This window comes from Mastigoproctus giganteus, chromosome 8 (assembly GCF_048544385.1).
Source record: "Mastigoproctus giganteus isolate SK-2022 chromosome 8, ASM4854438v1, whole genome shotgun sequence".
Classification (NCBI taxonomy): Eukaryota; Metazoa; Arthropoda; class Arachnida; order Uropygi; family Thelyphonidae; genus Mastigoproctus; species Mastigoproctus giganteus.
The window spans coordinates 909,098-981,186 of record NC_143582.1 but is presented as its reverse complement, the minus strand read 5'-3'; the positions used below and the strand labels follow the sequence as shown (position 1 = coordinate 981,186).

Genomic DNA, 72,089 nt, shown 5'->3' with positions numbered 1-72,089 from the left:
CACTCATATATACTTCAGATATCATCCAACTTCTAAACTATAGAAAAGTCTTCAAACGGATATTTGACCTCCGCTTGCTTGTGTCAATTAAAATGATAGCGGGTGAAGTCAATACGCCAAATTTTTGGCAGATGTGCAATTGGAGGATCCCCCCAAAACCCTTAAGAGCCCTCCCCTCTCTGCAGTCTGTGGCGTGGAGGCTCAGAATAGGGGATAGATTCCTGCCCATGGAGATGCTCCACAACGTCCAGGAGATAGATGTGGACTACAAAAAGTTCATAAAGGACAAATCGTACAGAAGACGCATCATCAGGGACCAGCTTTCGTCTTCAACCGAGTGACTGCCATCGTCTTTTCATGTGTATTCATTTCCCATGTTAATATCAATTTTAAATGTAAAATATGTAATTATACGTTTTATGTCCTATATATGTTTTATGTAATTTTACCTGTATTAGTTATTTAATGTGAAACCCCTAGCATTGTCGCTGTTGTGGGTAATATTGCATCAGGCAATCATGTATCCAATCACTGCCTGCAATAAAAGATATTTATATTTATAAATATAGCCAGGTATCCGTTGGCAGCCAGACGGAACCTTTCATAAACTGCAGGTGATACGAAATGCACCCCTATATCATTTGGGGTGCTGGTAGGGAATTTCGCTGTACACACCATACATTCTGGATGGGATTCTTCACCACTTGTCGTTTGTCTCCCATCAGAGCCATGCAGGTTGAATTTCTTCTCATCCGAGAAAAAAAATGCACTGCTCGGGGGTGGGTCCATTTGACATGCTCCTTCCACCAAATTAATCGGGCCTTTTTCACTTTTTGCGTGAGGAGGGGCTTCTTCTTAGGACGACAAGTCCATTTTTGAAGAGGCATCTTCTGACTGTTACTGCACTTGCTACCACTCCTGTATGTTCTTCCCATTCTCTTTTCAGCTGAGACGAAAAAGCTTTACGGTTTTTAAGGCATAAGCGCTTCAAAACGCGGTCGGTCCTATTTTGGCGTAGAGACTTCAATCGCGTCCGGTTCCTTTTTTCCTATCAGCAGAACCAGTAACCTTGAGTTTGGAAAGAAATCTACTCACTGTCGACCAGGAGCGGATTAAGGTCGGTTGAGGCCCCGGGCACAGAAGAAAATATTAGGCTCCTTAAAACACAAGAGAGAGACAGGGAAAATAAAAATACATGTTAACCATTTTTTTAAATAAATAAAAAAATATTATGTACTATTAATGTTTTATTTCCAATAAAATTTAAATATAATATATGTATAATATAATTAATAATAGCATAATAATAATCACAAAGTTTTGAACTAATATGTTCAACTAATTTGTTGGGGTTTTACGTGGGCCCTTTAGAAGTCGGGGCCCAGGGCGCGCGCCCGGTGCGTCCGCCGTTAAATCCGCCTCTGCTGTCGACCCATTACAAGACTCTATAAGCAATATGACGGGAAGAACATCCTTCATTCCTCACATAAAGCAACTCTTTCTTCGTGGCTTCAACTGCACGTAACTCGCCATCCTGACACAAGCGAGGAATGACTGCAGCTCTTGCAGAGTGTGCTTATATAGCTGAAAGTAACAGCTGATGCAATATTACGTCATCATCTACGCGTGTCAATGTTATCTGATGCAATCTGTAAGAAATATTGCCATGCATCACATAACAAAGAAATATTGCCATATACTTACGTTATTCGGACGACAATTACAATTTTATGGGGTGATGCACTTTCTTTGAACACCAGTGTATCCTGTATGTAATATCCCTTCTGTTTACATAATGGCTTTCCTGACAGCCATTATGTAAACAGAAATGGTACTTGGAAGCTCAATGAGAGGTTCGTGTATTATCTAAGACAGGCGTTGCGCATTCTGCTCGGTTGTGAATGATGTTAAAAGAACTGAAAAGAAAGAAGAATTAATTGCGCCAGTTTAGTACGACGCGGTCCCATTTATTCCGAAAGCAGTTTATTGGTTCGAAAGTGTGATTGGAGAGTAATTTTATAGTGGAAACACTTACACAAAGAGTAGATGAAAACTTCAAGCTGATTTTCAAATCGCAGTCATTGGAGAGAGTTACTTCGCGTTTGTCACTGTGAACGGAAGCAAACGAGAAACTCCTCTTTCGAAAACTTACACGGCACAAGATGCGATGTGAAGGGGGTCCACTGATTTCCAAGGCAAGGATCGCCACAAAATAGGGGGTGGCTGCACGAAGAACAGTCCAGGGCGAAACTTGGACAGTTCTTCCAAAGACAAGTTCCGCCCTCGACACAACAAGGCCGAATGTGGACAGGGCGACCGCGAGATCAAAATTAATACAATACTGCCGTTTCAGTGGGGGACGAGACCACGGTCTTAACCCACTTGCGGCTCAGAAATCCGTTTATATACGGAAGGGCCATACTGGCGGAATTCACAAAGGGACCGCGAGATATCTTACTGAACGGCCGGCGGAGATTCAGCAAGACGTCCCCGTTCCCCACTCCGACCTCTGATTATTGTGCGGGCGTAACTCCGAGCGTATTATTTTTATTAAAGAACGCTGAGTTTGGCCGAGTTTTATCTTCATCGCCGATCGAGTGCTGTTTACTGCATCGCAGTACGCGCAATAAATAAATAAATAAAGACCCCCCCCCCCACAACCACTTCACCCACCCGCCAGGCCGCTTTCCTGACAGCCATAAAGCACCGGCGGTTTCCGCATATAAATGAGGTTGAAACAATGTTGTTCGGAGGTCACGTTACGGCAGACAGTTGACCACCCTCGCTGAAGGCGATCTCGAACTGGATCGGCGACGTCTGATCGAAAATGGTGCCGATCATTTTGTTAACTGCGGCGATCATTAGTGGAAATCGGTCCGCACACGACGCTTCCCGTTGTCACGGTTACGAGTAGGTCCGATTCGGGTCACCCGCGAAACCCACCGATCACTCCCTCCCTTCGTCTTCCCATGCGGGTTTCGACGCTAGCCAAACCCTCCTCTTTTTCCGACACCGCGATCGTGTTCCGCATCCCATAATGAGCCCGCAGGGAATGCGACACCTTCGTGCTGATGTCGCGACCTTGTCGTGCGTTTAAGTCGGTTACCGCTGCTCGGTTAAATTAGGGCAGCCTTGCCTCTCGCTCTGTTGTTTCTGTACAATTCGTCACGACTCGGGAAAAAACAAGGGGGGGTGGAGAAAAGCCAGATGGGGAAAGTGATAACGGAAGGCGATGGAGGGTAATGTGAAGGAGGCATACGAACAGGAGGGAGGAGGGGGTTTATGTGTAGGTGGCGGCGAGCTTTGGAACCAAAGCACGCCAAGGACTGCCATCAGCCTTCACTCCGCCTCTATAATGTCCCTCGATAAGGAGCGACCCCCGCTTCGGATATTTCACCGGTTTGGTTGGGGACTCCGTGTTCACTGGAGAAGAATCTGCGGAGAAACGGGCAAGATGGAGTTGGTTGCGTTGGCGAAAAGAAAAGTAAATAAATAAATAATGGAAAAATGGGCCTTCTCCAGGAACGTCGATCGCGCCTTTCTGCAGCACTAGGACGGACGAATGCTACCCAGGCACACTGGGATGTTGTTGTTTGTGGAGCAAGGGCCACATAGGCCATATTGCGCCTATCAAAGTAAGTGGGGACATAACTGCTCTGGGAGCAATAGAATCGACCACACGTTTCAATTGGTTCCAGGTAGGAGAAAAATTCGGAGAGTGTTTACCGATGATGCTGCCGAGTGAGAGATTCTTGTTGGTTTGAGAGGGAGCTGAAAGTGGACTGTCGAACGAGCTAACTCAATGAGGATGCGCTTTACTGATAGTGGCTGCAAGCAGCGCGTGCACTGCAGACGATCATTTCCTGTGAGCGAATGAAGTGGGTGTGGCCTATTCGGCTTCTGGCTCGGAGCACTTCTTTCTATTTTTACGGAGGCCAGAAGTCCATAATTGTGCTTCGGTTGAAATAACTTTTGCTGCGTGTTTGCTTTGTCCATTGTTCCAAACACGTTTTCTGCATTTTGCATTTCTAATCAGGATGTGGGACCGGATCGTTTTGCAGCATCATCGGCCCACTCATTTCCTGGAATCCCACCGTGGCCCGGGATCCAAGAGAGACAACAGTTTGCCGATGTCCGAGAAGACGTATATCAGCTCGTCTTATGAGCTCTAACCAAGGATTGCAAGACGAGCTGTTTTGGAGAGCACTTCGCAATCTGCGTATACTTTTCTCGATTGGGAGGGGTGCAATATTTTCCAGGGCGTGGAGCTCGGCAGAATAATTGCCGCATTCGGCCCGAAGTGAAACTGAAACGTTGTATCGGGGAAGACAACAGCTGCACCCACTTTGAACAATCGGTATAAATCTTAGCAAAATGCAAATAATTTTGTGTACGAACAAGATACGGTTGTCGGATGTTAATATCTATCGTAGCAGCATCGTTCAAAGTAATCACAAAGGAGTGAAGGTAGTCCACGGGGATTTCTCAAATCTACGATGATATTATGGAAGTGAACATTCCGATAGATTCTGTAATTTAATACCGGTAGGTATCAGATTAGATACCTGCCGGTATTAAGAAATGACCAAACTGCTTAATTACAGAAAAGTCTCGGAACGGATCTTCACCCTCCGCTTACTCGTCTCAATTAAAATGATAGCGGGTGAAATCAACACGCCAAATTTTTGGCAGATGCGTAAGTGGAGGATCCTCCAGAAATCCTTAAGGGCCCTTCCCTCTCTGCAGTCTGTGGCGTGGAGGCTCAGGATGGGCGGCAGAAGAAAACTTAAAGGAAGTTATTAACTCGCTAGCCAATAAAGCAACGATCGGGCCGGACCAGTTCCTGCTATTCATGATAAAAATATGTAGTGCTTACATAATCGACCCGCTCCACCACCTCTTCCAACGAGTACTAAGCGAGGGGGTTATCCCGAAAACATGGAAGAGATATTACGTAAAACCAGTTCCAAAAATAAACAATCCTAAAACCAGTAAAGATTTCAGGCCCATCGCAATCGGATGCTCTCTGCAAAAAATATTTGAAAAAGCAATCCTCAACACCGTCATCAGCACTGCTTTGGGGACAGGCCACAATACTTACATTCTGTGCTTCCTCGAAGGTCGACTATTACAAATTTAATGGAGACTCTACTCCGAATACAGCTAGCTTTAAACAATAAACAACAGTTGGACATCGTTTTCCTGGATGTAGCAGCAGCCTTCGACAACGTCTCAATCCCAGCTATAACAGTAATCCTCAAGGAGTATTTCCTCATTTCAGGAAGCACTTTAAACACCCTTCAAGAAAGACAAATTATCGCAATAAACGGGAAACAAACAGCAACTTACTGTATCTCCAGGGGAGTACCTCAAGGGGGCGTATTGTCTGCCACCTTCTTCGCAATAGCACTAGCCCCATTTTTAGCTCAAAACTGTGATCAATTTATTACATATGCTGACGATTTGAAATTTTTTGTAACCTCTAAAGAACAAGAAACTGCACCCAATCTATCAGAGGAAGCAAACGAGGCAATCAGGAAGCTAGAAGAATATCTGCACTACATTGGCCTGAAACTTAATGAAAAGAAAACTGCCCAAATGACCTTCACCAACAAAAAGAAGAAAAATGAAATTACGATTCTAGTGAATAATACCAGAGTCCAAAAACCCCGCACATGTTGACCTTGGCCTTAAGTGGGATGAAGGATTAAACTTCATACCGCACTTCGAACACATTAGGAAAAAGACATACGCAGCACTCTGGAGCACTAGACAAGAACTCACCGGTCTCCGAAGCCCTCATATCATGATTCAATACATCCTTAAATGCGTTACACCGATTACACGCATCGACTATCTGGTCATCGGCCCCTGAGAGCAACATCAAGGCCTTCTTAGGAGGAGAATACTGGCTCCTGAGATGGCTAAACAAGATCGCCGGGAAACCGTTTACCATCTCAAGAGCGGTCTTGTCTGCCAATCTGGACATCACACCCTGGAAGTATATCATCACAACCAGAAACATCTTAACTCTGGCAAAGCTACTAACGGAGAGAGAGAGAGAGAGAGAGAGAGAGAGAGAGAGAGAGAGAGAGAGAGAGAACAGATGCGCCGAAAGTGGGAAACGTGATCACTCGCCCTCGGATGATACGACCGAGAATAAACAGAGAAGAACCAAGTCTCAAGTGCCAACTGACTCAATTGGACTCTCTCTGGGGAGATTTTTCCCAGCAATTACTGTGAATTATTTTAATAATTTAAATATAGATGCAGAGAAACTATGTACAGACAAAATGTATAGGACAGAAATCTTTGGTAATGTGTACCGGCTGATGTGTACAGATATAATAAGAAGACTAATTTAATAATTTATATAATAATATTTAGCTTTTAACAACCATTCGCAATTAATCCATTAACACATACTCTACTCTGTGTTTTTTTCATTTCCAAATATTGCAAATAAGTTCATGTAAATACTGATATAATGTAACCATACCCTCCAGCCACGTGCTGTCTATGGGTGTCTCGAAAGAGAAATAAACAGATAATAATAATAATAATAATAAAAGATTCTTGCCCACGGAGATGCTCGACAACGTCCAGAAAATGGAAGTCGAGTACAAGAAGTGGATAGAGGACGAATTTTACAGAAGACGCCTCATGAGGAACAGCTTTTTCGTCTTCAGCTCAGTGACAGTCGTAGCTTTTTCATTTCAGGTGTTTATAATTTGTTTTATGGAATTTTTCTTTTTTTGGGTAATTTTTATGTTAAGCCCCTACCATTGTCGTTCTTATGGACATTGCATCAGGACCCAGGTAAAACTCTTCGCTGATTGTAATAAAGATATTAATAATAAACCCCACTTAGAACAGACGGAACTGGGATCTGCGGCCACCGGTACTGCCGAGAAAGTGATCCCCCCCCCTACATGGTGAATTGGGATCTAATCCGTATCACGAAAAAGAACGTGCTTCAGCGCGTCCAGCGGGGAGGTTATTGCATAGTGGTCAGGAGCGGGAGTGCAGTAGCGCACGCTGTTTGAGTAGACCGGGGTTCAAGCCCCTGACCACTAAATACGGTCGATCTGCACTGGACCACCGTGGCAGATTATGGTCCATTTTCCCTCAACACAAATCGTTGAGGTTTCCATCCTGCAGTGGACTGACGATGACTGCAGTTTTTATTCCGTGGATGACCCCTTCCGTCCGAGTCGTATTAAGCCGCTCTGTAATCTCCTCATCAAGTGTCAATAACAAAAGAGCGAGTCCACCCCCAGGCAAGCACACGGCCGTGCCAGGTGCTGTCTGGCCGTTTTATTATTACGACGACCTTCGATGCACGCGTCATTAGTTCGCTGCCGCTGTCCCAGAATTAATAAGGAAGTCATGAGGGGTGTTTAAAACCGCATTAACGGTATTTCTCAACCACAAAAACCTGCGAGACCTCTGACTTCTACATCTGGGGGGCGGGGACGAGGGGAAGAAAGGCAGGAACGAGTTGCCAATGGATGTGGACAAAAGTTGCACGCGCTATCTACACTTTCGAACGATGACATTTCGCAACGTTCGACTACCATCGGTGCTTTCGTGGACGAAAGCGAAAGTGCACGGAACAAGAGGTCGCCCGAAAATTACTCGCGAAGAGATCGCTTTTCCGCCTGTGCGATGGCACTTCGCAACGTGGGGAATGCTGCGTCGTTATGAGAAAGTTACGGTGGGTGAGGCAGAGTTCTGTATCGTAAAAGCACATCCCCTGAGAAGCGGCGTAGCAATCTTTCTCGGTGAGGTGGCCAACTCCAAGTTCGTTGCATTGGTCGCCTGGGCAGGTGCGAAGGCGCAGTTTCCAGGCTAGACATCGACTGGCACAGACTACAATTTTCGGACCAACTGCTTCGCCTTTCCCCATCCGTTGAGGACAGTCTGTGCGGAGATTCAACGAGGGGACCTTTCCGCATGTTTGGGGAATTCTCGAAATAGGTTCCGCCTCCGTATTGATACCTTCCAGTTGAACCGCTTCCGACAATTCGTGACTGATTGCGAGGGCACGAAGTTAATAACTTTTTTATTTGTCCCTCTTTTGGTTACTCAAGATGGGAGGTGGTTCAGCCACGTAATTGAAGTTCGTTGCGCAACATTTCGACACACTCGCGATGATTATTGGGTTGACCCGAAGGTGTCCTTCCGAGCCACATTAATTCGTTGTTAACCCACGCAATAAAAATGCGAGCGAAGGCGGAGAAATGTCCGAAACATTCGTTGGAAGTTTCCATTAAACGACGAAGTGGATTTACGAGCACGTTCCCCCCTTCCTATTTGGAAGGGCGTTCCCCCATTGCGATGTACGCGAAACCAAAAAATGTTTTAAATCTTTGCCTCGTCACAGGGGGACAGCGATCACCTTTAAATAAATAAACGTCGCAAAGCAGAAAGACCTGGGTGTGACCTTTGATCGAAAATTAAGGTTCCGTCATCATACAGAACAACTGTGTGCTAAATTCAAAAGGAAACGATGGGTTGCCAAGCAGCACTTGCCGCATACCCAGAACAAGAATCCGATAAAAACGTACATGAGGACAATGATCTTCGGAGGTGTACTGTATGAGCAAAGGGCGTATTCAGAGGGAGCATATGCCTCTATCCTTTTATCATGCGTATAAGTGCATGCATATAAGTGTGCCTAGGTCTATCTACATAAAAACATTCAAAAACCTGGTGGTCATGCACCCCCCCCCCCCTTATGATTATCCCCGTAGATAGCGCTCCACTCCGAAGCTTCTTGCTCTTTCTTCGAGGCTACATTTTAAAGATCGGTTCCTCCCCCTTCAGAAGCTCCATCTAGCTCAATCCTTGGACGCCGACCTGCGCAAAATTTTAGAGGAGAAAAAGTATAGACGGCTCATCCCAGATGTGCACTAGATCTCCGGCTCGGCATGGATTTCACAGAAAATCGAATTCAAGAAAAGTATTTTTAATTTATTTTATTTTGATTTATTATTGCGTTTAACTAAATTCAATCTTCTGTACGTTATTTATCCTTTATTAGATTTCCGGCGAGATGATATCTCTGCCGGAAACGTAATATAGGATAAATAAAATTTTTCTAGCTCGATGAAAGTCCATGCTAGAAAAACCTTTAAAGAAAAGCTAGAAAAACCTTTAAAAAAGCCAAAGAAACAACAATAGCTTACCATCAGAACTCTCAAGACTACACCAAGAATTTAAAAATTCTAAGAAACTATACGTCAAAACCATAAAAAAAAAAGTTGCAATCCTGGCGAAATTTGGTAAAATCTGCTGGTAACGAGGATCCATGGGGTTTGATTTACAAAATCTGCAGAAACAAAATAATTCGGGAGATATCCTTAATAGAGTTATCAAATAACGAAGACTCTTTAAAGTGGACTAATACTGTCAATAAAATACCAGACAGACTCTTCCCGCAGGACGATCCAACTCTTGACTTCCCTGTGCAGCCTGAAATCAGAAGTATAAATAAATCGCATTCCCTTCCCCCAACTTCAACGTTGCCTTTCTGATTGAATGAATTAAAATCTGCAGTCATATCTCGAAGTCAGCTTTATTGCAAATTTTACCAAAGCTAGGAAAACCTCAGCACGACCCAAAATCTTACAGGCCAATTGCCTTTGCTTTCCCACTTAGGAAAACTAGTTGAACGTTTAATCAGTCTCAGAATCAATTCACTGCTTGCGAAGGCCAACTCAATTCAACCCTTCAATATGGCTTTACACCAGGCTGGGGCAGCGGCTGTGAAGATGAACTGTTTCAAATGAAAAAGCTCAAAGATGGACCTGCATTGAATAATAATAATAAAATTCTTTATTAATAGTAATGTAGGGCACGATTCCCGCTGCAGGCAACCAGAGGAATCTTACAATTAACTGTACACATTACATTCGGTACATAAAAACTACGTGGGTACACAGCAAATACATAGAATACATACACAGTGCAATATACACAGCTTATATTGCAATCGATGGATTTTATAGTTATTATAATAGATTTTTTTTTTTTTTTTTTTTTTTTTATTGATTATACAGAGCTTATATTGCATTATAGTAAATAGATTTTATAGTTATTATATCCAAGCTGCAGCACTTTGAGGCAGTCTGGACACTTTCACTGGGAGTTATTCCGCTGACAATTGCAGGAATGCTGACTGCACTTCACTATGCATTTGCGCTTTTCATCTCTGTGGAGGCAGAATCTCTGGACCACACATCCAAATCAATGTTTGCGGAGTTCAGCGTGCCAATGATGCTGTTCGGGAAATGTCGCTTGAAGGTCGAGAGCTTCAGCAGGTTAGAACAGAGCACTGGACGGTTTCTGAGGGCTCTACCAGGGATTTTCCACCCTACGATTTCCAGATATTAACGAAGTCGAGAGCAGCGGAGCACAGATTAAGCGCCATTGTGAGATTCCTCGCATATGCCACGTGCTGGGCCGGGGTGTATCTCAGATTTATGCGGAGCTGTGATTTTGGTGTTGTATAGGGTAGGTGAGCCCAACTGTTGGCCCACTTTAGGACCCAGAATTCCAGACCCCAGAGCGTCTTCAGACTGGACATAGGAGCAGCCGACCAAACTTCTATACCGTAGAGTAGAAATTTTCTGACTGTTTCCTTTTTTTTTTTTTTTTTTTTTATGTGAACCCCAAGCACGAGAGGTATTAGAACCTATAGTACTTAGTACCGTGCTTGGGTTGGAGGTTGAGAAGACGAAAGAAGATATTTATTGACATTGGACTTGAACTTCTGTAGACTGTAATTTTCAGGAAATACGAATGAAGGAAGGTTGTTCCAGAAAACGGCAGTTGAATGAATAAATGAGGAAGATGAAAAGTTGGTTCTGTGGGTTTGAAGTTGGACAGTAAATAGATGTTGGCTGGTGGCGGCACGTGTTCGGACTGTTTTGAAAGAGAGAGCTGGAATTATAGAAGCCAGTTCAGAAGAACAGTGCCCATGGAAGTATCTGTAAAAGAGGCATGCAGCAGAAACAGTGCGTCTATGAGAAAGCGAGTGGAGAGACTCTGTTAGAGATGAATCATTAATTAACCTAACTGCCCTCTTCTGAATGGAATCAAGAAGTCTGAGAGAGGTTTGGGGGGGGGGGAGCACCACCCCAGATGTGGGAACGATATTCCATGGCAGGGCGGATTTGCGATTTATACAGAGTGAGCAGCTGTTTGGAAGAAAAGTAACGCTGAGAGCCAAAGAGAAAACCAAGTTTTTTAGATGCAGAGGAAGCAATATTTGTAATGTGCTTGTGCAAAGAGAGATTAGAAGTCAGGGTAATCCCCAAAAGAGATATATCCTTTTGCCTAGAAATTGGAGTGTCACTAAAGATAAGCATAGGAGCAGAAGAATCCTTTTTGCGAGATATAAGACAAGACTGAGTTTTAGAAGGGTTGAAATCAACTAAGTTGTCTTTGCCCCACTGCAGAATTACCTGAACATCGGCATTTAAGGAATTGGTAGCAGATTTTCGAGAAGTTGAAGCTGATTGAGCAGGACAAGGTTTCTCAAAATGGAAAGTTGAATGCGATGTGCTATCATCGGCAAAACTAGGGATAGGATTTCCGGTCAATGGAAGAAGGTCATTAATATACAAGAGGAAAAGAGTGGGGGAAAGAACTGAACCTTGGGGGACACCGGCATTAGTGGAGAAGTTAGAAGATAGAGAGCCATCTACCATCACCCTCAGTGAGCGATCAGAGAGAAAACTGGATAACCAATTACTAAAAACAGTTGGCAAACCATGAGATGGAAGCTTGTTTAGAAGACCTTTATGCCAAACACGATCAAAAGCCTTTGAGATGTCAAGAGCAACTGCTTGTGTTTATCGAACTTTTCCATTAAATTAGTCCATAAATGGGTAACATAAGCCAGAATATCACCAGTGGATCGAAACTGACGGAATCCATACTGGCGATAGTTGATCAGACGGAAGGTTTCTAGGTAGTTTAAGACTTGGCGGTTAATTGATTTCTCCATTATTTTAGAAAGAGCAGAAGTAATTGCAATGGGACGATAATTGGATGGGAGGGATTTGTCACCCTTTTTTGGAACTGGCTGGATATGAGCAAATTTCCAAGCAGAAGGAAAAACACCTTTGAAATAAGAAAGTGAAAAAAGGCGGCAAAGAATAGGAGTAAGTTCAGGAGCACAGGTTTTGAGAACAAGTGGAGAAATACCATCAGGACCTGGAGCTTTCTTAGCATCAAGATTCATCAAAATCCTTCTGATATACTTTTGACGGAAGACCACAGGAGGCATTGAATGGAGCGTGTTGGGAATGGTGGGAGGTGTTTTACCAAGATCATTAATACATGAGCTGGAAGAAAAATGGGATGCTAGCAGGTCAGCTTTATCCTTGGCTGAAGTGGCAACAGAACCATCTGGTTTGGACAGAGGTGGGAGCAGAGATGGCAAAAGTTGCGGCCAATAGCTTTGGCAAGAGACCAGAATGCTCGGCTACCATTAGGGCAAAAAACAAGTTTTCTACTCTTAGCCTGTTCAAACTCTAGATTGGACTGATTAATAACTGCTTTACAATTGTTGCGAGCTTTGGTGTAGGCAGAAAATGAAACTGAAGAATTAGAAACAAGCCAATTATGATATGCAACATTCTTCTCTTGGACAGCCTTAGCACATTTATTGGAAAACCAAGGTTTATATAAAGGACGAGATTTTAAAGTCGAGTGTGGGATAAAGGATTCCATTCCTTCAAGAATAATTTCACTGACACGATCTGAGCAAACGTTGACATCAGAAGTTTTGAAACAGTAATCAGACCAAGGAAAAGAAGAAAAGAAGTCTCGCAGGTCATCCCATTTTGCATTCTTGTAATGCCAAACAACACGTGGTTGGGAATAGCCATGAGATAAAGGTTCCATTGGAGAAGAAACAATCACCAAGTTGTGATCTGAATTCCTAAATGACCTCTCACTTCGACCGTGTACTTAGAACGGTTGTTTGTTAGAAAAAGATCAAGCGTATTGGCTGTATGATTAGGATTGTCTGATCTGTGCTAGGTCATTAGTAATTGCAAAAGCCTCAGCATCTCGTCCTGCTGGGTCGGTGTGACTAGAAAACGGAAGCCAGCTGGAGTTGTGAACATTAAAATCACCAAGGAAAATTACCTCACTGTTAGGAAAGTTGGACTGGAGAAAGTCAAGTTGCAAAGAGAGGAAGTCAAAGAGCTCCAAGTGATTAGTGGAGTTGGGAGAACGGTAGAGACAACAGATGTATTTGACACAATGAGGTAGAGAGATTTTAAGCCAGAGAAGATCAAAGAGAGGAGATTCCAAATTGCCATTCCTTGTTGTGCGCTCTACAGATATCAAGTTTCATACCCCAGAAAGCCGTTAATGCTCTTGAACATAGTTGCTGGATTTGTTCCTTATACGTTAGGTTTTCGTCCATTACCACTCCTAGGAATTTTAAGGAATGAGTAGCGACGAGAACGTGGTCCCCTCAGTGGAGAACTGCAGAGAGGCTGCTGGATTGAGGTCTGCTTGTTCTCTAGGTGAGAAGATGATATATTTGGACTTTTCAGGGTTTATTTTAAGCCCAAAATAAGTAGCGTATTCACTGAAAGAGGACAGGTTCAGGATGATAGAATTCGATAATTCCTCTGCCTGGTCCGGTGAGGTGTTTTTGAGAGGTAGCATACAATGTCGTCGGCGTAGGCCATAAACGCAGATATTTCATTCATTAATGGAATAAATATTGCTGCAAAAACGCAGTGCCGACAACGATCCACCTTTGGGGTATACCGACTTCCACCTGTTTTGTGATGCAGTAATTCCCTTGCTGGAAGGTAAGGCACCTCTTGGTCAGCAAATTTCTGAGGAGCTCCGAGACATTACTCGTGAAACCGTAGTAGTTCTGCACGAGGCACATGAGTGGCTTAGCTTGCACTGAGTCAAAGGCCGCTTTCAGATCAAGAAAAACAGAATGCATAGCATAGCCTCGCTCCCAGGCTTGAAGGGTTTTCAAATTCGCTGGGATGAATATTGTTTTATAATACAAGGACAGGGCTTCCTGTTGAGTCCCCAGTCCTTGCGAGATACTCTTGCTACAAGTGCTGCGTAGTTCATTGTCAAGCCCCTGGCCTCCTGGCTATGGCGGGCACATTATTGTATCTGTATCTTTACTGTACAATAAAGATTTTCTTCTTTTTCTTCTTCTTCTTTTCTTCTTTCTCTCTCAGGTAAGTGAGGTGAGGTGTAAAGGATATCCATACAGAATAATAACTAAATACTTTATTTGCTTTGCGAATTTAATAGTGAATCCCGGTATCTTTAGTTGCGTAATTTCTGATATTTAAAGAGCATTTTAGTAATACTGCGTTTGTCCTGGTTGGTGAAATCTTTAACACGTGCGTTTTCGCCTAATTCTGTAGGGTTTGTAGCGCTTGGTTGGCCTGTGTTTCAAGTCCCGTTTTGTGGAGTCCACTTCCACCATTAAAATGAAGTCATCAGCGAAGGTCGAACTGGCCACTTTCCCAGGTCCAGAGCCAAGAAGCCACCAAAGACAACGTTCTACAGTAGCGGCCCAGGACACATCTTTGCGGGCAGCCTCTGCGTACGCTTTTAGCCACTCTTCAGAAAGTTGTGACGACCTCAATTTTCCTGTCCGACAGATATGCCCAGACACCGTTGTACAAGTTTTCTGGGAGTGCTGCCTTCCGTAGCCTGCCAAGGACGCTCGGCCACCAGGCGATGTCGAAGGCCCCGGCAAAATCCGCTGCTATTACCAGAAAGTACTTCTTGTCACTCTGGGTTAAGAGGTTATGAGGTTCTGGACCGCTTCAATGGCCGAGAAGCCCCTTTGAATCCATATTGCCTTGGTGATTCCAGTTTGCTGGTTTTGTAATGGTTCAAGATCCTTTTGTGGAGCAGCCTTTCATTGAGTTTGTTTAGGGTAGAGAGTAGGGCTATGGAGCGATATGAGGACAGATGTTATGTTGAGTTTTTTTAAGATACGTTTTAGGTGTGCAGTCTTCCAACTTGTCGGAAACTTTCCACTTTCTAGGAATCGGTTGAGGGGATTAAGTATCAAGTTCGGTATATATCACACGGCTTTTTTGACCATCTCTGGTTCAATGAGATCCGGACCAGGGCTTCAAATGGGAGCGAACCCTGCCTGCCTGCCTTCCTGTTGCCTCTTTTCCAATCTGACACAAATCACGGCATTCCCGGTGTGTTTCGGGAAAGTTCATTTTTCGCTTTGGACTGCAATAAAAGCAGTGAAAATCGAATTTTAATCAGTGCCACCTGGTGCCTAAAGGAGAGAGGTGTGTATTGCACCGTAGTGGGACACTGTAGTGGAGTGCACTGTAGCAGTGGAAAAATCTTTATTGCGCGTAGTTCATTTAGGCATATTAATATACGACACAGATGCAAGTGAGCCGCCACGGCCAGGGGGCGCTACTGAATCTTCTTTTTAACTGCAGTAAAGGGGAAACGAACCCACGGAAATTGTTGCTCAATTTAAAAGAATTAATTACGTTGGCAATGAGGAAATTTGAAGCCACATAACGCAGCTATACCTGGTGGGCAACGCGAATCGAAAAACAGTAACGACGGGGGAACTGTGCATTCATCTCTCTCTCTCTCTCTCGTTGCTCAGGGAGACTTGGTCTTCATCAATACGTCCCACCTCTTCAAGCTACAGCATCGAAACTCGCACTCCAGTTAAACTACGAAGGCGGCAGTAATTTCTAAAGCCTCCCCCCCCCCCACTTCCCCAAATTGGCAAACGAATTTTCCCGCGAAATGGGGCGACAAATCGGGACTGGCTTTTCTTTCAAACAAAAACATTGAGTTTCATTTTCGGGCCGAAGCTTAAGCCGAAATTTCTGCCTCAGCTGGTCCTTCTCGTGCCCGAGTGGGAGGAAGGGGGTGAGGGCACAAGGAACGCATGACGATCTACTAATCGACAATCACATGTGGACATTGTGTGCGTGTGTGTGTGTATAGGTAGGGTAGCTCACAGAACGTCAAATCCTCTCGTTTCTTTGTAAGTTGAAGAGACTCTGCAAAACAGGCCAGCGTGTATTGTTCGCGTAGTTAATGCGTGTTGTGTTTGCCTCTTGGCTACCTACAGGCAGCGATCACCTGGAACGCTGCTTCTACATACCCTTCCACACCACGGGAAGATGGGCACTTCCAGTAGATGGAAGCGGCCCATGTCTCAGGTTTTGTTTTGTCTCAGGTTATGAGACAAAACAAACGGAAAAAATAAATAATAATAAAATGAACAACCACCCACAGTCGAACTTCTCTTTTCTCGCTGTTTAAAAATTGCGGCTGCAACTCGAATTGCAGCCGCGATTTTTAAACAGCGTGAAAGCTTCTTCTTCCGCGCTTACTTTTGCGGGGCTGCGTCCGATCGTGTTTGCTACGAACCTGCTCTGTTCTGCACGTTGTGTTTCCCTCCGTCCAGAACACGGTGCATTCGACGAGAGGCCTTCCCCAGTTTAACCGGGAAATGACGTCCACAACCCAAAGGGGGAAAAAAAAAACATTCTCGGCCGATACAACATTCGTCGTTAAGTTTTCCAGCGTTGCATTTCGGCTGTGATCCCCTTCCCCTCCCCCTTCCTCTTCCCTCACTACTAAATGGGAACGTGTTAGTTCCTCTGGAAAGATCGCCGTTGCGGAGTGGCGGCACGAGTTATTGATTCCATATGAGGAACGGAAAAGACAATACAGGACCCACGAGGACTGTGACGCCCCCTTCCGTCCCCCTCGCTAATTGGTGCACCGAAAGTCCACGATCGCTCGCAGTATCGGCTTTCGCGCAGTGGCTGACCCAGTAAGCAGAGCGGTCACCGTCTGTGGTCGTTTGGCGAGTTTTCGCCCCGAAGGTGACCCCCGCGTAGTTCGGAGACGTTGCATTCGACGGAGAAAAGTTGAAACTCGGCTTCCTGAGAGCGCGCAGTGCACGTGCTGCTGCCGCTACCTCCGGCGTTGGAATTCGCGTGTCGTAGTAATGCGCGTGGCTTTCGACCCCCAATCGCCGCCGAATCCCCGGTCCTTACGGTTTTCGAGGCGCGTGTGTTCAGATCGGCAGCTTGAATAACGGAGAAAGGGGCAAAGCTTTGCGCATGCTCGGTGCTCCAGTGACGTGTTCACCTTTGAGTGCCGCGAGGAGGAGGGGACTTCGGAAAGTGATCATAACGGAGAACAGACCGCACGGATTACGTCCGACCAGCTGCTGGACCCGCCACAAGTGTTCGTTCACGAAGCGCAAAATGCCTGCCGACTGCTGACCTGTGCCGTACGGATTGTGTCGCGCAAGAAGGACTGCGCACCGTCGCCGGACTCCTTTACCGCCGCCACGATCTTTCTCATCTCGCCACCTGTTCGCCGCGATTCCAATGTGCACCTGCATCCCACCCGTCGTGTCACCATGACAACCCATCTCGTCGTCTTGTGGATCGCCGCCGCTCTGCTTCCGTTGTGTAAGTACCTTCGCCGCTTTAGCGTAAACCGAACTTAATCGGGTCACTAACCTGAACGCGAAGTACGCTGCCCACTCCGTAACGACGTGAGGACGCAGGTTCGAAGTGAGGTCATTTCTCACTTCCCGCCCTCAACCCCCGACCGATTCGAAAGAGCGAACTTCCACCACCCACTCGGTCATCGTTATGTTAATTATTCGCTTCATTTGTCCCCCGTACAGCTCGAAGGGGGTGTACACCGAAGTGAAAAATGCACGCGTTAAAAAGAGGAACAGATAGTTGGACAATACACTCGCAGCGACGCTTTTATTGCCCTGGAAGTTATCTTAAAATGGGTTGCTGCCGTTATCGAAGCGACGCAATGAAAGGGGGGTGGGGGGACGGGAAACAGTTTTGAACGCGCGAGAATTAATTCCGCTCATAATGTGTTCAAAAGACACGAAATTCCCGAAGTAGAAAATCTCGAAATGCGGAGAATTTTATGCGTCTGTAGAAGGCACGTGATGAAGTGGAGTGAATGGATGGTATTACTCGGGATTCAAACGGAGGTTGATGCGAGTCTTTCAGGATATTCTTCCCGTTGGCTTACTGAATAATGAAAGATAAAATACATTAAAAGTTTCGATCCGATTCCTAAATATAACTTAACTCGGCAACCGGGTTCGAAATGGAAGAAATACCGCGCTTAGCAGACTCGTCCGTTCTGGAAAACAAAGAAAGTAGAAATGTTTCTAAAGGACGTTCCTCTAACTATTGCCCGTAGTAATAATAATAATTTGATAAAAAGAACCCCTTAAGAGGCAATCGGTGTTCCTAAAAACCCTCGACTTTTTAGAAAATAGCAATTACAAATGGAATGAATCTGAACTGTAGGAAGAAGGGTACTTCGTGGTGATTGCTAGGGCGGTCCCTGCACCACAAACGAATAGAGATTTTGTTGCGTGATCAACAGTAGCTTGCATTTACTACGAATACTTTTAGAATGATTAGCATAGATAGAAATAATAGTAGTGCTTTGAAATTGATATTGTGAAACCCATTAGTGTAAACTGTGCGACGAATGTTTTATTAAAAATCCCTTAACCGGCACTAGTGTCTGGAGTGAGTTGTGTCACCCTACTCGGTTTTCTAACCGGATTTGGAACTTTCATTAGCAGTCAGAGGCCTTAAATCAAACACCGATTACAGTAGCAAATATGGGCTTTAGCTACCTAATTTTTTTGCAATGGGCTGTAGAAATAATGTACAATCCCATGCCTGAAACCTTTACATTAAATATGTTGAATTTACATCGGGGTACGCTTCTGTTTGTCTCACTCTACTCTAGTTAGTGCAACACCTGGATACCTACACGCAGTCAGTGCCCAAAAGGTAACTTAACGTTATCTTATATATATATATATATATATATATATATATATATAGAGAGAGAGAGAGAGAGAGAGAAAAGGGAACGCCTACACTGTATTTCTTGTCTTCCAATAGTTTGTTGGGGTTGGTCAATTTGTAGCTGGTTGAAATGTTCAATAATATTCGCTGGGAACATGTGTCTAAGGCAGACGAGGTTGGCAAGAGTCCACCTATACGTGGACTATGTCGCTGTCTAGGATGGATGCTGAGACGATTTCTTGGACGTTCGGGGATTTTATCCTATTAGTAAGTACTTTGGGAAGAGTGATCACGTTCTCTTCCAGAATTTTGGTTTTACATTGTATCATATTCATGTTTGCGTGTGGTATAGATCTAGAGATGGTGAATTGGTTACCACGGATCCTATTCAACCCCCTCAGAACCCAATATTCAATTGCCAGGAATTTCTTTGCAATACCAGATAGGACTGAGGACCATAACTCAGTCCCATCTTTTCAGCTTTCTATTTTCTCGCAGACGCGTGCGATGTAACTCGTTCCACATGCGCTACTGCAACACCATTCAATCCGATAGCAAACTTCAATACCACCCTTCAATCGGCTAGGACCCTTCTGGCACGTCGGGGTCCTTCGCCTTTTATTCTTCGCGATAGAAATAACGAAAATCTGCGCACGAACGGCTGCCTGCTTTTTTCAGGTCGTCGGTTTTCTCCTTTTTTGCGTCGTAAAGGTAACGAAGGCTATGAGGCGTTAGTGCGTCGCGTTTTGCGATAAAGGCCAAGCCACGCGAGTGCAGACAGACCTCGGAAGAAAAAACTTCCACCTTAGATTTGCGAATGCTCGCTTCTGCCTCCCCCCCCCCAGTGCCATAAGAGAGAGTCCGTGCCGTTTTATCACCTCGTAAAATGCTGCGATCGCTGATAGGAGCGGCAAATTGATCGCTTCACGCAATAAACTTCGACTTCCTCGAGCAGATTAGGCGCTGCATCGCTTCCATAGCCGTAGGGGACGTTCGCATCACGTGATCAAATCTATTTCACCGCTGGCCTTCGAGTGAAGCGCGTTGTACAACCGATTCCTGGAACCGGCTATCGATAACAATGGCGTCAAAGAAGTGACAAAAACATTTCTGAAAGTAACGAAGCCCATTTTATTAATCTTTATTGCTCGCAAAGGTACCATTTCAGGGTCAAAGGCGCGAAGCTTCTTCAACTCACTTTCGATCGCGACGTGTGGGATGGATCGGTCGAATTTCAGTCGCTACACGGGAAACAAAAGGGACAGGACACGAAAAGAGCGCCGCACTGGTAAAACCCGAGTTGACACCTCGTCTCCCGTAAGAGTTCGTAATACTGTATGTCGTCAACCGCGCGCCAGTTTGGCAGGGTCAATCCTTCTCCATTTCTGCCCCTTTCGACAACAATTTTTGAAACAATTTTTACTAATTTTGTCGGTATTTAATGCCGTCGATGAATACGCGAGAAAAAATTAGAAATTTTGAAATTTAATTTTTTTCGAAAAAACGAAGTTCACATTTCGGTCATTTGCCGTTGCGCCTCGGTTATTTTCACTTTCAATAACTTCTAAACTATGACAGATAGATATAAAGAGTAAAAGACAAAATTGTTCAGTAGGAAACGTAGTTTTTACATCTATAAGTAGTTTTGATGTAGCTCTTGTGGTTCCCGAGTAATAGCGATGCAAAGTTGAGAGAGTTGGAAAAATTCGAGCGTTTTCAAGTTTGTAAACTATAAATGTTACACAAAAACAGTAAGCAACAAAATTGTTGCCGTTTGAGAGCTCTACAGGGATTTATAACAACATTTCAAATCGGGATTTTATTTTTCGAGAGTTGAACAACTCGTTAAAGTAACCACTTCGTTCAGTCACTTCGCATTGCTGGCTTTAGGACAGGATTCTCCACTATGGATCACCTTCACCAAATATCACCTTCACCAGCTAATGGAGAAAGCAAATGAATATAAAACACCATTATGCCTGGCATTTGTGGATTATGAAAAGGCGTTTGACTCCATACAGCATAAGGCAATGTTTCGGGCACTGGAAAGACAAGGCATAGATACTCCATATATTATGATTTTGAAGAAAATATATGAGAGTGCTACATCCTTTATTAGACTAGACAAAGACAGTAGGAAATTTAAAATCGAGAAAGGAGTTCGAGAAGGAGACACAATATCTCCGAAGCTGTTTACTGCTGCCCTTGAGGAAGCTTTCAGAAGATTAGACCGGTCGCAGAAAGGAGTCAATGTGAACGGAGAGTACCTAAACCATTTACGATTTGCAGATGACATTGTGGTCATAAGCCACGATCCCAAGAGGAAAATGTTAATCAGTTATGCAGAGTTAGTAAGGATTTGACTAAAGATGAATATGGCTAAAACAAAAGTAATGATGAACAAGTATGCCACAGAAAGGGAAATAAAGATTGAAGGAGCAGTAATTGAAAAGGTGGAGTCATATACTTATCTGGGACAAGTTATTAGCTGTAATAATGATAAATGGCTGGAAGTCAAGAGAAGAATAAATTTTGGATGGATAGCATTCAGGAAATATAGTCACATACTGAAGAGCAATATCCCAGTTTGTCTGAAACGTAAAATTTGAGAAAGACAAAATTTCAGTAAAATTTCAGACAAAAATTTGTCTGAAACGTAAAATAATGAACCAATGTATACTCCCCACTAGGGCTTGCATAAAACCGAGAAATTTCAAAACCGAGTTTAACCGAAGTTTACTCATAAAATCGGTTTTAAAACCGATTTTCTCAGACTTAGGGAAAATAATTAAAAGCTGATAACACAGGCATTTATTTTATCTTGGGTAGATTGTACAAATCGTAATCAAATCTTTTAAACAAAATCTATCACCTCATAAAGTAAAATACAAATAGTAATGTATTTAAAAATAAATACTTTACGATTTATTGCTCAGCTTTTTTCTGAAAATGATCCTTAAAAAAACCAGTATATTAGGCATTTTTCCTGATAGACTTGACCTTATTTTTGTGTTAAAGAGACCAGATCGAAAACACTCTCTCAGATTGGACACTTGTTGGTTTAATGGTCAGCAGTGCTCTATAAACTTTCTCCAGCTTTTCACTTCTACTGCTAGTGGCCTCCAAAATTTTAAATTCTTTGCTGATTTCCAATTCACTCGGATATTTTGAAGGCTCTTCAGTTAATCTCTTTATTACACTATCATACTCTCGCATGAGTATATCTCCAACATTGGAACTAGACGAGTCTTTGTTTTCTTCTAAAAGAACAGTTCGTTTATTTTCAGTTTCTTCATTCAACGCTAAGACTCCTTCGGAATGTTTTGATAAATCTCTTCAGCATGCTTTTTGAAAACTTGCTTACTTGGAAAATCAAAAGTTCTTGAACCTGAATCTTCTTTCCTAAACTTTTTGGGGTTGTGTAGATAGCTCAGCAAAGCTACAGTTGGGCAATTTCGTCTTGCATTGGAACGCTGCAAAAGGCTTTGGTGAAACTTTAAAGCAAATGGGTTTTCTGTTGTATCAAGCTTAGCAAGCAGAAATTCTATTGAAGACTCTGCTTTAAGTAAGTCTGTATCTTCTGAGGTTATAGCCTTCAGAATCATTTCAACTGGTCGCAAAGTTTCACGTAGCAATTCAAGTGTTTTCCAGTCATCGTCAGACACAGCTTCAGTTGACAGTACTGCACAGAGCATTTGGAATGCAATTTTTCAATTTCAAAAATCTCTCAGTCATATAGAATGTGCTATCCCATCTAGTCTTGCAATCTAATATAAGTTTATATTCTTTCCCATTAAATTTTGCTTTGACAAAATTTTGTAATATGTCATTTTTGTTAGGCGATTTTCGAAAAAGTTTGCAAATTTTTCTGACTTTGTTAATAGTTTGTGCAATATTGGCCATTGGATTGAAGAAATAAATGAGCTCATCGGTAAAGTCGGTTTGATAAAGCATGCCTTGCTGTCTTTCATCAACTTCTTCATCATCACTACTTTCTTCATTATTTTCATTTTCTTCATTGTCTTTGGGAGACTCAGAGACTGTGGCACCATAATTGATTGTTTTTTTATAAAGTACATCTATAACTGACAGATGTATACAATGGGCTATACAATGTTTATGATTAGGCGTAATTTACTTGCCAAACTTAATCATCATTGCTGCTCCATCGGTGGTGCAGGCAACAATATCCTCATCCAAGTTCTAACCAAATTCCTTCAAGTGTCCATTCACAATTTGCTCAGTTCTTCTGCTATCAAGTGAACCATTAATCTCAATAAGACCTAACGACCAATGATTGTCTTTTGAATGCACATTTATATTCATATACCTTTTTATTTTGTATAGACGTATATTCGTCTAGAGTCAATGAATACCGTGCACCTAAAATCAATGAATTTTTGAAATGCTGAATGAGTTCTTCTTTCTTAGTTTTATAATAATTCAGAACCATATTTTTAATTCCATTCACTGAGACTGGTGGTAATTTATCATATTTATTTCTCTGAAGGTGAAGGCTTGATTGTCTAAACTCACTCTTGGCAATTGAATTAAAAGAAAATCCATCTAAAGCAGCTAATTTTGAAATCTCTTCTTCCATAGATTTTTTAACGATAAAGTTTTTTAATGTTTTTACCATTTTCACGGGAGGTTCACTGTTATCTTGTTTAATGTCAATGTGATGCATTTTCTTTTACTGCAACATCAAAGATGATGTAGATCCTCCAGACGACTTCATTATCTTCTGACATTTCGAACATTGTGCTTCATCTTTGCTTTTTCGAGCAAAATAATTCCATACATTTGATTTTATCTTAGACATATTAAGAGTAATAAATATTAATTAGTAGGAATTTATATCACCGACAATTTTAAATAAAAATATCGAAGATAACACAGACACAATACTATGAGTCACTCCCGCAAGCACTAAATGAAGAGTCTAAACGAGGCAAGTTTCAAAATTTTCACGAGAGGAATTTTTTATTTATTTACTCGCAATTTTTTTTTGCCCCATTAAATCTATTGTATTTTCAAAATTACATAAAAGCTAAATTTGGTGAAGCTGCATTTTGGAGAACATTTGATCGCAAATTTAATAGGAATAAAGAAGCAAAAAACTTTCTACGATTGAAATTTGATGCAAAAATCAGTGAATCTGTTTCTAGTGGGTAACCATCAATAAGGCGCGTTCCATAACTTGCCTGGCGAACAAGATAGATGGAACGGAGAAATGTTGAGCATTTTCTTTTACGCTATCGCTCCGACCCACTCAGTCGTAAATGAGTACACCTGCATCGTGCCATGATACAGGTGGGGAGATAAAAGGTACCCCTCCTAGATTTGGGCCACTTGCCCATGAGATTCGTACCTAAACATAAAATAAAATAAAATAAAAAAACATGTTTAAAACATAAAGCAGTTGAACGATCCAGACAAACGAACAAACAAAAGAAAATGTGCGTAACAAAAAACTATATTCGAGAGCTAACTAAGAAAATATTCGAATCCGGTTTTAGAAGCTCGGTTTCGGTTTTAACAACTCAATATGAAAACCAGGTTTAACCGGTTTATAAAACCGGTTTGCAAGCTCTACTCCCCACCATGACTTATGGAAGTGAAACTTGGGCACTCACCAAAAGAATGGAAGAGAAGCTGAGAACTACACAGCGAAGAATGGAACGAATTATATTGGGAATCAGACTGTTAGATAAGAAGAGAAAGACGTCAATTAGGCAGCAAACTCAAGTAAAGGACATTCTTATCAAAACTAAAGAACTAAAATGGTCTTGGGCAGGACACATAGCTCGAAGACATGATGACAGATGGACTAAGAAAATAATGAGAAATTATTTTCTAATAGAAGAAAACCTGGAAGACAACAACAGAGATGGACAGATGAAATTTATGAGTTTGTGGGTAGTAAATGGATGGCCATTGCACAAAACAGAAGGAACTGGAAAGTTGCTGGAGAGGATTAAAAATGGCTGATGATGATGAAAATATCGAATAAAATAAAACTGATTTTATTAAGCTTAAATTGTATTTTTTCATTTCACATGACGTTATTGACGGATCCACCTTCGTCTCAGTGTAGCCAACGTCGATTTTTTTTTTTTTTTTTTTTTTTTAATTGCCCGTAAAAATCGACGAAATTTTGATTAATTGCGAAATCGAAATGCAAGTTTCCCGTAAGCGGACTGACGAAATTATGTAATTTTTTAAAGTTAATCGGCGACATCGTTGAAAACAGAAATCAAAAATATAATCGGAAACACACCCCTCCCACAAAACCGCAAGGGGCACCTCGCAACATTTCCTATCGACAACCCCTTCCCCATCTCGCACCCTCCACTCCCACACCCTCTACTCCTACCACAGTGTGATGAATCCAGAGCGTTTGCACCGGGCGGGGGAAGAATATAAACTTTGGTGGTATTTTTATCATTATTTTATATTTGCAACAACAAATCTGCATATTTATGAATGTCATAATAAGAGAATATTAATTTATTAATAAAAATAAATAATTAATTATTAAATGTTAAAAATTAATAAATCGCTTCATTTATCAATTTTTCCGATAACTCATTCGGGCCCTCTAAACTTATCTTCATGCAATCTTTCAATATTACAGTATAGATGCATATCAGTGGCGGCTCGTGACTCTGATGTATGTGGGTGCTGCTTCTTAAAGTTACATTAAATTGCCTCGGTTATACTGCCTTGGCACTGCTCACTCCGCAGTTCCTTTGACTCGTTTTATTACCTCTAAGAAACGAGTACTGGCAACCTGTCAACTAGGCATTGACTCAACCACCGGGAACAAAATGTGGAACTGTGCGCTACACAGTTCCACATTTTGACTGTATATTTAGATTTAAAAAGCTGGGAGTGCTGCAGTTCCAATGATGCATATACAGTATAATAAAAAGGATATAAAATGTATTGTTTATAGGCTGCGACCAAAACCGTTTTGTTTGTGGTATACAAAGGAAGAATTAGCCACAAGTGGACTTTGCTGTGAAAAAAAACAAAAAACGAATTGTGAAAACCATAACGCCAAACTGCTTACGATTGAGTTGTTGGCTGAAGACTCCCCTGAAAGCCGCGGGACACTTTATAATTACAATTACAATAGCATCTGTCACGAACCAATTCAGGCGAACCTATTCGCGGCCTGCAATCTTCTTTGCGATATACAAACAAAGAATTAGTCACGTTTGTGTGAAACACTATCAAGCGATGGTTTGTGTGAAAATAAAGGGAACTGAAAACCATAAAACGAAAATGCAGACACTTGAAATAGTGCTTTTAGTTACAATTGTGCAGCTAGAAATATTGCTCATTTAATTATTTTGAAAATTTCTTGTCTTCAATTTTAGTGATTCATTTTCGCCGTCTACCACCCAACAAGTACCACACTTAGTTCACGTGATTTTTCGTGTTGTTTATTTGACAAATTTATTGAATTCGTGTTTTTTAAAATTAAAATTACTATTTTTTCATCGGGGGGGGGGTGAAACTCACCCCCGTGGATTCAACGCCGATTCCTACTTTTATCCTTTGGGACGTATACAGCACGTGCAGTCCACAGTTCCACTGTTTCAGTTAAATCGTAAGATGGCCCTGGTGTGCTTTGAATGAAAAAGATGGCGCTGCCACGGCCGAAATCTCCCGTTTAAGAATTATTATTATTATTATTAAAATCAGTTTATTTCCCAAGAAACCTTGGGTCACCCCGGGACGGCTCTGTGCCAGAAGGGTGTGAGTACAGACTAAGGTGCGAGGAACACAATGTACAATAAACAAGGGTACATGCGTGGTCGACCCGAGACTTTTACAGGATTAAATAAACAATAATGTACAAAATATACAGTAATATACATGATTACATGAAGACAGAAAGTCATATACAAATAGGCAAGTTAAAAAAAAGGTCTGTCCAGGAGCAGGTGAGTATTATAGGTTCATAATCTGGTAACAGTTCTTGAGGATTTCTTTCCTGTAGGGCTTGTCTTCACAGAACCTATCAGGGTGGATCCTAAATTTATTGAAGATCCGAAGACAATTGGCTGGAAACATGTTCCTCAGGGAATCAATGCTTGACAGCGTAAGACGTAGAGGGAGACAGGAGTCGGGGTGCTTCCCTCTTGCCCTCCTCGGGCCAGAGATTAATGCGGATACTGATGGAGCATCAATTCGTCTCGTTATAAGCCGTGCAAGCGTGAGGACAATTTTTGTCATGATGATATGTCTCCAGGCAGTGGTGCCCAGATTTGCTTGTAGGATAGATCTGGGGATAGTTAGGGGGTGGCCTACCACCCTGTTCATCCATCTAAGCAACCAGTACTCTAAACTAAGATACTTCTGAAGGTATGAGGCAGGGGCAGATGACCAAATTTCTGAAGCATAGAGAGGAATCGGCGAAGTACACTTCAGGATGTGTCGAACAAGCAGCGCTGGCTGATGCACACCAACGAGTTCTTGACGCACTGCCCAAAGAGCAGCGTACGTCTTCTGCCTTATCCTGGCAAAGTGAGGCTGAAATGTGAGCCCAACGTCCCAGGTGAGGCCAAGATCAGTATGAGAGGTCACCTTTTGCACAGGTTCCCCACTCACAAAGATTTGGATATCATTTTTGGCTTTCTTCTTGGTTATCGTCAGTTGTGCTGATTTGGAAGGGCTCAGATGCAGCGCTATTGTGGCAAGATAACTTTCCAATTCTTTTCTTGTTGTCATCTGTTCGGAGTGTCTTTCCATGTTCGGGGTTGGACGATGACACGACAGACGTGCAGGCTCTGGGCGCTCGGTAATGCTGGGGCAGGCAGCTTTATTCCCACAAGTATCCCCCCCCTCTAAGAACGCGTATCAGCTAGACTGCGGTTTTCAAGGGGGGTGCCGTAACAACATTCCAGTGGTGTCACGTAATTTGGGTATAAATTACTTAAACTGTTTTTTTTTTTTTAATTTATATATTTATTTCATTATGAAAAGGTGTCCATTGTATCGTATCATTTTAATTGATTTTGTAGCGATCTATAATTTATATTTATTTAGTACCTGTACATAAAGAATAAAATGAGTACATACAATTTGTATTATGAATTTATTTGTCATTTTCTTTATAATTATATTACGTATTATAATAACTATCAAATAACATATTTTTGTAATATTAGATATGTGCGCAGAGATAATCTGATTATTAAAAGGTCGAAAACAACTGTGTTGGGTATAACTTTTGGCCCAGTGGCGCCGTGAAAATATTACTACGACATTAAGGGTGCCGTGAACAGAAAAAGTTTGGGAACCTCTGATTACTAGAGGGCTACAGTGGCGCAAAAACAGAAACCAGTTACAGAAATTTGGGACGATGAAGGGTCTTCTTCCAGCTCCCTCGACGGAGATAAATCTCCAATTACGCATCGGGTGCAGAAGATCAGTTAACCGATGCCTATAGCGATATGGGCACGAGACACACTTGAACGCAGTGGCCAATCAGACGTGGGTCACGACGTGCCGCGTGCCCCTGTGTCATAATGCAAAGTCCATCTTCTTTTATTGAGATTAAATTATTCGGAGAAGGAGAGGACTTCATCTCAGGTTCAGCACTAGGTCAAGGGGTGTTTGACGCATTTATTCTAAAACCCCAACCAACCGCCACCCGAACTTCGTTCGTCAATTTGCTGTTTGCAATCGATAATTGGACTGATTTCGAGGAGTCCAGCCTTAGGACGATGGTGTCAACAGTAATTCTTGCCGCTGGATTCGCCCGGCACCCTACGGGACAATTTCTGTTGGTTGCTTTTGTTAATGCCTCGTGGGTAGCACAATCCGTGGAATCGTCCTCCTCCGCACACCGGGTGGAAAAGACCCGAGTTCAAGTCCCGTCGATGACGTCAGGAATTTTTATGGACCTTTTTCACAACGTGGCTGAGTTAGTCGGTCTCAGGCTTTCGTAGGGTAGTGTGGCTTTTTCTCGCCGAAATTCGTGTATTTCTTTAAGCAAAACAGAAAATCGATCACAATTTACAGACAGCATTGCACGGGGCTTCGTTTGATCGGCATAGCAAGAAGTTATCTGATGTAGGGAAAAATGGCTGCAAGAAGAGAAGAGAGAGAGAGCTTGCGGATTCCCCTTAAAGATAATTAGCTTTGGTGAAGGTTACTGCGCGTTCTGATCGATTTCCCGTTAAACGGAATGGCCCAGACGAAACCCGGTTAAATATACCAAATTGGGCCAGGGGGATATGCACGAGCACCACGATTAAGCATCTCTACTTCGTCCCATCCGCTTGTTGCTACTCTTCCACCCAATTACTCGCGATATCTCATTTCTACCCTCACTCGTCGATTATTCAAACCCGATCTTATTCTGGACTCGGACCCAGTCCCAACGTATAACAGCGACGGGAAGCGGCGAACTGCACCCGCCAATCATTCGTTCATCTAATCGCGATAAAGATAATCGCACAACTGGCATTTCCACTAATTCCGTAGGCATCTGCTTCAGCGGCCATTTTAATTCGGCCGCGTGTTTATGTCCTGCCCCACTTAGGTCAGCCAGAATGCCACTCTTTGTTCAATGCGTTGTCCGGGTCCCCTCCCGTTTGCCAATCAATGGACTGCACATGCTGAAGCGGTTAAGGAGACCGAAGTCCCACAGCGCCTGTCCTACACTTCAGGATGGCGCCTGCAGTGTACCATTCTGTTCGTAAGCGGGTCATTAATGCGAGCTGAGCGTGTTGCCCCGCTAGAGGAGAGCGAGTGTGACCCCGTGACAATTGTAGAGGGTTCACCGATCGGAAGAGAAACGAGAAAACTACCTCTTATCTACGGCGCACGCGCTAACGGTGATAAAAGAAACAGGAGGGGGTGGGTGCAAAAATTGAGGCCTCCACAAAACCGTAAAGGAGAGGCCACTCCGAAGAACTGATTTGATCCCCGCTAAGAAAACAACATACCTTAAGCGAATTGCATTTTATTAGCTACGGCGCTTGTGAAACTATTTGGTGACCTTTTCTGACTTCCAGAGACCTGCGAGGCTACCCATTTTGGTGGCTGTGGGAGAGAGAGAGGGGGACTGATGGCCAAAATCTGATCAGCCAGGTGAACCCTGTTAATGCGAAAACGCGTAAAACCGGGAAAGATTGGCGACCACTTTCTACTGCGATACCACTTCTGACAAGCATTAATTTGAGCTGCTGCTGACGAGCCTCCAACAGGGAAAAACGGGCTCAGAAAGGTACACCGCTGGGAAAAAGAGCATTCTGCAATTCGCTGAAGCTCTAGCGAGGTCATTCGTCGAGGAATTGCCGACTGTCAGCTAAAAGGGACACGCGATGTGTGCCGGACAGGTTTGATGACACACGACAGGACACGTGACTTGAATGCGGATATTCTGAGAAGAAAGCTGAGGCCGCACGGCGACCTCGTTACGTTACGAATGTTTGCAGAGTCAACGAGTCCGCTTAACCCTCGTGGGCGAGGCGAAGGACCTCTCCGAACAATCGGCACTAAAGGGGGCAGTAAAATAAGCTTTCGCTCGTGCTCTCCTTTCGCCACGAGACTGTGGCGAAAGGTGAGCGAGAACAACCCCTCGTAATGCGAAGTGGTTGCATAAGGAATGAGATCCTCCACCCAATCACCCGTAATGCGTAACGTAACCTACAGATTATGAATGTGTTTGACCTTCGTGACATCGGAACCGCCCACTTCGCGACACCCCATCACGCTCTTACTCCGTTGTGTCATGTACGACGAACAACGGAATAAATTCAGCGAAACGCTTTTCATTGTTTTTCCTGCGACCATCTTCATAGACTTCGAGGGAGCCTTCGACACCGTCTGGTGGGATAGTGCCTTGGCACGCCTTCGAACTGCCGCTTGCCCCCGGCAATTATACAGCCTCTTCCAGAATTATTTTTCCGACCGAGCAGTTATTCTCAAATCAAAATTCCAGCAAGTCACCAGATCAGTAAATCGAGGTTGTCCCCAAGGGTCAGTCCTGGGACCCCTCATTTGGAATATAGTCCTCCAAGACTGGCTCTCCCGCACCTTCAGGAATGCAAAAATTGTGGCCTTTGCTGATGATCTCACAGTTGTGGTGTCAGGGCATTCACGGAAGGCCATTGAAGAAAATGCAAACCAGGTCCTCGAAGATCTCTCAACTTGGGCCGCACTTAATAAGCTGCATATCAACCCAACGAAAACTAAAATGATGCTATTTAAGAATAGACTGGATCTCAGGCGCCCACCGCAGGTAAAGATATGTAACGCTCAACTGCCAATCGTCACTGAAACCAAGGTACTTGGAGTGATTATTGACCACAAACTCAGCTTTCTCCCACATCTTGTTAATCTACGAAACAAAGTTAAGAGATTCTCAGGAACCATCATACGCATCTCTAAGAATGATTGGGGACTCTCCAAAAGGTCCCTACGGTTGTATTACAATGCAGTATTTTTACCAATTGTGACCTATGCAGCCGGAGCCTGGTTCCATCGGGTAACTCTTGTAAAGATGCGAGACAAGCTTGGAACCATCCAGAGGTCAATGTTAATGGCAATCTGCCGAGTGTGTAGAACGGTCTCCACTCCTGCCATTCAGGTCATTGCGGGAGCACTTCCGCTCGATCTACATGTCATCTTCCGAGGGTTGTGCTTCCGAATTACGAGAAATATCCCAACAAGGATCCTCGACATTGAGGTTAATCTGGATGCTGACCCCAAGGCTGAGATGACGCGGTGCTACAACAAGCTCTTCAACATTTGGCAAACTCGATGGCATAATTCAACACTGGGCATTGTCACAAAAAGATTCCTACCTGATGGAACCTACACTGCTACTAAATCTGTACAGTCTTGGTTTACCCCTTCACTAGAAACGGCATACCGGACACGGACCCATGAATGAAAAATTACACCATCTGGGTCTCCACCCAACAGATCTCTGCTATTGTGGAGCCAAAGAGAACTGGTTCGAGTGCATTACGTACGCAGATCTGAGACACAATCTTGTCAGCTGTACATAGTTCTCTGGCGAGCATCTAGAGCTCTTCCTACAGAACCCTAACAACCTCCCTGCACTGCAAACCTACTCAGCTGAAGTCTTTAAGCGCAGACGAAGGATTAAAAGCCCCCAGTGGTCAACATCGATGACCCAGCAGTGAACTGAACAAACCAACCATGTATTTCCCCTCCCCCCCATCCTGCTACATGGGCTGTGGAGCTTGTTTCTGCGGCCTGTGTTCAGGAAGGAAAACACCATCTCTCTCCTCTTTCCCCACTTTATTTTTTATTTATTTTATTTTATTTTATTTATTTATTATTATTATTATTATTATTTATTTATTTATTTATTTTTTTATTATTATTATTATTATTTATTTATTTATTTTTTATTTTTATTTTTATTTTTTTTTTCTTCGCGTTCTACAATCAGTCACATGGTGTTTTTTTTTTTTTTTTTTTGCGATCTTCAGGGTTGCTGTCACTTTTTTTTTTTTTTTTTTTTTTTTTCTTTTGCACCACGGGAAAATCTAAATTTTTTTTAAAAAAAATAAAATTATTTATTTTTTTTTTTTTTTTATTATTTATTTATTTTTTTCTCTCTCTCTCCTCTGGAGTGGGCCCCTAGAGGAATCTGGCCCACCTTTTGGCAACATCAGGTGGATCAGAGTCTCGTATTGAGACGGTACGTGTTTAGCTGGGACTGGCCCACCTTCCCGTGGTGTGGACGAGTACCCAGAATCATCTGTCCAGGTGACTGATGCTTCTGGGTAGCCAAGTGGCCAGAACAGAACAACAGAACACACACACAATACACACAAACCGACGTCACACACATATCTGGCCCATTTGTAGAGATACTGATCACAGAGATACGAGGCGGAGTTGAACTAACGTTCTAGGAGCCGCCCCTTACAAAAACACATGTCCACATGTCCACATGCGACACTGCCCCACGCCCTACTCCGAACTCAATGCCCCTCTTTCTGTGTGCCGTTGTTAACAAACCCGAAGGTTGACTTTCGAGCCGTTCTGCCACATGACATTGAACTCAACTATTACTTGAGAAGCTGCAACCACGCGGGTGTTCCTTCAGTTATGGATAGAAAGCGGCAATCGGTGGGAAGCGTGGTCAGGGGTGCAGGGTGGTTGTCTCAGTTGCACGCTGCATCCCAGGCCGCTCCTGGGATGCGGCATGATTTCGCTCGAATTAGATTTTTGCTTTGAAGAAGAGGAAGATCCCGATCGCAATCGCTTTTCTTTACTGGTTTGAACGGAAGATGCCGTGTGAAATGCACATCGCCCACTGGAAAGTTGTTTTGCTCTCCCCAGAGAAGCCACAGCCCATTTACCAGCAGATTCTTGACGTTTCATTTGGTGGGACGAATCTTTCTGGCTTCTTGGAAGGAAAAAAATAATCCCACTTACAATGTGCCAATAACAAAAATAAGGAAGATAGACAACTTATTGAAGGTGCAGCACGCACATCACTGAACCTCAACAGGAGACCACGCTCACACAGCCAGAAGAAACAATGAGAAAGATGGAAGAAGGCTCTCCGTAGCAGGCACTACAGTGGCCTCCATCAATACTATTTGATAAGATTGCTTCGGACGCATGGCTCACGAGTGGGTGGCTCTTCCTGAGACCAAAGGATTCGTGCTCGCCATCGAAGATCAAAAACTACAAAAACATTGCCAAGGATCCCAAAGTGACAGATGACACATGTCGACGATGCCCCCTGGCCTAGGCGCCTCAGTAGCCAGGTGGGACGGAGCAGCAGCGCGTAGCACATGCTTCTTGATTAGACCGGGGTTCGAGCCCGTCACCACCAAATACGGAGGATGCGGAAAGGTCAGGGAATGATCACCGCATATCCCGGAGCAATATGGCCTCAGTTGCTAATGCTCCTAAAAACCAAATAACTAACTAACTAAGCCACCTGGCCTCAGAAACGATCCGGCACATCACCGCGGGATGCAGGATGATCACCTCGACTGAGTACACTCATAGACACGACCAGGTAGCCAGGATAATACATCAGAAGCTAGCGAGGAAATACCAGTTGACAGAAGAAAGTGTACCGTACTACAAATACGAACCCCAGGCAGTACTAGAGACCCCAACCCAGAAGCTGTACTGGGACCGCGCCATAATAACGGATAAGACCATCCCGCACAACAGACCAGCCATAACCCTTGTGGACAAGAAGGAAAAGGCTAACTATCTGATTGACATTGCAGTGCTCAACACTGGCAACCCGCAGAAAACCGATGGGGAAAAAATCAAGAAGTACGCGAACCTAAGACAGGAAAATAAAGAGGTGTGGCACATGCAACAACGAGCCTCACAAGAGCCTAGGAGGAAAAGGCCTCCCAGAGAACACCTACAAAGAACTGCAGAAAGTTGCAATCTTGAACACCTGGAGGATAGTCAGAGAGCGCCTCGACCAACAATATCAAAGCGATCCGGATTTGCATCGAACTGATTTTCCCGAAGACCAGTTTTCTTCTTCGCACGATGTGCCTCTTTGGGCGATACCCTCGCCGCGAAATACGAAAGGGTGAAATCATCGCGAACACTTTACATTCTGCCATCATTTAGCTTTGAAGTGCACCTGACTGATGGTGAATCCGTGCTGGCCAATTCTCTTCTTTCCGTCTTAAGAAATTTGTTTTTCCCACTACTCGGGATAATTTCACAGTACGATCATTAGGCCCCCGACAAACTTAGGCCCACTTCTGCCACCCTGCCGAGTGGCTGCTTCTTGCAGCCGTGCCTTTTATTCTGAAAGGAGCTCTTCAGTTCTGATTGCGAGAAGGGTTCACCTTCTGAATTTTGTTCGTGTCCTTAGAAAGCGAGAGGAGGCGGGATGTCAAGAAGGTCACTTCTCCGCTCGCTAGAATAAATAAGATTAAGATAAAAACAGTGCCTTTTAGCTTTAATCTGTTGTTTAAAATAAAAAGGCACCGTTTTAATCTTAATCCGATAAGAAATTTACTTATAGATTAACGCTTTCTTAATCATAAGAAAGTGTTCGGCCTTTCTTCTCTAATTCAAGCTGCGAGATGAAATTTCTCGCGAAGCGGCTCAGGCAGAGCCTAACAAAGTACACGAGAATTTGGCTGACACACAATAGGGTCTTTCCCTCGCACCATTCGTCCGATTAGCACCACCAACCCGCTTGGCGAATTTGTTGCATTTTCGCTTTCGTCTTTTCCACCGCTTTCGTTTAAACTTATTTTCTGCTCTTCGAGATGCTGCCGCCTTCGGAATTTCCCAGCGACCCCTGAATGATCGAATTCGCGTCAACCCGCAGGTAAAATCCGAGACAAAATCCGTCGCTTTTGTTTCCAAGGTTGCCGGCAATCGGTGCCAAGGTTTAATTCGGGAAGGGGGGGGGGGGGTAAGAAAAAACAACGCCAAGAAGAGTCCCCTCCACGTCTTACGTAAGACGCTCCTGGAAACAAAGAGAAATACATCGGAATCGATTTTGCGCGAATGATTCGTGCTGCAACTTCACTTCTGGTGTGACGTCACACTGATGTTATCCTTCGTCAGATAGAACCAACGAGTTCTTCATTTGGGGCCACAATTAAAGACGACCACATGCGGCTGTTAGTTGCGACGCCTTAACAACGCAAATTCAAAGTACTGGGGCCGAAATGTGAAACAGTTCGCCCTCGGACTTGGAGGAAGGAGCCGTTCAAAAATAAAAATTGGCCGACTAGCGGATATTCGGAAAAACGCTTTCCCACTACTTTTAATTGTTTCTTTTTCCTTTTTTTTTTGTACATACGGTATATTTAAATGTTATTGTTCGGCACTTTTAAATAAAATAACACATTTTTTAATTTGGGGTACTTCGGTATTGCACAATTTAAGTAAATAATTGGTCCTTGAGGTTGTCACAGACATTCTCTCAGATATGCCAGACAAGCTGTGCTTGCTACCTGGGAGTCTAAAACGCTGATAGAACTGATATTCGGGTGACACGCAAGACAAGTGAACCCAATTTCGGTGAAGTCCAGATGGTCTGTGATAGCCAAATCCTCTGCTTGCACCTTCACGATTGTGGGACTGTTAGTAATCCTGGGTATAACCTCCATGCCCAAGTACATGGTGGGTGACCACCCAGGTGTGAACCAACGTAAGCAGGGGTCGAGGTGTGGCGCCCACACCACATGGAGGAAAACCGCCCCTCTGTGTTACCAGGCAGTACTAGGTGGTAGATGACTCTCATCAACTGGTGCAATACCACCACTTTGCTTATTGGAGGCTTGAAGTGGTGGAACCCATGTTTAGTCTCTATAGCTAAGTTCCGGTCAACCCTTCCCCACCTCTTCCATCATGCAGTATGATTGATGACTTTCGAGGTTATGATGAACATTTTGTGCGAGATACAATATTCCTTACATTTCGAGGGTACAGCTCTAAAACGGTGTTCGTAAACTGGCTGATAGTTATTAGACCGGACCAAACTTCTTGGTAACTCTTTTTTAGAGGCTTCCGGATCAGCTAATGCAGTGGTTTTCAACCGGGATGCCGCGGCACCTTAGGTTGCACAAACAACATTCCAGGGATGCCACGTAATTTGGGTTTTATATTTTTAATTTATTTGTTTACTTAGTACCTCTATATAAAGAATAAAATTGTTATATACTGTATATATATAATTTGCATTAGGAAATGTAATTTTTATAACTATATTATTGTAATAACTATCACATAACACATATTTTTTTAATATTAGATATATACGAGTGTGTATATATATATATACACACACACACAGGGAAAGAATCGGATCTAACAGGCGGAAAATTGAGTAGGGGTGCCGCAAAATAAAATAAATTACTTAGGGGTGCCGTTATTAAAAAAACATAGAAAACAACTGAGCTAGTGTATAATCTTGCTACCTCTACTCTGCCAGATAGTGACTGGAGGGAGTCCGAGTAGTGTGTATGCGGGAGGAAATTGCGGAGGCCACGTGATGTCAAGGATATTCTTACCATGTGTATGGCATATCCAAAAATTTCATTACTTCATACAGCATGTCCCACCCACTTTTTCTTACTATTGAATACACCATGAATTGTCAAACTAATAGAACAAGCTTATCTGAGAAAAGATCTAAACCTCCCAAGGACTTCCTAATTCATTTTACAAATATACGTGGTCTCAATTCTAATCTCAACGATGTCCATTTCCACTTGCAGTCTGCCAAACCTCATGTTCTTTTTCTGACAGAATCTCAGTTATCAGTTGATTCAACTACTGCTCATCTCAGATGCCGAAATAATTCGCTGTATGATTCCTTTCGCCTCAAAGGTGGTACTTGTGCATATGTCCGTTCTGATATTCCCTGTCACAGACTTTGCAATTTGGAATCTCCTCTCTTTGATCTTCTCTGGCTTAAAATCTCTCTACCTCATTGTGTCAAATTCATCTGTTGTCTCTACCGTTCTCCCAACTCCACTAATCACTTGAAGCTCTTTGACTTCCTCTCTTTGCAACTAGACTTTCTCCAGTCCAACTTTCCTAACAGTGAGGTAATTTTCCTTGGTGATATTAATGTTCACAACTCCAGCTGGCTTCCGTTTTCTAGTCACACCGACCCAGCAGGTCGAGATGCTGAGGATTTTGCAATTACAAATGACCTTGCACAGATTGTTCATTTACCAACAAGAATACCGGACAATCCTAATCATACAGCCAATACGCTTGATCTTTTTCTCACAAACAACCCTTCTAAGTACACGGTCGAAATGAGAGGTCCTTTAGGCACTTCAGATCACAACTTGGTGATTGTCTCTTCTCCAATGGAACCTTTATCTCATAGCTATTCCCAACCTCGTGTTGTTTCGCATTACAAGAATGCAAAATGGGATGACCTGCGAGACTTCTTTTCTTCTTTTCCTTGGTCGGATTATTCTTTCAAAACTTCTGATGTCAACGTTTGCTCAGATCGTGTCAGCGAAATTATTCTTGCAGGAATGAAATCCTTTATCCCACACTCCACTTTAAAATTTCGTCCTTTATCTAAACCTTGGTTTTCCAACAAATGTGCTAAGCCTGTTCAAGAGAAGAATGTTGCATATCGTAATTGGCTTGTTTCTAATTCTTCAGTTTCATTTTCTGCCTACACCAAAGCTCGCAACAATTGTAAAGCAGTTATTAATCAGTCCAAACTAGAGTTTAAACAGGCTAAGAGTAGAAAACTTGCTTCTTGCCCTAATGGTAGGCGAGCATTCTGGTCTCTTGCCAAAGCTATTGGCCGCAACTTTTGCCATCTCTGCTCTCACCTCTGTCCAAACCAGATGGTTCTGTTGCCACTTCAGCCAAGGATAAAGCTGACCTGCTAGCATCCCATTTTTCTTCTAGCTCATGTATTAATGATCTTGGTAAAACACCTCCCACCATTCCCAACACGCTCCATTCAATGCCTGTTGTGGTCTTTTGTCAAAAGGATGTCAGAAGGATTTTGATGAATCTTGATGCTAAGAAAGCTCCAGGTCCTGATGGTATTTCTCCACTTGTTCTCAAAACCTGTGCTCCTGAACTTACTTCTGTTCTTTGCCGCCTTTTTTCACTTTCTTATTCCAAAGGTGTTTTTCCTTTTGCTTGGAAATTTTGCTCGTATCCAGCCAGTTCTTAAAAAGGGTGACAAATTCCTTCCATCCAATTATCGTCCCATTGCAATTACTTCAGCTCTTTTTGAAGTAATGGAGAAATCAATTAACCGCTAACTCTTAAACTACCTAGAAACCTTCGGTCTGACCAACAATCGCCAGTATTAATCTTCCTCGTTTATTCATTCAACTGCCGTTTTCTGGAACAACCTTCCTTCATACGTATTTCCTGAAAATTACAGGCTACAGAAGTTCAAGTCCAATGTCAATAAATATCTTCTTTCGTCTTCTCAACCTCCAACCCAAGCACGGTACTAAGTACTATAGGTTCTAATACCTCTCGTGTTTGGTGTTTTCATAAAAAAAAAAAATAATAATAAAAAATTAAAATAATAATAATTGGTAAATTGTGTACCTTTCAGGTTAATCACACATGTTCTCTGAGGGTGCAGCTACAGAATTCTTTGTAGCTGCACCCTCAGGCACGTTGTTTGCTGTTTTGTAGCTGTTAATAATAATAATAATAATAATAATAATAATAATGTTGCTCCGTGCAGATGTCCCTACCTTAACCTTTGAATGTAAATATGACCCCCCACCCCTAGTTTACTGCTGTCCAAGCACCGCTGCTACCGCTCGAGTAGAGCAATAGACAAGTAATAATATTCCGCCCCTTACAGAATTCCTTTAAACGCGCCGTTCTTTACCTTGTTACGGTTGTGGTACCGCTGTATGACCTCCATTTCGATAGTAGCACATTCCGCGACCCCTTTCCGCCACTCGGTGATGTGATTGAAAAGGTCAATAGTGCTCGGAACTGCGGGTGGCACCTCGTGTCGAAATCAATTTAAGGTTTCGACACGATGTGTATCTCCGTTGTGGGTGCTCATGGGTGCAACGGCGCCCAAGTCAGCGTTTAATGCGGATGGAAGTAGGATGGCGTTCGTTCTATTTTTGTTTGCTGGCAAAGGATCCCCGATTAGAAGAGCGCGCGAACATTGGAAGGAGCAACTGCACTTAAAGGAGACATTCTTCGGCGCATTCCTCATTCTTTTCGAACACAGTTCGTTAAGACGCAAAGCGAAACGACAACGTGTACGTTGTGTAAGCACGTGAATCCGCCTGTAACGGATTCGTTGGAAAACATCCAGATTCGGTTTAGAAATCGCAGTTCTACCCACCAATGCACACATCACCAATCCCAGGACCGAACTGAAGAGCGCATTTTGCAAATTTGTTCGGTCTGAATTCTTGAGACTCCCCCCCCCCCTCCACACAAAAACGAAAACATAAGCGAAGGAACGCTGACAGCGTACTGAAACATGCACTCTTCGTTGGGTCATCTTAAGAAATGGAAATTAATGACGATCGAAGATACGAACAAAAAATGTAATCGGAGATACGCGGACTGCTTCTTGGGTTCACCGAAAGTCGCGACTCCGTGATTTGTGACGTCCTGCCCCCTCCACGCAGTTCGCGCTTTTGTTGGCTTCGGGGAAAACGTGCGCCCGAAAATTCACTTCTATTTTATTCTGCCGGCAAGAAAACGGCAACGACTGTTTGGAGGGGAACGAGTGGGGGGAAGGCGAGAACTGCCGCGGAAAGTGACTTCACTTCCGTGATCGCATTAACTGGAAATCATTCGTAGCGCGCCCCGGGGAAAGGAGCCGTGTGCACATCGAGCAGAACTGGGTCCGCTTCGCGTGGTTCCTTCGGTCCGAAGTTGCGTGCGTGCTTGTCTGGCACGTGCAACGTGGCGATCAAATCGAGATCGGAGATAATCGACGGCCCTGACTACGATCAAACCCGGAACTGGCGCTAATGGGTAGTCAGCGTGCGTGAGAAACGGCGATAAAAGGGTTTTCGCTAAACAAAGCGAAAATACTGCGCACGCGCGTATGAAGACCGTAGCTCTTTCGATAATTTGCGACGCGAGCGGTTGACATTTTGGTGTCGGCGAGAATAGGCGGCCGTGACCCCGCAATACGACCCCTTATAACGAAAGTCCTTCGGGGAATTCTCGGTCGAATGTAAACAAAGCAGTTTTGTTGCGTTCAACCGCTGGGTTCACCGAAGGTCACAATGCGAGCGTTCAACTAAGTTCCACGAGGAAAGAACGTTTCGAGGCAGTGCGGCCATGCCGAAGCTGTGGAGCGGCCACAAGAAAGAGAAGGGGAAGGGGTTGGCGCTTATCTCAACACGAGCCGCTTGTAGAAACGGATCCCCGAGTGGAAATGCGGGGAATGACGATGTCCGCGACTTAAAACACGAACGCGGAGTTCACGGCTAGAACGTGTACAACAGGTTGCCGTTTCGGTGCGGAGACTGAAGGTCACGAGTGAGTTCCCCGAAGGGGTTTCGTTCACTATTATCCGAGCGAAGCAGCGACTGGGCACTGTCCTGGTAGCCCTTCATATTTTATGGTTTTCGTGGCAATCTTTATAAAGGGGCGGGAGGGAGTTGCACTGCCGTTTGGTTCTTGTCGTAACGTGTGCTGCCACGGGAACGGAGTACAATTCTTTCATTACCTCGAGATCTTTCTCGTATCGAAAGTGAAGCCGAAATCGCCGAGCATCAGGGACCAGCTGTTTGTCCGTTCGCAGTTCGTACTGTGCACCAAATTATCTTTATTTTGTAGTAAGAGACACCCGCTTATGGTTATTAACCAGCGGGTGCACATTCAGATATACAAATATAAGTTCTATACATAATTATCCATTTATAATTTATACAAATCATATAAATTATAGAAAATATACATTGTCTAATTAATCATATTATACAGATCATTGCCTTATTTTTACATAACAGGCAGATAGAAAGAGGGAGAGCACAAGCATAAATTGCAATTTCACAAGGAATTAGAGAATGTTCACATCTACACCACTATTTACAGCGAGATAACAGAAAGACAAGACGTCCAATACAAACATAACAGGAGCACCAGTGAGGAGCAAAAACAGTCCCGACCAGTTCATTCTTCATTTCCTGCATTCTCTTTTGTTTTCATCTGTGAGCATCACTCAATATTTATAGGTGGAGTAATAATAATATGATCTTTATTGTAAGGTTCCTAGGTACACGCAGATACCCTACCTTTACATACCCTTCACGGCACTAAGCCAGGGGTTAACAAGCGGCAGTTGTGAAACATTTCAGTCCTGGACCTCTTCTCTGTGCAAAGCTTTTCTGGGTCTGCTTGAAGATCGTTGTACATCTTAATGGTGTTCAAAGGAAAAAATCGCCGAAGGCTCTCCAGCTGTGTGAGCGCGCTACTGAGTGGAGGGGATGGTGTCCTATTCGCCCACCTTTGCGTCATGCGGGGCCGAGTCAGCAGGTAGTCAGTTTTTAGCGAGTCCAGACTCCCAGTCAGCAGTTTTGCAAGCGTGAGGATGTTCTTGGTGACAATTACGTGAGACCAAGGCGTGACATCGAAGTTGGCATATAAAATGGCTCTTCAGATTGTAAATGCCTGCGTAGTGATCCTGTTTAACCATCTCAGCATCCAGTACTCTAAATTCACGAAAGCCTCGATGGTAGCATCTGGGGCAGAAGACCAAATCTGAGATGTGTAGAGAGGGATGGGGATGACGCATCTTAAAATATATTGTTTAACAAGGTCAGGGTTCCTGATACCTACTAGTTCTTGTCTGGAGGTCCAAAGCGCTGCGTAAGTTTTCTTCTTTACATATCCGAAATGGGGTGTGAAGTTTAGGTTTTCGTCCCATTTCAGACCAAGATCAATGTGTCCTGACTTTTTTGACCACGCTGCCATTGACGCGTATTGATATGTGTGTCTTTAATACCTTGTGGGTGAAACTATTTGTGCTGTCTTGTGTTCATTTAGTCGGAGCCCCATGCAATTAAGGTATTCTTGCAACTCGGCGATTTTGGAGTTTGCTTCGTTGTTGCGTTCTAAGGATTGCGTTCTAAAAATTTCAAGTCGTCTGCATATACGACAAATTGTTTTTGATTTTGGGTCAGGAAGAGATGCAGTGTTGTTGCAAAGAGAGTAGCAGAGAGGACACCACCTTGTGGGACTCCCCTGTTGACTTCTCTTTGTAAATTCCATTTATAGCAGTGATATATCTGTCCCTCAAAGAACTCGTTATTATTGCTAATACGTGCCCAGTTATATGGAAATATTCCTCTAAGATAAATAAATTTTTCTGTTTATACTCCGGCACGACAACCAAGTCAGTAGAGTTTACAATAAATCGTCAATACAAATATTTATCGTATTTAGTAGTCACGGGCTTGAACCCGTGACTACTAAATAGTCACGGGTTCAATAAACAGCCAAGGAACGCGTGCTATGCACTCTCGCTCCTGACCACTGGGCTACGTCAGGCATATGATAGTAATAGCCGAGATGGATATACTGTCGAAAGCGGATGCAACGTCTAAGAAGACAATGTCTAATTGCTGTCTGAAGTTAAGGGCGTGTTGGATTCGAGATAGAGTCTCCACGAGATTGGTGGTAGTAGATCTTTGTGGGATCACTGAATGAAGGTACTCCGGTCTATGGCCGAAGCAGTGATGGTTGATGGTATTTAAAATGGATTTCTCAAATATTTTTTGAAACGAGCATCCAATTGCAATAGGCCTGTAGTCTTTGGCGTATTTAGGATTGTTATTTTTGGGAACAGGTTTAACGAAGTACGTATTCCTTACCTTCGGAAAATGGTTTTCACTTGTTCATTTACTTACGCACTTCACAATCTCTCCCACTATCCAGGATAGACATTACAAACCCACCCGCAGAACATACCTGAACTTAGAATTCGCATTCGATTCTTCGCTCACACACATCCCCCGATCACGAATGCCAAGTTAAGATGGTCTTGGCGCATTATAGCCTTAGTTGCTAATGCTCCAATAAAATCAAAACCAACCAGCCAAGTTAAGAGTGAAAATCTGTTTCTGTGAATTGTGTTGTCAGGAATGACGTCCTCCTCCTTCGAAGTTCGGCTTCCCCTCTTGCGCGACTCCTTTGAAATGCAAAATACTAGTGCGAGCGAAGAATCGAATGCGAATTCTAAGTTCAGGTATGTTCTGCGGGCGGGTTTCTAATGTCTATCCTGGATCGTGGGGGAGATTGTGAAGTGCGTAAGTAGATCAACGCGGACGTCTTTTCTGTACACTGATCGAAAAGTAATCCGAATGAAGAAAGAAACAAGGAATGATTGTGCAAACTTGACAATTCGCCGTGCTGTTAATGTGGCGGGCTGTCACACATTGAGGGGCCGTCTACTAAAATAAAACAAAAAAATGTCGTAGCAATCGAGCATCAGAAAAGAAAATGGAGTAGCGTGTTCGCGTAAACCAACAGCCGATTTTGTAAACGGAATTCACAAACTACTCTCAGCTGCTTACACTACACTTTTCCGCCAACCCCTTTTGTTCATCCGAGGACCCCTTTTACGAGTGTAAATATTCCACGGAACCCTAATATCTTTGAAAGCAGTAACGCTTGCGCATTATTAAATTTCAATAATAATAATAAAAGCTGAAGTTCGCAGAACCCCCACCAGGCACTTTGAAGACCATTGCTCCCAACCTCGCAGTTTTAATCGATATCTCAATTTCCTTTATCATACACTCGTCCCCCCTCTCTCATTAAAAATCCACTTCGAAGTCCATCCCATAATCCGTTATACTTTTAATTACGGGGGTGTGCCATTGATTGATAATTGAGGGGCGATTGGATTCTGCATCAGAGACAATATATCTGCATCACACAATTTTGTAAGGAGTTTATTTCCCTCGCAGCTTTCTCTAGGGTTCTTCTTCCCCTTCCCCCCTCTTGTTCTTCAGTGTTTACGAAAAGGAGCTCGCTAATCACGCACCAGTGCTCGAATAGCGCACACATTTGGGTTTGGCCTTGGCTCGAGTCTACGTTAGTGCTAAATATGGCGCTGCTCTTGTATCCTTTCTGTCGTCTCACTTGCTCTGACTTTTGCGTGTTCGTCCCGGAATAAAAAGAGAAAATTTATTTTTATTTTGTGATTCGTCTTTTTTTTTTTTTTAATTATTTTACGATTCTTCCCTTTTTTTTTTTTTTTTTTTTGAAATTAGAAATAAAGATTTTATTGCGCATTACTATTATTATTGAGATCGATCTCATATTGTGGAGGTACTTCGCAACGAGTTGCCTCGGTGTTGCGCTGTAATTAAGTTTAAACTAGTTAGAAATTTTAATCTAAATTAAATTTTAAACTAATTAAAGTAGTTAATTTCAATCAAATTGGTTAATTTTAAGTAAGTTAGAATCCACTGTAAAAAGAGAAGAACTTCTTCAGTGCGGCCTCTTCCAATCCAAAAATGTCCCCCACCCCGCTGAATCGTGTCTGAAACGAGAACAGCGGGAAGTGACCTCGCCAAGGGTAGACTGGCAGAACAGGTGAAATGCAACATGAAGGGGTCACTGCTGTAATTGCGACAACTGAGGACTGGATTTAATACAAATCCGGATTCTTCCTTATACCCGAAGGGTTTCGCTTCTTCGAGCAGATCTTCAAGGCCCGCAATATCGAACCCGTCGCGAGCGCAACCTTGCTTGTGAAAAATTGCCCTTTGGCCTCTGCTGATTTTCTCGATCAGAAACCGTGCACGGAATTTTGAGGCATTAAAGCAACGAGACACAATAAATGGCCGCAGGTAGCACTAAAGTAGGTCGCCTAACCTTTTCAAGAGATTTATTTGACCACGTTTCGAATTCTCAATTAAGCCGGCAGCTTTTCAGTAGCCGTTTAGCGAACTGACGCACTCTGTACCTGTCGCCGCTAATTATGGCATCCACCCCTCTCTCTCTCTCTCTCTCTCTCTCTCTCTTTGTTCTATGATTGTCCAAAGCCCAACACGCTGAACATCCAACACAGGCAGGAAGAACCCCAGCCTTGCCAGAGACTGATTATTTATTGATTTATTTGTTTGAAAAGACTTCAACAAATTGAACAGATTCGAACCGGCACCTTTATGTACACTTCGTATCATCCCCAATGAGCCCTCCCCCAAACTGTAACCAGCTGTAGATGTCCTGTAGAATGCACTGTAATTAGTGTCACAAGTCCCCCTCTCCAATTTACGTAATTTTTATTTGTTTTGTTGTCACACTTACTCATTGCAAAGATGTTCTGGGGATTTCCGATTGCAGTTCGTAGACAGGGTGGTCGCCTCTAACTGGTTGTTGTTGTTTGTTATTTAGTCTTTAGAAGCACTAGCAATTAAGGCCATATTGCTCCGGGGATATGCAGTGGTCATTCCCTGACCTTTCCGCATCCTCCGTATTTGGTGGTGACGAACCCCGGTCTAATCAAGAAGCATGTGCTACGCACTGCTGTTCCTGCCCACCTGGCTACGGAGGCGCCTCTCCAAATGGAGTGACACATAGTGGCATAGTGTTTTGTGGAAGGCGCCACCGGTGGTTTCCCACATCTGCACCATAGTACTCTGTGAAGAATTTACAGAATCTCTGTAAAAGCCAGAAAAAGTGTGGTGTCTGGTTTGTGACAGAGTTGTGCTGTGGTCTGTTGTTCTGTCTGTGGCTGCTTAGCCGCAAGGCCCCTAAGGGAACCCCACGTTGTCCGCCACCACCACTGGGAGGTGAGCCAGGCTGCCCATTATACTCTGGCTGGCCTCCGCCAGGGTTGCCTGAGCTTCCTGACGGAGACCAAAAAAAAAAAAAAAAAATATATATATATATATATATATATAAAATAAAAATAAATTAATAAAAATAAGTAAAAAAGTAATAGATTAAAAAAAAAAAGGGAGAGAGAGAGAGAGGGGCATAGAAGAATAGAGGATTTGAGGGGGAAACACAGTCTCGTGTTGGATGTGCCGCGTGAACTGATTTTGTCGGTGTCTGTGGCAGTTCACAGCTCACAAAATTATAGGTGCAAACGCGCGCACCTTGTTTTCTCGTTCTATTCAAGGTAGGCACGGATTCATCGGCAGAGACCAAATGATTAGCGCGTGGTTCGTCCAACTGGCCGAAACATCATTAATGAACGTTATACGCAACGTCGGTCCCAAGGACGAATCTCAGGATGTACCGGTGCTGCACGCCCGAAGCGCAACCGACGTGCGAGTAACTGTCCGAGTACCTCTTAGTCTGGTAACTGTCCGGCCCTCGCTCATTATGCAGGTTCGTATTATTAGCAGCAGTACGCTCTTCGCTGGTATCGAAAGGACATATTTAATTGAACAGAAATGAGGTTACCATTAGGTAAAAGAAAATGCTCTTGATTGCCACTCTTCTCCTTTTTTCCTCTTTTTCAGAAGTAGTAACGAAGAAAATAATAACGAAGAGAAAACATAAAGAATTGATTTTTAGTTACCGATTAATACAAGCAAAAAAAAAAAGTGAAACCTTTTTTCTCCTCATTTGTCTGTTCTCGTTTTGCTCTTCGCCCAATCTTCCTTCGTGCGGATTTGCTGAAAATTGGAATCCACAGAAGTCCAATTAAAGACAATCAGCAGCCCTGCGAAGAACGTCAGCTTCTCATACACTAAACGGCCCGCTGTCAGCTGCGGGGCCGAAAATTTAGTTCAGGAACTCTTGTACTTCTGACTCTCTCTCAGGGTAAGTCATGATTTTTTTTTTTTTTTTTTATTGGCTGGTGCAGCATAAGTCTCAGGCTTCCTTGCACCTTATGGCTAATAATAATAATAATAATAATAATAATGAAATTTCTTTTCTTCTGTCTTCTCACAGCTTAAGCAACGTAGTATAGTGGCTCCATCTTTAGACAAAATCGCGAACCTCGTTCATTGAATTCAATCTTTACTCTCCTCCACGGCCCAGACAGTAGTAGAAGACAGCGTCCATCTGTGCAGATTCCTCAGGGACAAGAACTACGGCCAACCTGCCCCCTCGAATATTTCTCTTTTTATTTCAGTTCTCTCTCTCTCTCTCTCTTCTATTGTTCTGTGCATTTCGCAGTCCTTAAAGAAAGGTTTCTTATTTGCAGTCTTTCGTTAAAATGCTTTCGAGGAGCTTAAAGAGTCTGCACAAATCCTGCACCGTACGTGTAACTTAACTTTATCCTCAACGTTATCTGAAGGAAAAAAAAAAAGAAGCGTATTTTTAGAGACAAAATTGCAACTGAGAATTTGGTACGTTTGTAATAAATTCTGACTCAAAATTTATAGTTGTTGTCCACAAAATGTTACAAAAATTTCAAGAAGGATTTAAGTCTTTTAAGACCGAGACGCGAAAACAAATGTGAGAAGGCCACTTCTTGTCGCGGTCATCTAATTTTCAGCCAAAATAAAGTTCACGCACTTTTATTGAGGGGCATTATAAGATTTATTTGCGTAACCGCGCCATGAAATACGCTACTGGTGAATTAACGCAGTGACCACATTTCAAAAGCATGTTCAACTGCAACGGACACCAAAAATGTATAAAACGAGCCCGAATTCGATGTTAACTCAAAACTTTTAACTCCAGCAGTCTGGGAATTTGCTTTATAGATCCGTCTGATGTCAGGGAGCAGGTGGGGATGGAAGAGTCTACGGAAACTCACCACTGCAGCAGACCTTCTCAATCGGCAGTCCAACTGATACGAACTCCAAGCACGTGGAGAGGAATACGTAGCGCATCGAGAGTGCTACAACAAAAGACTGTGAGAAATCTACGTAAAAAAATAGAAAGTCCGCCATATTTCCACCAAAATACTGTATTTTGTATTTTTTGCAGTGTAACGAATCCAATAGATGGAATGGATCCAAAAAAATCAGGTATTTACAACTTTGTTTCCCAAACGAGGTGCCCTTTGTTATCGTTAGTTTTCGCTAATATCTGTTCTGTATTGCAAACTCATCGAATAACAACGCGTAATATTTTGTCACGTGACACCATCTGTACCGGTTTGTGAACTTCTTTATTTTTTACTTTCAGGTATGGCGGGTACGTCATCGGCAATAAGAATCAACAGCACAGCGGTGAGTTGTTTTGCACTTTATTTTTACAATTACCGCGACCAATAAAGAATTCGCAGAATTAAAATACTACGACACTCGCGAGATCTCACGTTATTCAATCGCAATATTTGTACTTGGTGTATTTTCAAAATACACGTACGATATTTTATGCAATGCAGCTAGTGAGGGTAAGCCCGGCATTACTGAATGAGCGAAGATGAAATAAATATTGCTTCCACCGACGAGACCATCCAAACAAGTAAAAACAAATGAAGTACACACACGTGACATAATAAAAAATAAATAAATCAGCCTCTTTACCAACTTAACGTACGGTGTAATATGAGCCACATTGCTACCTCTGAAATCAGTTTTTCAAATATTACAAAACAAAACTAGGACGCTGCAAATACTTTTTAAATACTCGTGCCATTCCACGTTTCCAATTTATAACATTCATTTTGAACGAGTTGCATTTCCGGTAGCTGGCAAATTGCATTCGTAGATGAATTTCCTGAAGGACCTGACACCCGTCCAAGTACATCTGCTCACAGCAGATTCTTATTTCATCTAAAAAGTGTGTTGCCTGGAACACTGCGTGCGTGCTGCGGCAATTTCTTTAATTAAAAACAAAACTCGGAGGGATAAATCAAGTTCCCCCAACATGCCGATTAACTAACGCCTACTGAATTCAGCGAGTGTAGCCTAATCGACCAAGGCGTAAGAAAAGTAATGCCTCGATTGAGAGAAGTGAATAATCCTTAAGAGAGGTCAAGCCCCACTGTACAAGGCAATTATAAGATCGCATTTAGAAGAGGGTGTCCAGGTACGACTCGTCTGAAAAAGGGCAATTGGCATGGGGAGATCGGCAAACAGGGCGTCCGTGCGAAGACTCCAATTGTGTTTACTCCAGAACTTGCCAAACAGGCACCTCAGAGGTGACCAGATTGAGGTTTATAACGCTCTGAGAGGGATTAGTAAAATGAATGAGGGTGGAATTTTCGCCATTATAAAGTTCCAGAAGTAGGGGCCATAAATTCAAATTACAGGGGAACGAGTTTAGCTAGATTGTACGAACTTTTCTTTTAGCCAAGTAGTTGGCTAAAACCTCAAGCTCTACCTAATCGGCCACTCCTCAACCGCTCTCATCTCACTGATAGTCTCGCTACGATCCGAATTTCCAAGCAACAACTGATGCAGGCCATTAATACTCTCCCTCTCACAACAACCATCGGTGACGATGGCATCCCCCAGTTCATAATAAAATGTTTAAGTGTCTTCATCATCGACTCACTCCTCAACCTATACAACAGATGCCTCGAAGTTCATTTCTTTCTACCCCAGTGGAACAGGTACTCCGTCTGGCCCCTTCCTAAGCACCAACAATCGACGCTCCCAAGCCAACATAGGCCCATCGCTTGCGCCTCTGTATTGCTAAAAATTCTGGAGAAAGCACTGCTACCGTCTGTCACCCATCAAATTCTCCGTGACAGTCCTCAGCAAATACACTATGGGATATCAGGAAGGTCAACTATAACTAACCTTGCAACAACCACTCTGCACATCTTAGATGCCTTCGAACAAAGACAGGAATTGTTAGTTATATATCTTGACATCCATTTCGCATTTGATGCCATCTATATACCTAATCTCCTACGTCTCTTAGAAAACTACTTCAATTTTCGCGGCGATGTTCTCTGGTTCCTAGAATCTCTCCTATCGAAGAGGACCGTTGTTCTAAAGATCGGAACAAAGACCTTCACGCGTCACATAACTGCCGGTGTACCTCAAGGGGGCGTCCTGTCTGGCATTCTCTTCTCAGCAATCATGGTGCCATTTGTGACCAATAAGTGCAATTGGATCACATATGCTGACGTCAAGCTCCTTACTAGAATATCGCCATCCAACTCGGCAGCCGAAATCACTCAGCGAATCACTAGCAAGCTGCAGGACATGGCTGACTACCTCAATACCTTCAACCTCCAAATCAACCCCCTAAAATCAGCACAAATAACTTATTCTCTAAAGGGCAGCCCAACAACGTTGGAGCCTGTGCTTAACGGCTCCTCAGTTCCAAGTGTTCAAACACACAAAGATCTGGGGGTCGTTTTCGACTCCAAACTATCTTTCAACGATCACATAAACCTCATACAGTCGAGGCTGAATTCACTACGCTGGGTCGCCAAACAACAGCTGCTCCACACCACCGACCCACAACTGGTAAAAAGATACATCGTATCAATCCTTTACCCGACAATACTGTATGCTTCAGAGATATGGGCCTCGGCCGCCGAATCCAACATTAAAAGAATATTCTCTGCCGAATTCTGGCTTCTAAAATGGGCCAACAGCAAACTCCACCTTCCCCCAGCTCTCAGATCAACGCAGTTAGCAGAAGCTCTTCAACTACGCAGGCTCCGGTCCTACATCGGAGAAAGAAGGCTGCTGTTCACCATCAAGATGGCCACCGGTAAAATTACAGAGCCGAACTTCTGGGATCACTGCTCTTGGCGCATTCCTCCCCCTTATCTCCGGTCTTCAGCACAGCTGCTAGCAAACCTTAACCGGCTAGCACTAACCGACAGATTCCTGCCAAAGCAAATGCTGCCCTCACTGCAAGCCATCGACGGGGACCTCCAAGAAGTGGTCAATAATAAAAAATACAGGAAGAGTCTCCTCGTCGAACTGAAAATGTAAAACTGTGCTTTGTATCTGATTTATCTTTTTTCTCATGTGTATCTCTTTTGTAAATATGTTTTGTAAACCCCTGGCACCACCATGCCGTGACGGGACTAATTGTATGTCTATCATTGCTGCAATTAAAGATTCTATTCTATTGTTGATTACCGGAACAAATTTTCTTCGCAGGTAGTTTGAAGAAATTCAAAGGTCAACTGGATAGTAACTTACCTGAGGACAAAAGCGCATAATTTGTATTTTTTTTTATCTGCTTTTTTATGGCCGGGGCAGCAAAAGCCCGTGGCCCGCTTGCACTGTATGGCGAATACTAATAGGCCAGAAATGCAACTGCACATGCTGTATAATTGGACAAGCTTTTATTAATACTAACCGCGTTTAAGGAATATTATTACTCAGGTATTCTTATTCTTAAGGTAAACAGTATTTTTCATTATTTAAAATTGTTTCGCAAATGTCCAGAATCAAAGTTCGGGTTATGTGAGTCGCCTGAGATAACCCGAACTTTGATTCGAGGGGGAGGAGATTGTGGTAGGACAACTGTTGAAGATAGCTTCAAATTCTCTCCTCTGCGTGTGCTTCTCTTTAACTCTTTGTTTTCTTATAAGTGTTCATAAATGTAGTATATTTAATTTCGGGTGTTTCATTTTTTTGCAGGCTGTTCGAAGTGACGTGTCTGCCGATCGCAGCATGCTATCTCTCCGCGAGATGTCGCTCAGTTTTAGAAAGAGGCATTTTCGATTACAGCGTCCACTTCTGCTGAGCTCCCAGCTAATAACCACCACCACCACCAGCACGACCACCACAACCACCGTGCCGCCCATTCCGAGAACGACCCCTCGGCCGTCCGAACTCAGACGAGGAGAAAATCTCGTGTTCTCCCCTTCTTCGGAAAACAGTCGATACGTCGTTTGGCCTTTCCGAAGACGCCCCGTAAACCGCATGTTCAGGGCTCCGACCCCGACCACGGCTACTCCGAGAGTTCTTCTGAAACTTCTCCAACCGAGACCAACCCGTCCCGCCATTTACAGCCTCGACGGATTCGTGCCAAAGCCGTCCATTCAAAGATTCAGCACGACCGACGCCCCACCTCATCTTACCAAAACGAACACCCAGTTGCTCGCCACCAGCTCCAGACGGCGAAAGGTCAGTCTCCTCTTCTTGCATTCTGCTTTCTCAGTTGGTCGTACAATTTAATGGAAAAAATAGAAATAAACTTGAAACTCGCAATAAACCATCAAAACAGCGGATTCGACGCGTAAAATGTAAATCCCGATTTGAAATTATTAACTGAGAACGGCGCGAGTTGAACGTGGCATTAAATCGAAGGATTCGACCAATAAGTGCAATTTTGCATTGAACAATTTACGGATCGAATTCAACTGACCGCAGTTCAACCTAACGCGGAATAAAAATAAATCCACGCGTCTCGTTGGCATACGCACGTCAGTGTATTTCAACAGTTGGGCAACGCGGATTCGTTTTTTGTTCGGCAATTTTGGGTGAGATTAATCTTTTGTAAAATGAATCTCCCTCTCAGGTTTTAACAACTGTTTTATGAAGCGTCTTTGCATCTTCTCCAAAGCTAAAATAAGGACCCGAGGATCCACTCTGGGGCCTTTTTAAAGCTTTAAAACCTGCATAATTACCAATGGTATGACCAACACTACATTTATACACAAGTAATGCACACACATCATTTGGAAGCGAGCTGAACGTTGAAGAAATGAGCACTTTTGTCCGTTCCTTTCACACAGAAATAATTATTTTAACGGTCCGCGTGCGTTACGCAAATCGTGTCTACAAGTGCGTGTTCACGGAACGATTTACGTGTGATGCGGCCTCTAAAATCCTACGCCATCCACCCAGCGTTCCCTAAATGAAGATACGTCCATCAGCGTGGTAGAGTTTGAAACGGGATTCATCAGCCCACGCGCCAGAGATTTCTACGTCAGCGGTCGTGTTGGTGCTGACGTGCACATGCAAGACGCAGTTTCTTGTCTAGCAGAGCGTGCGTACTACGGCCGTCGACTGCCGTACCCTATACCAGCAAATGTCAGTCGCATAGTCCACATGGATATTGGTCTTGCTGTTCGTACGTTGTACCGGATGGTTAGCTGGGAGATTGTGCTACGTTGCTGCTCTGTTACGAGATGAAACAGACACGCGAGTCGGTGTCGACCACGTGCCTGTCCTGCGTGTGACTTTTGGCTGGTTTTTCGACTTCTGAACGGAGCACTTGACCACGATGGCTTTTGCCGAGATGCTGATACCCGAAAGTCTTGTTCTCACAGTTAACCCACGTTCCAAGTCGTAAAGATAATAATGAATTTCCTGTTTATACTCCGGCACGACAACCAAGTCAGTAGAGTTTACAATAAATCGTCAATACAAATATTTATCGTATTTAGTAGTCACGGGCTTGAACCTCGGTCTACTCAAGGAACGCCTGCTATGCACTTTCGAGCAGACGCTCAAAAAGTGTTCGCCTTACGGGAACCATAATCTTATATCAGCCGTTCCCTGATTTGAGCCTTCACCGGCGTCACATAGTTGTTCATTTCTACACAAGGAAGTACTGATAATGCAAATTTTTCTCTCTAGATCATCACAGTTATACCACTTGGGTTTTCAAAAGTTAGTTTATTTAGCCTTGTTGACTTAATGTACGATACAATCAGGTAATGTCTCGGGAACCTTGCCGGAACCAGTCATCAGACCATACTTGGCTGTACTGTTAACGCCTCTTGTTACCATATTACTATGCAGGTGGTGCTTGGTTCCATAGGGCAGACCCTAAAATTTAAATCCAATCTCAATTGTATACAGAGAACAATACCACTTTCTATTTGGAGAGTTTGTGGAACAGTAGAGAGTGTGACCCTTCAGGTTTGGCCCTCGATAAATAAGAGAAAGATGAAGTGGGATTGCTTGCGCCATCCCACTTCATCTTTCTCTTATTTATCGAGGCCTGGGCTGCAGCATTCAGAAACGAATACCTACCAGGATTTTAGACATCGATATCAATATACATTCATGCTGACGTCAAAAAGAGAAAAAGGTACGTTGTTGGAACGAGTTGATTAACTTATGACAAACCAGGTAGGACTCTTTGACTTGAAACAAATCGGTTTTTACCGGACGTCATTCACTTAGTAAGAGGATTAGACCCACCTTGATTTGCGCCTAATATAAAAACTTTCATTTTGACCAGACGGTTCGCTGAATGCCAAACATTTTGTACTTGGTGTGCACAATACTGACTTTTGTTTTTTTGCGGGTCCAAAGAAAGCTGGAGCCACATTCTTTTTTGATTGTGACCTGTATCGAGACTTCAGATCCAGAGTAAAAGATACTGCAACTCTTACTTCTGGATATGAATGTCCTCTCTTATCTGATCAGCATAATTTCGTAGCAACTTCCCGAGGACTTTGCTTCACATGTTTTTGCAGCAGAAAAATCTCTACTTGCATCTGTTCACAGTTTGAACATTTATTATAGATAATGTTATTCCAATCACAAATTAGAAGAAAGTTGTTTGTGTTAACACAGTTATTATGGTTATCTGTGTTATTTATAATAAAGGGCTTGCCTTGTTATTGAATTTTAGCATTACCTATGCTGTTCTGTTTTGATATCATTGGCCCTCCCGGAATACTCTGGTTTTTCTGGTCGGTTTGTCTGTTTTGCTGGACGAAAACGTCCAGCAAAACAGGCAAACAGACCAAAAAACAAACGCAATTTATGGACACAACGCACATCGTTATTGCGCCCAGCGGGACTCTGTTCACTTATTTTTTTTCTATTTCCAGAAAACTCGCTACCACGACGACATCGATGACGAAGACTACCAGGGCGAATATCGGAAACGGAAGCCCGTGAGCATATACACTGCGTTCGCCAGGAAAGGTGTCCCCGGTAAAGACTACCCCGTCTTCTCAGAAGTGCCCCAGACCTACTTCGACTGCCTGACACGAGTCGGAGCAGGGATGTTCGCCGATCCGAAGACAGACTGCCAAGTAAGCGACTTTCCCTCACCTCTTTTGCTGACTGCGGTTCGTAAGTAGAACGAGACGAAAGCAAAGCGCATTATTAATCTTGATGCCAGAAATAACTCCAATTTATGCTTAATAACGGTTCTGAGAAGGGTCTCCGCGTGACTTTGCATCAACTTGAAGCTGATAGTTACAGTTAACTATCAGCTTTAGAATAAACGGATCCAGTTCACTTACATAAATCTCCCTTTCAACAAATAACACCGATATTGGTTGTATCCAAATATTTTACTGCAGTACCTGGGAGGACTTTCCCCAAATTTTTCCTAACTACAGTACTTAAATAACATGACCACGGCCTTCCAATTTATTCAATATTTTGGTTAGCGACTTGAGCGCTCATATTTGACAATCGGACATTATTTCCATCCAAATCGTTCTCTCAATTCCTGACTGCAGCAGCTTCATTTGCGTAATTAGAACAGAATGCGCTCCAGAACAAAAATGTTCATAGTATGTTTGGAAAGATTTCAGAGGAAGCTAGTGACCTTCTTCTCCTATCCCTCCCCCCTATTTCCATGTAATTTATCATATCTAAACTGGAAGAAGCTGGAGTTACTAGAAAGATCCTACGATGGATTGTAGGTTGGCTAAAGGAATCAGAGTTGCTCATGAGTTCAGTAGACCAGTGTAACAAATGGGGTTCCTCTGCGCTCAACGTTGGATCCCCCTTTAATTTTCATAAGTGATATTGACTAGGGAATCCAAAGGAAGCTTTCAAAGTTTGCCGATGATTTGAAGGTGGGAAGAGTGGTGAACAATTCGTACCAGTCCATGTTTTGCTATACTTTATGTTATTATTAATCATTTTTGGCCGATGCAGAAGTCTGCTTTTTTGCATCATTTGGCCTTACTAATACTGATCGTTTCCCCGTTACTTTGAAGGGTTAGTCTTTCCCTTTGAAATTCCCAACACTTCTCACTACATTGTTTTGAAACTGGTTAATAATCTTTCGTGCGCACCCATGTTATTATCTCACTTGGAGTTCGCTGTACCTCGCACCTGGCTGGGTCTCAATTCATTCTGTAATGCCAACGTAGTAATTAATGGTCTCTCGACTCGCACAGTGATCGAACACGAAACGGCACATTTCTCCCACATTTATGAAGCAACTGTCGAAATTCTTTTATCCACCATAAATTTCAACTTTGTAATTTTATCTTTCTGTTATATCATTGTTACTTTGTGCTCTGATTATAGTTTTCCCTTGTTTTTAATGATTGGCCCGCATACGCTCTAATGATTGATCTGTACAATTATACAGTTGTATTTTTGTCTTTTCTCTTTAATAACTGCTCCGTATAGTAACTATTTCCCGTGTTTGCCCGTATAAATCTGTTACAGGACATAACTCTTGCATGATGTCATCTGAAGCAAATAAACAAGCAACATAAGGCCTACTTTGCAGCATACAGAAACCTAATTCTCAATTTGGAAGTCAAAAAATACGTCCAAATTATTTAAATTATATTGCCACCACTTGCCACCAAGGGTGCAGACAGGTTTTACTGGTTATTCGGAGTTATGTTAAACGAAGGTGGCCCTATGCATAACAGCAGTGGAGAGATGACGACGTTTGCAGTGACTGGACAATCAGTCCATCGTGGTTCGCTTTCTTAGAGTAGAATGCGCTGGTCACGGCCGTGCAGTGTTGTCCACGGCGAACTGGAAGATGTAGACGAAGTGGATACACAGATATCTCAAACTTCACCAGAGAAAATTGCAAAGGGACAGAGACTGCTCACCTGATGAGTCACAAACCGACGGAAATCTATTCTAGGATCGTCGTTACCGCGGATAAGTGCATGCACTCTGAACTACAGGGGGAATCATTTGTTATTACAGCGGCCAAAAAAAAAAAAACAAAACTTCAGGTCAAACTGTTGGCTCAAGATCTACTGCTGTGTCCTTTTAAGTTTCGGGACACAGTGCCAAGTCGGTTCGATGGTCACAAATCCTGCAAGGTTATCTGCGATACAATATCAGAAAGTTGCAGATCACACGAAGCAGCAGCATAAGATTCTGTCGGGATTTGTCGACGACAACTCTGTTCACAACAAGTTGTCTGAGAAGAACCTTTCATCGAATGGTCAGATCGGCTGAAATGCATAACACGCCTTAGAATTTTGTGAGGTACCCCCGGCCAGGCCGAACATAACTTGAGGTGCCCCAAATTTATAGTTATAGCAGCACATTATCGCCCCGCGTTATGTTAACAAGAGTTGAATACAAAGGCAGCCTTCTTAACACGGCTTTTGTCTAAGACAGTCTTCTCCAATATATGGTTTCCATTAACAACTATAACGGGATTTTGGAAACCAATAGGATTCTTGCGAGTACATTAAGAGTTAACGTAGCGTTATCTTTCCTACTCTGTTTAATTTTCAGTTCCTAAAGAGAAATACATAATGCAATTTCATGTTCGGATCGATTTCTTTTCAATTTTGTATGTTCAGTTCAAATCGAAATTGCATCCAAAGCTTAACTAGTTTCATTATCTATTAATTGAGAATTTTAATAATTTACATAGTAAATTACTACCGCATTATTAGCAGAAAGAAGAACCTTCCCAGATTTCTCTTTGATTATTTTTTTAATTTTTTTTTTTTTTTTCACGAAACGAATCTTCTATTAGCTGGATTGACGTGCCGCTAGCAGTCAATCCATTTACTGTCCAACTCCAAACTCACAGAACCAACTTTTTTTCTCTTTTTCATTTAATCCTTTCAAGTTCTGTTTTCTGGAAACCTTCCTCGTGTTTTCGAAAAATGTCGGGCCTTCTCTCTTCTGAGTGATGGTACTAAAGTCATACGCATTCTAAACCCCTTTCGTGTTTGGGGTTTTCCTAAAAAAAACAGGAAAGAATTAACTCCGATCACAGAAATTCTAATGATACTTTAATTTGTTCATCAAAATTATTCATTGAGCCATTTTCTGCATTACTATAAACAGAATACAAATAATGTTGTGTTCATCAGATTAATATTTAAATATTATGCGTTATATTTCGTTCATCCATCTTACCTGCGCTTGTCTGTTTCAGGTGTGGCACATGTGCCCGGGCAACAGTAATACCCCTCGGCACAGCTTTCTCTGCCCCAACGGAACCATTTTCAGCGAAAGCCGCAGGATCTGCGACTGGTGGTACAACGTCGAATGTGACTTCGATTTCCGTAGACGAAGGCGATCAATGCCGCTGGATGATCCATCGGGGGAAGAGACGAGGGAGATGAACTCCGAGGAGTTCGAAGATGCGGACATTTGACCTTCAATACTCTTTGAACAACTTACCTCACATCTCGCGCAAGTGCTTGGCTGCTCGTCCTTGACAAGGAGACAATGTGATGACAGCAGACGCTGTAACCGCCAAAAGAATAAAGTACTAACCCCAGTATGCTCACAAGGGCCTTCTGCTTGGCTCGATTCGGTTTCAAATAATTACAATACTGAAAACCAGGGTGGTTCAAACAGTCGCAGTTTTTAAGGCTGCCTCGCAGTCTCTTCTTGCTAAATTTAATAAGAGCGCATTTATCGCAAAACCATTCCTCGCAGACAGTACACTGAATGGTATCGTCGAAAGTATCACACGTTGAATTCATTTTAGAATTATTAGAAAAACGTTTTCAACACACCTGGCTTGGAGCAGGAATACTTCTGTCACAATGTCCGAGAGAGAAAAGAGTGGTGACAGAAAATCAGAATTAATTCCGCTAAGTAACTTGTAATGGGCGTGGAACCCATTGTAGTATCATTAATATAATAATGCACTGCGAACATTAAAACTTTGTAAGAACACTTCTAACGTAACTTAGGAATGCATAAATAAGGAAAGTACCTCAAAGTTAATTCCGGCACAATCGATAATCTCCTTGCACGTGGGATTCTTAGTCGATTGCTTAGAGCAGATGGCCAACAAGTCGATCGCGGCTTTAATTTTGGTCTATCACAAGGAATTTTAAATATATGTAAAAAAATAGATTATTCAAAATCTGAATATTATCATTATGCGCCCTTCTGCATACGCTCATTACAAATCCGTTGAACCACGTGACTACTTTTATTGCCCACAGCCACTAGTCTTGTCTAGTGAAAATTCACGCAGTTACGTTGTTGAGAGCATGGTGTATGTGTCGAATTCTTATTTAGCTTACTTAATATTAATAATTGGACAATGCTTATACGTTAATGTCAATTTAATACCCTTTGATTTTGAATGAACATTACGAAAAAGAGTGAAACGTATTTGTAATGCTTCCGTGACAATATCCCCCCCTCAAAAAAAGGAAATTTAGAAAGGCACTCCACGGTAAATACCAATCGAATTTTCCGCCTAATAGTGACATCAGAAAAAATAAATTAAAAGAACTTAAATCCAGATTATTCGCACAACAAAATTTCTTTATGACACCTAATTTACAATCTAATGTAGTAACTCCAGCATCATTTAAGGTGAGTCATCTTGCAAAAAAAAAATAAACCATTTTCTGATGGTCAGTTCATCAAAGACGCATTTTTAGGAATAACAGATTCTCTTTTTGAAAATTTTAAGAACAAAAATGAAATTAAAAGTGCCCTTCAAGATCTGCAATTATCTGGAAATACCGTGACGCGACGCGTCAAAAAAATGAATAAAAATGTGAGCGAAGAATTGCGTGCTCAAATTGCTAATTGTGAGTCCTTTTCTTTACAACTGGATGAATCTACAGACGTCAGTGATACAGCTCAATTGCTCGTTTTTATTCGTATGGTTTTCGATGATTCTGCCAGTAGAGAAGAACTGCTGGGTATGGTTTCGTTAAAAGAAAGAACTAGAGGTCTCGATATATTTAACGCATTCAAAAATTTTATTGAAAAAATTAAATTACCATTATTTAAGCTCGTATCAATAACAGATGGAGTTAAAGCAATGACGGGGCATCTTAACGGGTTCATCGCATTGTGCCAAAAGATTGATGCATTCCCAGATTTTGAGTTACCACTATATCATCCACAAAATTTGTAGGTGGTAGATGACTTTCATCAACCGGTGAAATACCACCACTTTGCTTATTGGAGGCTTGAAGTGGTGAAACCCATGTTTAGTCTCTAGAGCAAAGTTTCCGGCATCCCCCTCCCCCCATACTTCTCTTTCAACCCATGCACGGTACTAAGTACTATAGGTTTTTGACACCTTTCGTTTTTGGGGTTTTCATAAAAAAAAAAAAAAAAAAAAAAAACAAGTGTTAGCCAGTAAAAGATTACATACTAAAAGGGTTATGAACATAGCTTTCAAAATCGTGAATTCTATCAGAGGACAATCTGTTCAATGTGGACTTTTTTTCAAAATGAAACTCGATGAAAATGAACCAGATCTGAAATTATGATTTACACACAGATGCGAGGTGGCTGAGTCCGAGTAAGTTTCTACAGAGATTTCGAAATTTGCTGAATGAAATTTAAAAAAATGTTGATCAAAGGGAGATGATTATCAGCAGCTACAAGATGCGGAGTGGTTGTGTGATCTGGCCTTTTGGCAGATTTTACGAGTAAATTAAGTGATCTGAATTTGGAATTACAAGGGAAAAAATGTGGGTGACATGATTAATAGTATTTCTGTATATAAATATCAATTTTTGGCAGTGGCTAAGGATCTCAAAGAAAACAAATTCCATCATTTTGCAAATATGCAAGGTCATTTGCAGAAATATCCCGTTTTTGAATTTAATAGTATGAAATGTGTTTCTGAAATTGAGTAAGTTGTGGATGATTTCGAAACCAGATTCGGTGATTTTAAAACAATCGAAGACGTTGTTCAATATATTTATTATCCATTTAATGTCGACTTCGATACGAAACAAAGTGCAGAAAAATCGCTGAGCTTTTTCACATCGAGAAAATATTACTTGAAAACGAAATTATTACATTGCGAAACGATATCTTCCTAAAAGCCAGATCATCAGAAAAATACTTATGGAAATATGTTTGCCCGGAAGAGTATTCAAGTGTAAAAAAATGTAGTTAACTTTTAAATGCTGTTTTGGTTCCACTTATCTACGTGAATCGGCCTTTTCGTATTTGAACCAAACAAAGAATCTTCTACTCTTACAGACAGAACATTTACCGTTGGCGTTATCACAGTGCATCCCCGATTTTGAAAGCTTGGCAGATGACACGAAGACACAAACTTAACATAAATTAAAAATTTATGTAAGTATGAATTTAAAATAAGAATTCTGAATTATATTTAATTTTAAAATTTATAAACAACACTTTTAAATATGTGTTGATTAACTTTTTTAACCACGTGCAATGGAATTCTTGAGATGGTAGATGGCGGCACATTTTGAAGAAAAAAAAGTAAATCGCGTCACAAATTAAGTTGGCCATCCTTCGCTCTAGGTCAGGGGGTGGCCAACCACCGGCTTAATACACCGGTGAACGTGAGAATTTGGCGTTCAAGCGGTATCAAATAGTGAAACCGATAAGCCTGCTGGGTGCAGTCAGCAGATTGCTAAGCCTAATGAGATAAAGCTACGAAATGGGAAGGAAATAACAAGTAAAGAAATTGCTTACGGAAGTTTAGATGCCGTTCATCTAGCTTTTTTAATAACCTTATTTCTGTTTATGGCGCACACTTTATACTAAAATAGCGACTAGAGTATAAACATCAAACACCTCGAAAGCGTCATCCAGCAGCGCCACCTAAGTAAGCACATAAACTACATGGACAAATATTCTTCCATTAAATGCAGTTTTAATGCAAGTTTGAACTGGCCGTTTAAAGCTTAGCAAACAAAAAAACTACATCATTTGTGAATTTTGCAAATAATGAGTTTTTCTGCCTTGTGGGTTGCAGATATATTTGAAATACATTTAGAAGAAGAAGAAGAAGAACTGTTTATTGCATACAAAAAGCACATGCCGTACACAATATCCTTCACGGCTACAAGCCAGGGGTTTACAGTAAAGGCTAATACAAGGTTACAAAGGCTAATACAATATTACAGTAGAGGCTAATACAATGTAATAAACAGGGATGAGATAGGAGAAAAAAAAAATATTATTACTAATTATACAAGTGCAGGAGAGCAAATGAAAAATTTACATATAAACATATATACCCAACAGCATGTCATCATGTTAAATTATTCTCCAGGGAGCAGTCCTTTTACAGTGCTGGAGTCATCTAAGCCGGAGCAGAAAGTTGGAACATTTAGTGAGGGATCCATGGGAGTGATGGACAGGTCCTAGGGAGCAGGTTCTAATGTCCCGTGACGTGGTACTGAGAAGGAAGTGGAAGGAGTAAGTTCTGCCTGCATTTTTTATCCAATGCGAACTTGTAGAGGTCGCCATCCAAGGAGTGTATGTACTGCAGCATTTGCACGGGTAAGAACCGATCGGATAGCTTTAACCCCGGTTTGGGGTGGCCTGAAGGACTGGATTGGCCCGAAGGCTTGGGACTGGGATCCTCCAACCGCAGTTAGCCCATAAGTCTGGACCGAAATAACGAGTCTTCTCTCATGGATAATGGCAGGAAGACGTCTGATGTTTAGAGCTGCTGCCATCTGGGTGGTCCTTGGTGCAGGAGGAAGCCGAAATTTCCATATTCGCCTGCAAAAATCCGTCTCAGATGCATTAGCATTAGTAGAGGCATTCGATGCAAGAAAGCAAGCTTATGCAGCATCAGCCAAAAAAATAATAATAATAATAAATAAATAAAAAAATAACCACTTCCACTTCACCCCTCTGTTCGTTCGAAATACCTGTCCAGCTGAGCCTTAAACTTATTTAGGCTATCAACTTCCACGATAAGGGATGGAAGTCTGTTCCACCAACCAACCACCCGCTGGCTAAAGGCAAATTTCCGCACGTCTATCCTACATCTGTCTTTCCTCGATTTGAATTTATGCCCTCTCAGGTGATTATTCTGAGCAAGAGGAAGAATCCCATCAGCATTGAGCATGCTCAAACCATTCAAGGCTTTATACACCTCTATCAGATCACCTCGCTGGTGCCTAGTCTCCAGACACTGTAATTTGCAAAACTTAAGCCTTTCTTCGTAAGAGCACCCCTCTGAGCGTTGCAGAAGTTGAAGTCCAGACTTCTGCTCCATAAAGAATTACAGGATAAACATGTCTTAATATACCTGCACCCAACGGCCTGGACATGCATAAGTTGTTGCTTAAGCATCCACCGGAGTCGATAGAATTTTTTTTGCAAGTGGTCTATGTGTGGTAGAAAGGAGAGCTTCTGGTCAAAAATAACGCCCAGATCGGTTTTTTGCTAAACAGCAGAAATCGCGGATCCTCTTATATTGGGTTGCACCATTGTTGGGTTCCGTTTGAGCGAGAAAGTGAACTGTTTCGACTTCTCAGGATTGATGTGAAGGCCGAAACCGGAGAGGAAGGCCTCGTGGTTCTGGATTTTCTGTAGAATTAAGATATTTGTGTAGTCAGCAGTGTCTCCGGGGTTGATAGCATTGAACAGGTTTATATCATCAGAGAAGGTGATAATATCAGTTTGGCCCGTCACGAAAGGCAGAAGAACGGCTAAGAACAAAATACATGAGAGGACCCCACCTTGTGGGACTCCAACTGTAATAGTTCTGGTGTAGCGCCGATTGGCATCTCGAACAATAATAGTCCTGTTCTCAAGCATTGTCTGAATGAACCAGAGCACGTCTCCGCCAATGAGGTAATACTCACGTAGTAGCCTTGCCAACGCGTTAACGGATATGGAATCAAATGCTGCCTGGACGTCGATATAAGTAATGGTGATTTCCGAACTGTGCTCAAATGCCTCGAGGATCTTGGTTGTGGTGACTAGATTTGTAGCGGTGGATCTTGACCGAGTGGCATAGTGGATCTGCGGTGGCTGATGTGGCATCATTTGGGTAGTTAACGTTTTCAGAAGAGATTTCTCAAATATCTTTAATAGGCTTGATGCAGAAGAAATATGATGGAAGTGACTGGGCTGAGAAGCAGAGCGTATTTTTGGCAGCAGTCTTACTAGATAGACATGCCACATAGGAGGGAAGAATTTTTTATTAAGGATCTTGTTAAACAACGACAGGATAGGATCAACAACAAATGTACTGAGGCATTTCAGCATAAACTGAGGAATCCCGTCGGCGCCGGATGCGGCTGTATGTGCTAAACTATTTATTGCATCAATCAGTTGATATTTGGTGAGTTGAACTGAATTTAAGGGGTCTATTGAAATCGGATTGATTGGGAATTCCATTAGTGTAGTGGATTCTGGTTGAGCCGCAAACCTAGTTATGTGGTCGAGCCAACTTCTCAGATTGAGTGAGTCGATGGCGTCCTCTGATTTGCTTTTATGGAAGTGCTTCGCTTTATTTATGGTAGCCTCTAGGTGAAGTTTTATTGCCTCCCTATTGTTCCTAATAAAAAGGGCCCTTTGCTCGGGAGAATGCAGTTCTGTCCGAGGGTGAGCCGGAGTTTTTCCACCGCTTGTGCATCTTGTTTGACGTGGATGCTTTCAGAGACTTTTGAACTCCACCAGGCCCTTGAATGCTCTGTAATGGTTAGCTTCTTTGTTGCAGCATAGAGAAAGATAGTGGCTACTGGCTATCCATCTTGTTATTAGGTCAATTCCGAGTTCAGGATTGCATTCATCAAGGACATCCCATGGAATTGCCTGGGCTGCATAAACACACCTTTGAGGATCGAGGTATTTGGGCGCTGTAATTGTTTTGGCTGTGACTTTCCTCCTGCCAGAAGTGATGAGCATTTCTGTTTGCAAAGAGAAAATGATGGGGCTATGATGAGACTGTATGTTGCTTGTCGGGTTTTGATTAGCTACACAATTTGCTGACGCGAACACGAGGTCCAATGTGCTACCACCCCTCGTGTGCTCACTAGTTTAAGACCTAATATGTCTAGATGCTGACTCAGTCTTGTCTTGAGGGTCCCCAGGGTATTTGGGAGATTGAAATCCCCACACACACGATATGCTTCAGTGATGAATGGAGATGGTTAATTTGTTAGATGGGAAAGATACTGCTGCCACTTTATTAGGTACACCCCTACTGTGCACACAAATGGTTTGTTGCAAGTCACATGACCACATTTATGGATATAAATTCAGCAAAACAACCTTTCTAGTATCAGTGAAGCGAAGAAACCGTAGCAAGAATGTGGAAAAGGAGTGATCTAACTGATTTCGAACGTGGTATGGTAGTAGGTGCAAGACGTGCTGGACAAAGCATCTCTGAAAGGCAGTTCTCCTGAACTTTTCACGCACCACAGTTTCGAGGGTGTATCGAGAATCAGATAACATCCTCTCAACGGCACTCCTGTGGAAGAAAATTGCTTGTTGATGATGTTTGAGAGAGGTCAGAAGAGGATGGCTCAAATTGTGCAAGCAAACGGATGGGCCACAATGTCGCACATCACGTCAGAATACAACCTTGGTGCGCAGAACAAAATAACGCAACGGACCACTAGTCGCACTTTGTCGCGAATGGGCTACAACAGCCGACGGCCACATCGCGTACCTTTGTTGTCAATGAAGAACAAGAGAGCACGCCTCCTGTGGGCGCAGCAACACCAGCACTGGACTATCAAGGATTGCAAGACAGTTGCTTGGTCTGACGAGTCGAAGTTCTTGGTGCATCATGTTGATGAAAGGCTCAGCATTTAGCGAAAAACAACATGAATCCATGGACCTTTATGTCTTACGACTACTCTGAAAGATGGTGGGGGAGTGTTATGGTGTGGGGAATGTTTCCTTGGCACACGTTGGGCCCATTGATACCCATAGATTCACGTCTGAATGTCACATCGTACCTAAACATCTTTTGCTGACCAAGTCCATCCATTCATGTTGACAGTTTATCCTCAGTTAGATGGTTACTTCCAACAGGAAAATGCACCGGTGCGCAAAGCCCGAATCACTATGGAATGGTTCAAGGAACATGACATTGACTTTTCTTTGCTGCAGTGGCCTGCTCAGTTCCGTGGATCTCAATCCTATTGAACATCTTTGGGATGAGCTGGAAAGTGCTGTTCGCTGCAGGCCTACACCTCTCGAATCTCAAGGAACTGCGTGACACTCATGTCTGCTTGGTACTCCATGCCTAGAGGAATGCAGTATGTTTTGAAGGCTAAAGGAGGCTTAACACGCTACTAGGTAGGTGTACCTAATAAAATGGCAGCACAGTGTAGGTGACATTGGTAAGTGACAAATTCCCTCTGCGGCATAAAATGCCAGGGGATTACCATAAAATAAAAGAATGTCTAAGAAAAGGTAAAATTTACAGGAAAAGCTGAAATATAAATTGCATTACTCATCGTTACATTTCTGTGTAGAGTCCTGGCAATTGTAGTACAAAAGTTCTTCTTAACATTACATCCACTGAAGCAGCTTCTGAGACATATACCCTTGTTCAATTACGTACACAGAAACGCACACAACTAGTACGCAACAGTAGTCTCAGCGAACCACCCTCCGTTTTGTTTCCTATATTTCGGATCTTCTATGAGCCTTTGTAGGTCAATTCCAATATGTGTTAGGCACTGAATTGATTCCAATGCACTGGCTGGTATAAACCTGTTGACCATATTCAGTCTGCTGGTCTTCAAGGATTCTCAAGGATTTGATGCCTCTTAAGACAGGTGGTGGGATGTACCACTCACAAAGCTGCCAGAAGCATGATGATGATATCTTGCCAGTCATCATTTTGATTGTGGTTATATGTCGCCTTTTGATTTCTACAGTCAGTAAAGAACCAATAAAAATCGGAAGCCACGGCTTTTCTCTCGGTATGGATGGAGTGAGCATAATGATATCATTACCATCTCTAACAGCAATGGAATAGGAAGCCGATTATAGTTGTTGTTGTAGGAGCATCTGCAACTAAGGCCCCGTTGCTCGGTTATATTGTATACAAATTGCATGTGTTCTGTTAGTTGAACGATAAACCAGAGTTTCGGGGGAAAACCATGCTGTCCTCGTCTGAGACCGACTAACTCAGCCACGTTGTGAAAAAGACTCATAAAAATACCTCCTGTCATCGACGGGATTCTAACTGAGGTCTTTTCCAACCGGCGTGGGGATGAAGGCGATCTTACCAATGCTACCCATGAGGGCACCAATTATAGATTAAATCTATTTATTTATTGGATTCGCAGCATATTATTATATTAGGTTACCCTTAATTGATTACATTAACCCGTATTTGTGTCTGTAAATTGCGTGTGTTCTCTGGTCGATTTGCCTGATTTGCCTCCGCAAAAACCCCAGGGAGAAAAAAGACCTTACTATCTACGCCTGAGACCGACTAACTTAGCCACGTAGTGAAAGAAGCCCATTAAAGTTCCTTGCGTCATCGATGGGATTCGAACCCAGGCCTTTTGCTCCCGGTATGGGGAAGACGGTGACGATACCACTGTGCTACTCGCGCAGACGGACTCACGCCATACACTGAGTGGCCATTTTAATAAGTACACTAATCTCACAGCGCGTAGGTCATATTTAACCCCGAAACAGCCTAGATTCATCCGGCGCCGTCTGCCCTGTCACGTAGAAAAAGCCACTTAAATGTTTCCTCTTGAACATTCTCGTACTGAATTGCCAATAACGCGAGGAACTTTCATTCTGTGGCTCAGTTGACAGGTCTCCGGCGAAGATAGCATGATCTTTCCTCTCAGAAACTGGGAGTTTTGTCCAGAAAAACAGGCAAATCGACGTTTTGGCTCTAAACGTGGAAATTCATTTCCACGTTTAGAGCCAAAAAGCTCTCAACAAATTGACAATCAAGATACTGACCATGACTTCTCTATCACAACGAGAATGAAGGAAGACACTGGCAGACAGGAATTACAAGCATTTCTGATTATACATCCTCTGTCAACGCAACCTGTCGGCAAGCTTTCCCCCTTTATCATTCAGAGATGCCTCGAACATGTTGCAGGTTCACCAAGAATGGTGACAAGTCTTCAGTCTGAAGATTTGTTAATAGAGACCACCAATTCTAGACACTCTGAACTATTACTACGTCTGACATCCTTGAGTGGAATCCCAGTTCAAGTCACACCACATATCACCCTCAATTCTTGAAAGGGAGTGACCACTGAATGGGATTTATTCAACGTCCCGGAAGACGAGATAGTTCAGGAACTTAAAGAACAAAACGTCACTCAGGCAAAAAGGATCATGATCCGAAAAGATAGCAATTTAGTCCTTACCCGGAGTAAAATTTTAACCTTCAGTTCTCCAAACTTACCATCTTCAATCAAGGCAGGATATTTAAACTGTCGACCCTGCATCCCGAACCCTCTGAGGTGTTTTAAATAGTAGTAGTAGTAGTGGCATGTGATGCAAGAAAGCAAATGTATGAGCTTATGCAGCATCAGCCAAAAAAAAAAAAAAAAAATCACACCATTCCCTCCAAATGCCTGTCCAGTTCCTCCTTAAATTTATTCAACCTATCAACTTCCACAACGACAGATGGAAGTTTGTTCCAGCAATTAACCACCCGCTGGCTAAAGGCAAATTTCCGCACATCTATTCTACATCTGTCTTTTCTTAATTTGAATTTATGCCCCCTAAGGTTCGTAATCTGAACAAGTGGAAGGATCCCATCAGAATTCAGCGTGCTCAACCCATTCAAGGCCTTATATACCTCAATCAGATCACCGCGCAGGTGTCTAGTCTCCAGCATCTGCAATTTGCAGAACTTAAGCCTCTCTTGGTAAGAGGATCCCTTCATTCCCCGCACCAATCTTGTTGCCCTTCTCTGTACACGCTCAAGTAAATCTACATCCTTCCTAAAATGAGGCCTCCAGACCTGTACGCAGTACTCAAGGCGTGGCCTGACCATTGCCTTATACAGAGGGATAATCACCTCCTTTTCCCTGCTAGCAAAATTCCTATATATCATTGACAAAACCCCATGACCTGCCCTGGCAGCCTGTCTGCATTGCTCAAAAAACTTCATATCTGACTGCACAATTACTCCCAGGTCTTTTTCATTTTCTACCACCTTAAGTGTAGTACCACACAGTTGGTACGTTTCTCTGGGGTTACTTCTACCCATATGCAGTACTTTGCATTTGTCAAGGTTAAACTTCAGTTGCCACTTCTTAGCCCATCTGCCCAAATTATCTAGATCCTGTTGCAGTAGCACACTGCCATTACTGTCATTAACAACCCTGCCAACCTTTGTATCGTCTGCAAACTTCGACATTAAGCCTGATATACCTTCATCAATATCATTGATAAATATACAAAGCAACAGTGGACCTAACACCGAACCCTGTGGGACTCCACTAATAACATTAATCCAAGAAGAGCAGCACCCATTGATTACCACCCTCTGTCTTCTCGCACTTAACCATCCTTTTATCCATTGTAGCAACTTACCCTTAATACTATTCTGCTCCAATTTGTACAATAGTCTTCCATGCGCAACAGTGTCAAAAGCTTTCCTGAAATCCAAATATATGATATCAAAATTATTTTTTGCATCCAGTTCCTTTGTAACCACATCATAATATCTTATCAAATTTGTCGGACAAGACTTTCCCTTAACAAACCCATGCTGAGTCTGAATTATTGCTGCAGTCTTGTCTAGATGATCCTGCAATGCATCTTTAACCAGTGACTCCATTATTTTACCCGGAACAGAAGTTAAACTAACTGGTCTGTAATTACTCGTGTCACCCTTCGATCCCCCTTTGTGAATTGGGGATACATTTGCACATCTCCAGTCCGTGGGAACCTCCCCTGAGTCCAAGGATGCTCTCATAATTATGGCTAAGGGTTTGCTTAGTTGCTTTGCTGCCTCCTTTAATATAACTGGATAGATCCCATCCACCCCAGGCGCTTTTCTTACGTTTAACTTCAACAATTTCTCTTCCACTTTGCTCTCAGTTATTACAAGATCATTAAGCACCCTGCTACAATTTGATAACCTTCTGCCATTTTCAAACCTTAATAATTCCTCACGTGTGAATGTAGATGAAAAATACTCATTCAGTTTGTTTGCTATCTGAGCAGGATCATCAACAGTCGAACCATCGATGTCAAGTGGACCAATCAGATTCATCCCCTTCCTTTTAGAGTTTATATAAGTAAAGAAATCCTTGCTGTCTTTCTTAGCATCTTTTGCCAAGGATTTCTCGTAATCTGCCTTCGCCTGCCGAACCTCCTTTGTGACCTGATTACAGATTAACTTATATCTGCCATAGGCTTCTGAGTCGCTTGTTAATTTATATGCATCCCATGCATTTTTCTTCTCTGTCACGAGTCTCATTAGTTCATTTGACAACCATTTAGGCCTAAACCTTGCACAATATTTCTTAATAGGTATGAAACTTTTAGTAGCTTCCACGATTAATTCCTTGAATGCCAGAAATTTGGCCATTCCCAGACAGCATGCCATAGCAGATGCAACTTGTGCAAACCGTGGGTGTAAAACTCATACACAAACAGAATGTAAGGCATCAACTCCACAGTGTCCAAACTGCAAGGGCAACCATCCAGCATATTCCAAAGACTGCGACCTCTGGAAGTTGGGGTAAAAAAAAATACAAAAATATAAAACTGAAAATAAAATTTCCTACCAAGAGGCAAGAAAACAAGTAAAATTAAGTATGCCAAAATACACCTATGCTTCTGCTACTTACAGTCACCAATCAGTAGCATGTCAGACGGAAGTGACCATTCCTCTAGACATATCGATCCCCAACTGTGCTCGATCAATCCTCTCGGTCCAGCCTCCAACTCCACCAAACGTAGTAGACCAACGCAATAATACACCGCTAACAGTTCCATCCCAGAGACTTCCCCGTTGTCAAGCAGCGGATAATTTGCAGAAATCAGATCCTGTTGAGGCGAAGCAATTTCATCTATCAAGCATGGACACAGATGACATAACCAACCAAGATCTGCTTGAAATACATGCAGATGACGATATGGAAGAAAGCAATGACTCAGAACGCCCTAATTTTTCAAGAAAAGAAAAATCAAAACTCGAAAGATGTGAACAAGCCACTCACAAAAAACAGACAGACTCAACTTCCACCCACAAAACTAAATAATGCAACAAATCACACAGGGAATTGCAGAGGCTTTCGCAGTAATATTGACGATATCTATGAATTAATTGACCATTTCAAACCTGCTGCCATGTGCCTACAAGAAACGAATTTAACACCAAAAATCTCTGTTTCAGTCAAAAATTATACCATCTGTTGCTACACGTATAGTTATCGATATCACATTGGCAGTGGTCTCGATATATCTTCCGCCAAACCATCCATGCACATTTCAGGATCTGGAAAACATTATGTCTCAATTACCGTCTCCGTTCTGTCTATTAGGCGATTTTAATGGACATGATCCATTGTGGGATTCTCTGGTCTCAGATGGACGTGGTGAACTTATTGAAATGCTACTTGATTGAGAGAATCTGACACTCTTGATCAATGGATGTAGGTGGCTTACCCACCTACATCCATTTTCCTACTGGGTCAAGCACTGTTATCGATCTCTCAATCTGCTCTCCGATCTTGTTCCCAACCATAGAGTGGATAGTACACGACAATCCTCTAAGCAGCGATCATTTTCCGCTGAATTGTAGCATTAAAACCACCCGTTCCAAGCAAACAGAAACAAAAACGAAATGGAAATTTTCAAAAGCGAGCTGGACAAAATTAACCAATCGTGTATCTTTTGATGAGGATCATTACATCTTCTGCCATTGCCGCTGCCATCGAATATATTACAAAGCAGATACTAACAGCTGCAACAGTCGCCATCCCACAGTCTCAAATAAGAAACCATCGGCATGCCAATCACTGGTGGAATGGTTATTGCAATAAAGCGAAAAGGAAAAAAAATGCAGCACAGAATACCTTCCGCAAATATC

General features: G+C 42.7%; 1 protein-coding gene across 1 annotated transcript; it reads left to right on the top strand.

The window, feature by feature from the left end:
- The first annotated feature begins 17,202 nt into the window (after window positions 1-17,202).
- LOC150081189 (uncharacterized) lies at window positions 17,203-58,598 on the top strand. Its single transcript, XM_090379023.1, has 5 exons — window positions 17,203-17,495; window positions 48,438-48,481; window positions 51,815-52,303; window positions 54,970-55,176; window positions 58,257-58,598. Exons 1-5 carry the CDS (start codon window positions 17,444-17,446, stop codon window positions 58,476-58,478), a joined length of 1,014 nt encoding a protein of 337 aa, XP_090235149.1. The 5' UTR covers window positions 17,203-17,443; the 3' UTR covers window positions 58,479-58,598.
- Window positions 58,599-72,089: the final 13,491 nt, after the last annotated feature.

Bases quoted from the DNA above. Each gene is read 5' to 3' on its own strand.
- LOC150081189 (XM_090379023.1), top strand. From the start codon at position 17,444: ATGACAACCCATCTCGTCGTCTTGTGGATCGCCGCCGCTCTGCTTCCG. The intron at 17,496-48,437 runs GTAAGTACCTTC...TTTTACTTTCAG, and splicing joins CGCCGCTCTGCTTCCGTTGT to GTATGGCGGGTACGTCATCG. The intron at 48,482-51,814 runs GTGAGTTGTTTT...ATTTTTTTGCAG, and splicing joins TAAGAATCAACAGCACAGCG to GCTGTTCGAAGTGACGTGTC.